The 72,089-nt window shown below is 38.3% G+C and overlaps 2 protein-coding genes across 4 annotated transcripts in view; one reads left to right on the top strand and one right to left on the bottom strand.

Annotated features, from left to right (window-relative positions):
* Positions 1-11,926: 11,926 nt before the first annotated feature.
* On the bottom strand, positions 11,927-63,177 carry agk (acylglycerol kinase). The gene is made up of 15 exons (XM_039770064.1): positions 62,900-63,177; positions 61,748-61,787; positions 59,884-59,963; positions 52,770-52,845; positions 52,292-52,384; positions 49,131-49,163; positions 48,403-48,497; positions 28,274-28,343; positions 20,207-20,286; positions 20,068-20,125; positions 19,279-19,426; positions 18,683-18,777; positions 16,741-16,811; positions 14,525-14,609; positions 11,927-13,272 (listed from the first exon to the last, which is right to left on the bottom strand). The coding sequence occupies exons 1-15, from the start codon at positions 63,007-63,009 to the stop codon at positions 13,105-13,107; spliced, it is 1,302 nt and encodes a 433-aa protein (XP_039625998.1). The 5' UTR covers positions 63,010-63,177; the 3' UTR covers positions 11,927-13,104.
* Positions 63,178-69,091: 5,914 nt separating this feature from the next.
* nup205 (nucleoporin 205) overlaps positions 69,092-72,089 on the top strand; it is a 197,001-nt gene continuing 194,003 nt past the window's right edge. For all 3 annotated transcript variants that reach the window (XM_039770061.1, XM_039770060.1, XM_039770058.1), the window contains exon 1: positions 69,092-69,168. In XM_039770061.1, coding sequence (XP_039625995.1) covers positions 69,141-69,168 — 28 coding nt within the window. In that variant the 5' untranslated portion in view covers positions 69,092-69,140. The remainder of the gene's footprint in view (positions 69,169-72,089) is intronic.

The raw sequence follows: 72,089 nt of genomic DNA, 5'->3' as shown, positions 1-72,089 counted from the left end.
CCAATAAAAGAAGACTTATTATGTCCAAATCTTAATGAAGAATTTCATCCCGAAGGGTTATCAACAGGCAATACTAGCACCGAGAAATGATGAAGTCAAACAAATTAACACAAAATTGACGATGGGTTACATGGCAAATTGGTTAAACGCTTATCAATAGACTATGCTGAAACAGCATACAAGAAAGGTAAACAAGCATACAGGAAAGGTGACAAGAAAGGTAATGTAGTACATCTTCTGCAGATAACATTAGACACCAAAGGAGATCTTGATGTGCCATTCATATTAAAACATTTACCGTTTCCCGTTAGAACAGCTTTTGCTATAACACAAATGACAGGGACGAACATTCCAAAAAGTTGGTTTAGCTATTAGAGAGAAAGAAAAGATATTCACTCATAGGCAGTTATACGTTGCGTTGTCACGATGTAAGTCCAAACATGGAATCAAAATTCAAAGCAACTTTGACGAAACGTTAATTCAAAAAATTGTTTTTACTGAAGTTTTACAGTAAAAGTATAAGTTTAAAAAGTGTTAATTTCAAAGCCAAACAGAACGAAAACGTATAACGCAACAAATACCTCTAACGCAACATGAAACATAATTTCTTTCAATTTATTACGTGTTACTATTTTTTACTTTTTTTTTAATTACTCGCTTTAATGTAAAATAATTTGTTATAGTATGCATATGTAACAATTCCCATGAAAATAACAATCTGTTTAAATTGTACATCTGCATCCTCATACACAATCGGCAGATCCACTAAGTGGCTAGCGCATAGCGCCTGTCTGGGGGTTGGCAAGTGAAGCGAGCAGGAGGCAGAGCCCCCTAGTTTATTACAAGAATTCCTTGTACACAATAAACCGGTCGTTTCCGTCTCTTTCTCTATCACTCTTTTCCCACCGACCTGCTGTCTTCCAGTTGAGTGTTGCCAGTGAAGTCTCTTTTATTGTGGTCCTGGGAGTACTTCCGGTGGGCATGATTTGGCCAGTTGAAGCACTACCAGCTGCCCTCTGTCATCCGCCAGGGACCCCTACAGGGCTGCTCCTCCAGACTCCAACTCCTATGTGGCCCTGCACGTGTCTAAACTGGGACTCTATATGAGGAACACTGCCATCTATTAAAGTTGGGGATGAGCTTCTTCCTGCCCTCCTCTGCTGCAAGGTCTTGTATTTTTCGGGCATCCCAACCAGTCCAGAAACCATCAGGTGTCCCAGCCAGGAACTGATACCATTTAGCCCGTCCTTTCATTATGGCATCCCAGCTGAGTAAGGATTTCATCTCCGTCCTCTCCGGGACGCCCAATCATTCTCTGGGGCATCTACAATATGTATATTTTAAAAATGTGTATATATACATACTACAAACACTTGATCTCAGGGTCAGGTTTGTATAAAATAAACTGTTGTGGTTGCTAATTACAAAAAGCCTTACCTTGAAACTTCTGTCTTCCTTTGCTCAAGACTTTGGTTTTCTGTCTGCCAAATTTGACAGAAGATGCAACATCCCAGTAATAAGGAAAGAAAAAGACAGTCTCCACATTGGTTACTATTGATTTCTATCCAGTAGGGCTGTGCCGTTTCATATCGTCATCTCACGATATCAAAGATGCAACAAAATATGCAAGAAAATTGGTACCACTAAAAGTGGAAACACAATGAACTTGGTTCACCACTTGAAGGAAAAACACAATGTCTAGTATAACCAGGCTATGAAGGCACGGGAGGAGATACTAGCAGCTGGTGATGCACGGACAAAAAGTGATCAAATGACTCAACCAAGTACTCACTAGTCGCACTCCATATGACACGAAGAGCAAACAGTGGATGGAAATTACTGATACAGTTACATATTGTTTGGCCAAAGATATGATGCAAAACTAAATGGCGGAAAAGGAGGATTTTAAGTAACTGGTTAAAAAGCTCCACTCAAGATACAACATCCCAGATAGAAAATATTTCTTTAAATGCGTTATTGCCTGTGATGTATGAAGCATGCTGCAAAAAAATGTTGTTTATTTTAATAAAGTATAAAAAGAAAAAATATTTTTTGAGTCACTGTTTGAGAAGTACCTGGTTAACATGCTGACAACATCCTATTTTGACAGTATCTCTGCTGTGATTGGTTGAATGAGGGTCTCTATTCTGTTCACGCAATGGGATTAGCCAAAAGGAGCAAATGGGGAAGGCCAATGCAGTACAGTGGCAAATGATGATGATAATAAGAAATACAATAACAGTAATAAATCCCAGTAATAAGGAAAGAAAAAAGACAATCTCATCATAGCAATGTTAGCAATACTGTGCAGTATCCTGCTTTCTTAAAGTGTATATGTCCATGTCTAAGCTTTATTTGTTCGAGGATGAGCAGTGTTGATAAACTATCTGACCTTTTAATGCCAAAAAGTCATTTCCGTCACATTGACCTCAGTGCTATAAAATGACCATAAATTGTCCTGTCAAAGCACTTTGTTTATGCCGCCTTACTTTGCGAATCAACACCTGGATTGCAGACCACTTCACATTTAAAGAAGACGGTTGCGTTTACACATTTCAAAACAAATATAATGATCTAAATAGCACTGCAATCCCCAACAAACAGAATATGGACAAATATGAAAAAATATTTCACAAGGAGTTACACTTCAAACCCTGAGGATGTGCCTTCAGATCCTGCTACTTACTTTGTGTGACCACAAGCAAACAAACAAAAACAGGCATGTAACCAACTGTATCTCATATCCTGTAAGTCACCTTGGATAAAGGCATCAGCCAACCAATAAGTAGGTTTTATATTATTATTATTATTAATAAACACATTTTTATTATTTTGTTACACAATGAATAAAAATAAAAATATTTCTAGTTACATGCATAAAAACAGTGTCTGCAGTGCCTTATATCTGGATATGGTACTTCATTTTTTAACACTTAAATAGGGTTTTATGTGTATATTAGACAGTAACGTCGCACTGCACGTTATACACTTGACTTGAACGTTCTTAGTTTTCATCCTCTTTCTCTGTACGTTTAGCATTCGTTTGCTCAGAGGTTGATGCGCTTGCTGCTTCCTGAGCAGCTCTTCTTTTCTACACCCTAGCTGCTTCTCTTCTTTCTTGGCATCTTTTCGTGTTAAAACTGATTATTTCAGTGTTTGTGTTGCAATTGCTTAGTACGTTTTCCTTAATTTTTCCCTTAAGCTGGCACTTAAATCTTCAATCTGCCTCAAGAATGATTTAAGATATGAAGAGGTAGGGGAAGTAACGGCAAAGGTGGTAGGGAATGAGAACAGCACTCATACACTTGTGCCGTACAGCCGTCCTGCTGGCCACTGCCAAGAGTTGATTCTACAATAAAATAAAAATAAAAAGAGGAATAACGTTGGAGGTCAATTATTACCCCGAAAGTGTATAGTAGACGTCACATAGTGTCTGTGTACCAAATTTCAGGTCAATAGGTCAAACAGTTTGTGAGCGACAGGTGATTTAAAATCCTGGACAGACAAACGGACAGCCACAGTAGCGTATCACATAAGAAGAAGATAAAGAGCAGATTTCAAACATTTATTTCAAATAAACTTTATAAGACCGAAACACATTCCGCAAATCACTGGATAGTGGAAAGTTCAACGTTTGGTCCTATGGCCCTTAGGGTTGCATGCAGTCAACATGAGCACCATGTGTAGCGCAACAGACATCGAAACAGTAGAGCATTTCTTGCCAAACATGAGTCAACTGGTTCCTAGTTACTGAATTCACAGCTTTCTCAATTCGATGTCACAAATCTTGAAGATTAGCAGGCATAGGTGGAGCAAACACTTTCTTTAATGTACCGCCCTAGATAAAAATCGCATGGGGTAAGGTCTGGAGATCTGGGAGGCCATAGACAATGTGCAAGACCTTGTTGTCCACCTCTTCCAATTCATCATCCTGGAATGGTGTTGTTCAGGTAACGCCGGACCTCCAAGTGGAAATGAGACGGGGCACCATCTTGCATGAAAATTAAGTCATTCGAATCTTCTTGAAGTTGGGGAAACAACCAGTTTTGTAGGATGTCCAGGTATGAAAATCCAGTCACATTTTGCTCCGCAAAAAAGAAAGGTCCATAAACTTTTCTTGCAGAAATGGCACAAAACCCATTTACCTTCGGGGAGTCTCTTTCATGTTCGATGACTATACCTCCAAATTCTAACACTGTGGCGATTAACCTTACCAGATAGATGGAAAGTTGATTCATTGTCCTCTTCCATATCCTCCAGAATTGCAGTGCAAAATTCAAACCTTTTTTTCATGGTCGCCAGGATGCAATGCCAGCACTAATTGCATTTTCATCTGACATGTGTGGACGAACTGTGCTTTTACATTTTTATATGCAACCTTTTATGAATTTTTATGCCACTCGTAAATTTGTGGAATTCAAGTTGCACTTGAACAATGCAGTCATACTTCACAAATTGCAGCATTCAAAATGATTTCTCTTGTGGTGTTGCCACCATTTTACTATACAGTAAATGAGAAACAGTGCTCGGTGACATTCTCCGTACTTTTAAGTGGGCTTTTAAACTCCAGTGATGTGTGGAATGTGTTTCTGTCTTATACAGTTAGTTTGAAATAGATGTTTGAAATCTGCTCTTTCATTTTGAATAGCCCTGTATATATAAATAATCCAGGAAAACATTTATCACATAATGTGTTCAACAAACTGTTAGGGCTGTAATCTGACTTATGTTGTCTTGATCATGGTATCCAAAGCAGACCTGGCAACCGTTGTTTAAAGTTTAAATAAACTGTAATTCCTTTCTTTAGAAACTGGTGGTAGCAGAGGCAGAGTGTGAACGAAGCAACTAGCAAATGCAGTATCGATACTCTAGCTTTGGTGTCCTGTGGCCTAGCAGAAATGACCTGAAGAGCTGTGAGATTTCTCTAAAACAGAATATAGTTGATTCAGAAAATATTCAGACCCCTTCTCTTTCTGCACACTTTTATCGTGTTGTAGTTTTGATTTTAAATGAAAGAATTTGTCTAATTAATCTACACTCATTAACCCATAGTGACAAAGTGAAAACATACCTTCAGAAAGGTTTACAAATGTATTACAAATAAAAAACTGAAATGTCTCATACGTGTAAGGATTCTGACCTTAATTCAGTACTTTGTAGAAGCCCCTTCAGCAGGCAATTCCGGCTTCAAGTGTTTGTGGGTAAATCTCTATAAGCTTTGCGCACCTGGGTTTGTGCAGTTTATCCCATCATTCCTGGCAGAGCCTCTCAGACTCTTCACAGATGTTCCACGGGCCTTCAGTCTTGGCTTTAGCTTGGCCACTCAAGGACAGTCGGAGACTTGCTCTGAAACCACGCCACCAGTGTCGCTTTGTCTTGTATGCTTGAGGTCATCATCATACTGAAAGGTGAACCATTGCTCCAGTCTGAGGTGAGTGCAGCCTCAGGCAGATTTTCTTCAAGGACCTCTTTGTATTTGGCTTCATTCGTCCTTCCCTCAAAACCGACCGGTGTCTCTCTCTGTCTCTGCTGCTGAGTAACACCCACATAGCGTGATGCCGATGCCAACATTACATCAGTGTATGAATGGCACGAGGCAAGGGGTGAGCAGTGCCTGGTCTTGGCCAAACATGGTGCTTGGGGTTCAATGTTTGTTTCACCAGGGCATCTTTAACCTCAAGGTGCCAGTGTCCTCTAACTCAGTGGTTCCTGGGGTCACCTGTGGCTACAAGTTTAATGGTTACTTTTCTTTGATCTCAATATTTAATTAGCTGCCTTTCTTCTTATTATTTTGCATTCAGAAATGTACAGGAGTGTGAGATTTACATTTATAAGAAATGCTTGGATTTTTGCTCTACCTTTCCATGTTTAATTTTGTTTTCTCATTTTCTTTTTAATTCACTTTTTATTTTGGAGTTTGCAGTCTTAATTGTATTCAACTACTGATGACCTGAGCAGTCACTTGTGTACATATTAGTTAATAATAGTTTTATTAATCAGAACATTAAAATACTTATATTAAAAATTAAAAAGAATGAATTCTTACCAATCTAACACTAAATTATTGTAAATTGTAAATTCTAGCATCCCGTGACCCTGTATTCGGATTCAACGGGTTAGATAATGGATGGATGGATGGAAATTCTAGCATATGCAGTTTGTAACTGCTAGATTGACAAAAAACTATGATTATTGAGACCACTATGCCCCTGGGAACACTCAAAGCTTTAAAAATGATCTCTGTCTCACCACAGAGAGAGAGACCTCTTTGGTCTCCACGGCTTGTGAATTGTAGGACCTTTTATATACACAGGGGTGTGTCTTTCTAAACGACAGCTAATCAATTCAGTATGCCATAGGTGGACAGCAATCACATTTTTCGACTCATCTCAAGGAGAATTAAAGCAAACGGGGGGGCACCTGATCACAGTCTGGAGTGCCACAGCAAAGGGTCTGAATACTTACAATTTTTTATTTTATCGTTACGCTGAAAATTGAAAAACTGGAGAAACTTTGCTTAGGTTAACGAGTCTTGATTTCCTTTCGAAAAAGATGGCTCAAGGTTTTGTTGAAAGTCCCAGGAGTCCATGGAGCCATCCTGTAGGGGGCTCACTGACAAAAGTGTACAGGGCCGACCAAAGCATGCAATGACAAATCAATGCAACGGCACACGGGTGCAGCTGGTAAGTTGCTGTTCCCATCTTGGGTAGTCTCTGTGTAGTGCAACAATGCTGCAGATGCTTTCCACAGTCCATGTATGTAATGGAGAAATTACTACCACCAAAGTCCAAAACTTGCTCATAATCATTAACCTCCTTAGCATATGTTTACACCCAGATTAAACAGGTCAAAAACGTTGGACACACTTCTACATCCACCAGCATTCACATGAAACAATTGTCATGTGTGGGCGGCGTCATTGCCATGTTATACATTCTCCATCAGAGCAGAAGGGCAAAAACTGAACAGGTATTAGGAATCTAGGCAGGGCAGTTTCTGGGCAGAAGTGGTCTAGACGAGGGTCTACCTATGAGGTCGGTCATGTAATGCCCCAATATCACATAACACCCATCGCATTAGACCATGGTGTGGTGGATGGCCAGGACACCCCTTTGACACTGGGACCGGGGGAACACCCATGGGATACACACTACGCCCCCCCGGAACGCGTGATGGTAGCCCTCCTGTGTTACATCGGGGCCACAGGCGTGGGACTTCCGGGAGGGCTACAAAAAAGCCTGCAGCCACTACTCAGGGCTCCAGAGTTGGGAGGAGGAGGAGAAGGAGAAGGAGATAATGTGTTTTGGGGACTGTGTAGGACCTGTGGGACACGGGGAAGACATGCCCCCCAGCTGAAGACAAAAATAAAATCTTTTCATATATTTTTACCGGTGTCAGGTTGACGTCTATAGTGTGCCTTTGCCACAATGGTTAACATTAGGGCTCTGTTACACTATGGTTAAGATTAGGGTTGTGGGAGGATTATTTGAGTCAAAGGGTGTTTTGTGATTGACAATGTGGGCATCACCTGACTTGTGTCATAGATATTGCAGGCTGCAATAAGACCCTTCTCTATTGTTCTGAGACAGTCTTGTAAACAGGCGTTGCTATAATTTGACATTCCCAAATTGTGAATTTGAGGTCCTAAGTACTTCGCTGTCTCCAGTTCTGTCTTCAGGTCTCAATGTACAGGTCCAGCAATGATGATTCCTCTCAAAGCAAAGAGGGTGGCGGGGGTGCCATATACAACTTTGCCAAGGGAAGCAAAAATCCTTGAACAAGCTCTGAATCCTAGGTATTAACTGTCAAGGAGCATCTGAATCGGAGGGCCAATAGAATCTAACAGGGGAAGTGCTGACCATGCAATAAAGAGCAAAGGTGCAGTGGCTGGCAAGGGAGAGGGAACAACAAAGTCAAGGAAAGGCACCAGAGGAAAATTCCAAAATTGCAGGGGAAACTACAACCACTACAGGAGGAATCAGGTGAACCTGGGTTCATGCATGGACAGTAAAGAAACCTAATGGATTTTTCTGCTTCATGTTTTACATGGGACAAGCATGTATAAGGAAGTTCCCTGTATCGAGGTGTGGTTCAGCATAACCTTCGTAATACTGAAACGTTTTAACAAAAAAAGAAGTGCAATAAATTTAATGAACTTTCTTTACACTTAAGTTCATCTTTAAGAGTAATTGTTGTGTATTTCTGTTTTTCAGTGGAGTGTCTTGTTTTGTGATCCATCAGTGTGTTGGGGGCGGGAAGGGGGGTCTCAAGCGTGGGTTTTGTATAAGAATTGACTTATTTACAATAATAATTTTATTGCAGTTATCACCTTGTATCTGTTGGTGTGCTCTGTACGTGTTGTGGGATTAGTAGTAAAGTAGTGTTGGTCAGTCCTTCTCCAGATTATTTAGTTATTTTTTCGCTTTAGTTGTGGCTCTGGGGATTGGCAGTACATTTTATAATCGTACCATCTCAGCGCAAGGAAAGTTTCCTGAGGAGCGGTACACTCATGAAGCCTGTTTAGTTGGGATTAGCCGAAGCTGCATGTCTTTGGAGTGAAGTAAGAGAACATGCAGTCCACACATCCAGGCTGGAAATGAAACCTAAGACTTTGGAGTTATGAGGCAGCAGCGCTAAATATTATACTACCAAAAATGTATCACTGAACTTACCTAATAAAATATAAGGTTGTAATGACCCCAAGTGTTCTAGTAAAAGTATCCTGAGCACTAACTGAAGTGGAACTGGATGGGGATATTCTTGTGACTTCAAATGGGCAGTGGCAGATATTATGTGTATGCAGGAAGATGATAATTTAGTTACAAACTGGCATAGAACAAATTAAGGAAGCTGGAATGGGCCACTACCAGTGATGGTGTTTTTTGGTGGGTTACTGTCCATCATCTCCCAGCAGATGGCACTGTTGTGCACTAACTTGATAAGGAGTAAAACACGCCTCAGTGGTTTAAGATAATTGGGAAAATGTTCTGAGGCAAACTCAACTTAGTCATCATGTTGACATTTTAAAATTTGTATATAATGTGCTAAATGCAATTTCTTATCTAAAAAAATATTTCTTTTTGGAGGATGTGGAATTTTCTTTGTGCCTGGCACCGCTAGCCTGGTTCTGGGTTGCTTTCCACTGGACCCTGCAGTGTCCTTCTCATACCTTTCCTCAGGTAGCAACATTTGTAGCCTAAACTTTTCAGCTCCACCTTGGGGACTGAAGGCTAGAGGCCTTTTAAGCATTCCATTGGTTGGCTCTTGTGACAAAATTTCAAGTGTCATGAACTAGCATATTTTGAAGTAGTCATCAATATCAATAATCATGTTAATTATTTCTCTACATCAGGGTTTTTTAAATTATGGGTTGGTTAAGCAATTGATATTGTTCAGATGATCTTCCTCAATCAAACCCCAATGCTCTGACTATCAGCAGCGATTCTCTAAAGAAGAACAAACAAAGTCAGTCAGTCAGTCATTATCCAACCCACTATATCCTAACACAGGGTCACGGGGGTCTGCTGGATCCAATCCCAGCCAACACAGGGCGCAAGGCAGGAACAAATCCCCGGACAGGGTGCCAGCCCATTGCAGACAAACAAAGTCTGTCGGTAAATTTAAAATCCATTTATTCGATTTCTAGTGGCTACTACCAGTGAAGAGCCAGAAGCCAGATCAATTCCAATCTTAAATAAGACCAGTAACTAGTGAATAAGTTCAGAAGCCAAAAGAAAAACAGTGAGTTATACAGAGCTTCTGAAAAAGGCTGTTGCTTGCACAGCACCTGGAAGACAATTCTCTACTCTAACAATTCTCCATGAATCTACAAGAGGCACCCCCTCTATTATGACAATCGTCAGGGATTGGGTTGTGACAAAAAATGTTAAAACATATCTGGCTCAACATTATGATTTGCCCATTAAACAAAAACTGGAAATTTATGAGTATTCATTAGTGTTGAATATCTGATGTTGACATTATCTTTAAATACTATCATTTGGTGATTGTACTGTATGACAATTTGCAGGTAGATCTTTGTGATAATTTATTTTTGTTTTATATTACTCAGCTGACATTTTTTTTCCAGGCATACGCTGATGGTCAGGTTGAGTAGTACAGTACAGGAAAATAGCTTACAGCATCCGGGTATCCCAGGCAGTCTCCCATCCAAGTACTGGCAGAGCGCATGCGTGTTTTACCTCCTAGATCAAACTACATCGGGTGCTTTTACACTGGTATGGCCGTAAGCAAAAGCTGCGCTTCATAATGCTGGTTATATATTGAAGATCGGGGTGGAGCGCTTCCATTGGAAAGAAAAAAGATGCATTTCAAAGGCATACACTGATGTTCTGGTTGAGTACAACAGTAATGAATAAAAGCGTACAGCATTCGATGTTGCAAGGCGGTCTGCCAGCCACGTATACTGGGCGAACCGTGCATCTTGAACTTCCTAGATCAGACGCTTTCAAACTGTTATGGCCATTATCAACAGCAGCGCTCCATAATGCTGGTTATAAATTGAAGTTCAGGTGGGTCGCTAACAATGAAAAGGATAAAGATGCAGTTCCCAGGCATACGCTGATGGTCAGGTTGAGTAGTACAGTACAGTACAGGAAAATGGCTTACATCATCCGGGGATCCCAGGCACTCTCCCGTCCAACTACTGGCAGAGCTCATGCATGTTTTACCTCCTAGATCAAACTACATCGGGTGCTTTTACACTGGAATGGCCGTAAGCAAAAGCTGCGCTTCATAATGCTGGTTATATATTGAAGATCAGGGTGGAGCGCTTCCATTGGAAAGAAAAAAGATGCATTTCAAAGGCATACACTGATGTTCAGGTTGAGTACAACAGTAATGAATAAAAGCTTACAGCATTCGATGTTTCAAGGCGGCCTACAAGCCACGTATAAAGGCGAACCGTGCATATTTAACTTCATTGATCAGGCGATTTCAAACTGTTATGGCCATTATCAACAGCAGCGCTCCATAATACTGGTTATAAATTGAAGTTCGGGTGGGTCGCTAACAATGGACAGGATAAAGATTCAGTTCCCAGCCATGCAATGATGGTCAGGTGGCGTAGTTACAGTACAGGAAAAAAGCTTACAGCATCCGGGGAGCCCAGGCACTTTCCCATCCAAGTACTGGCAGAGCGCATGCGTATTTAACCTCGTAGATCAAACTACATCGGGTGCTTTTACACTGGTATGGCCGTAAGCAAAAGCTGCGCTCAATAATGCTGGTTATATATTGAAGATCGGGGTGGAGCGCTTCCATTGGAAAGAAAAAAGATGCATTTCAAAGGCATACACTGATGTTCAGGTTGAGTACAACAGTAATGAATAAAAGCTTACAGCATTCGATGTTGCAAGGCGGTCTACCAGCCACGTATACTGGGCGAACCGTGCATCTTTAACTTCCTAGATCAGGCGATTTCAAACTGTTATGGCCATTATCAACAGCAGCGCTCCATAATGCTGGTTATAAATTGAAGTTCGGGTGGGTCGCTAACAATGGAAAGGATAAAGATGCAGTTCCCAGCCATGCAATGATGGTCAGGTTGAGTAGTACAGTACAGGAAAATAGCTTACAGCATCCGCGGATCCCAGGCACTGTCCCATCGAAGTACTGGCAGAGCGCATGCGTGTTTTACCTCCTACAACACACTACATCAGATAGTGAGAGCAGCTGAGAAGGTTGTTGGTGCACCTCCGTCTCCCCAGAAATACAATTATGAATCTCGCTGCTGTAACAGAGCCAGAAATATTGTGAAAGACCACTCCCAGCCGTTACATGGAATCTTCTCTCTTCTACCATCTGGCAAACAACATCAGCTTCTGCTCTGGTTCTGCAAAACTGACTATGAGTTTCATACCGCAAGCCATCAGAAATTTGAATACATAAAATGTAGACTGTTACATTGTTGCATTGTCTATTTATTTATTTTATTGCTTCTGTCACGGTTTGTAGTTTGTTCACACTATGTCTCATGGAGATACATTGTCTCATCTCATTATGTACAGTACGTGTACACAGTTGCTGATGACAAATAATCTTGACCTTGATTTTGCAATCATGAGAACATAAGAAATTTACCAAATTAGAGGAGACCATTCAGTTAATCAAGCTTGTTTGGTTAATTAATAGCTAAACTGTCCCAATATCTCAATTAAAGTACTTCTTAAAGGTTGTCAAAGTTTCTACTTTAGCTACATGTCCCAGTAGTTTGTGACCACAACTCTTCGTGTAAAGAAGTGCCCTCCATTGCACAGTGTTGCTCTGTCATTATCATTACTTGTCATGCACTGTTTCTCAGTTGCCCCACTTAACATTTACTAAATGCCATCCAATAAATATGTGGCTCCAATCTTCCAGGATCCTTCCATTCGGCTCCAATGATCTATTTTCTGCCCTTTCCCCTGCCTGCATGTTCACACTGATTACTTGGGATCAGAAGCGACACCATCTCTGCTTACTTTCCTCAACTCTGTGAGCTTGAGACAATCCAAGCCAGAATCCTTCATACCCAGACAAGAGGTGCGGATCTCGTAGGTGCTTCCTTTTAAGTACTTGATCATTTCACAATGTCTCACTCATACACACATACTCAACATATGCCAGCACAGCTTCTCAAGGTGGTGTTGCCCCTTCTGACAGTGTGTGTGCCTTTCTCTCAGGTCCATGTTGCCTCACCAGAATTCCTTTTCTAAAAATGTCACCAGTTACTACTTGTAAATTATATTACAGATGAGGTTCCAAACTGTAGATCTTCTGCAAACTTTAGTGTCTTGATGAGTAAGCTGCACTTGACATCTAAATTGTATCTGTATGTAAATTTAATCAGATGATTCAGATTTACTTTTTCATTTTTATGAGGACAAGTAACATTAATGTTTACAAAAAAATGTGCAGAAACTTAAAATAAAAAATAAAGGCAGGCCAGGAAGCAATCAGTTTGCTTATTCAGCAGTTTACACCATGTTATTATGAAACTAAAATCCTTTATGCAATAGTCTGGAAGAAAATCAACAAATTTTGCTGAGGTCCTTTAAAGTATGAAGTGATGTCTTGCTTAGATTTAAGCAATCTGGAATCACTTCACAAAATGTTCTTCTCAGAGTTAGCTTTACCTTGCAAACTTCCCTGTAACAGTTCTTGTTTTATGGTGGAATTACAGAAGAAGTGGAGTTTTCTTGGTAACAGCAACACATCAACAGGCATTGCCTCATACTCTTCGCTGTCTATACCAAAGCAGCCAGGATTCTCCTAATAAAAAAAAAAAAAAAAAACAGTCATTAAAAAGGTTATACAAACAACACTAAAGAGCAGACAGACACCATTCCCACAATCATTGAGCCAGGGATGCAATTTAATATGCTTTGTGATTATTATCTTTACCTCCTCTGCCTTTAAGTGATTAAAGATAAAAACATTCTTTCTTTTGATTTTACATGATTTTAGAATTTGAATAAAATGTGTACGTAGTTTTAGTGGATGAATACCTTTTCAAGGTACCGTATATTCAGTAATTCAGGAAAGTTAGTTACTTTAAAGTTTTGCATAACTCACTGTAGAAATTCTCCTGTGCTATAAGGTGGTAAGAAGAGAAAGGCACAGACAGAATTGATGCAAGTCTTGTTCAATAGTTCTAGGTAAGGCTTTTGAAATTGGCAGAAAAAATATCCAAAATTTTTTATAAAACATTTTTTCATAGTTCTTCTAAAATGTGTTTTAATACATGTAATGACCGGGTTCCCACAGCTGGCTTCCGTCACTTCCTAAAAAGTGTACTGTGCACAAAAGAGCCATGCATGTCACAATTTTTCAATACATAAATGCTCCAAAAAACGCTGTGCAAGTAAGAAAGTTAAAATCAATAAATAAAGCCAGCAACTAATCCAGTAAAACCAAGAATACAACTACAATCAGAGTTGCTTTCAACTGCTCTTCCCAGTGCTGCTCTCTATCTCGTCTCTCTCTCTCCTCACAGATTTCCTGGGATTTACTCAGTGAAGGGAATCACACAAATGACTCTTATCTCAGCCATTTGTCCATCAGCATCCACTGGGATACGCTAAGCACGACTCCCTCATCCTGTTGACATTCCTTGGCATATAAAGGCCCATGGAGTATTTCATCGCCTCTGCTCTCTGGCTTTCAAAAGCAGTGAGCAGGTCCACCTTCTCTTCTAATTGGCTCAAAACCTGATTCTGTTCTCTTCTTTTCAATGGACTTTCTTCCTCCATTCTACTGTTCTTTCTTTTTGCTCTCACATTCTATCATACTCAGACTTATTTTATACTTTGTTCCCTGTTAAACATTCTGGGGCCGTATGGCTACACTACCACATGCACCAATGCCCACACCCACAGAGCCAGAGTTGCATAGATTAAAAAAAAACCTGCACGGCCATGAACCTCAAACTCATTTCAGCATTGTGGATTATGTGTGTCCATATAGGAACAAGCATAATGCTTTATTGTGTAAATATGTCTAAACATCAATGACTCCCACTTACCTCTGGAACTTGAAATCTGCACTGACTAGCCTGCAAGCAAATAGCATCCTGTGGGAATACAGATGGATCTTTCACTTTTGCACTTCTGAAATGATAAAAGGACCAATGTCATAAAAATACAATTATGGAACAGTTTAAATGAAAAATAGAAAAAATGATATTTTTAAAAATGACATCTATAATAAGTAACTATGTGGTGGCCTGAAGACAATTATTACTAAGTCTGTCAAAGCCTGAAGAAGTGATTTACAGTCATTATGTGGGCTCACTGCATGCTCACAGAGTGAAGTGTGGGGCTCAGGTGCAATGCCACTTGGATAATAGGCACAGCTGGAAAAGATCTCGACATGTTAGACAAGAGTATCAATAAATGGATGTTGTCATGTACAATATACTTTTCCAGTTTGTATGCAGCTGGAGCTCCTGGGGGAGGCTAAAAAATACAATATAAATATACTCAGATTCACCTCTGCAGCAAGCACTGGCCTGGAACTAAACAATTCAGTTGAGGGTGGTCTTTCTATTACTCTCGAATTCACTCACAGTCTTGGTTTTTTTCCCCCCATTTTCATAGGATGGACCTCACTGTGCTTCAAGGTGCCTTTGAGATGGTAGTTTATGCTCCCTCAGATCTGTGCTACTGTATAATTACATCCCTGGATGTTTTTGAATGCTCTTTTTTGGTTTTTACAGAATCCTTGCCACACTGTTCAACCTCATCTTGGGTGTATTTATCCTCTTAAATTAATTGAGAGCAGGTAATCCACCCATTTCATAAAAAGATGGAAACTATCAACAAACTTGGTGAGTTGGTTTTAAGAAGAAAAAAGCACAAGTGGTTGCATGGATTTTAGGAGCATGGAGAAAGCTCAAGCAGGTCACGTTTCATAGTTACAGGTACTGACAGAAGAGCTTGTAAGGATAACCTTGAATGTTTAGCTTGGTGCTGTACAACTGGAGTTTGTATCAGATTATTGCTCCCTGGTGACATCAAGAAACAGGGGGAAAGATTTTTTTCTGAGTACGTTTCTAATAACTATTCATCCTTTGTACCAAACAATAAAGGAGAACTGTAAAAACAGTTTCAATAATATGAAAACGGGTCACTGTTAAAGTAACTCTGGAAAATTATCTCGTGAACAGGTGGAGAACACGCTCAAAAAAGATCAACCTTTTGAAATGGAGACCTGCCTCTCCCCTAATTTGTTGGTAGTTACACCACAAGGCTAAATGCTGTTTTTACACCAGCAGCTTGTGAAACTGCACCATTAAATTATATTTCTGCATGCTGAAGCACTTCTAATATACAGAAATAAAATGCATACTTTCCACCTGATGTTTTTGCTTACTGTTTTTAATGTTTTCCTGTTTCAAACCACTCTCTGCCATGTCAATATGATATGAAGCACCACAGTAGCCAATGAAGGAGTTGTATCTGGGCAGGACTCCTGAACAACATACAAGATGGGAAGCGGGATTTCAGTTCAAAAGGTCATTCTTGTTTGAGCAAGGTACACGGGTTTTAATGAGTGGATTTTCCATATGTGCTTTGTTTAACAATATTATAGTCAAAACACATTTGGGATGTTGTGAGCATACGATTGGGTATCTGACATATAAATTACGCAACATGACCAAACTGAAACTTATTTCATGGATATTTAGATATTCTGTTTGTACAGTGTTGGTCCCCATAAAAACCTATTGTGTATGGAACTTTATGTCTGTTCTCCATAAAAACATGAAATGAAAAATTATTCTTGGCCTTAGCTACAAACAAAATGGGGTAAGTAAAAGATCACTTTTGGGTGGAGATTTTCTTTACGTCAGCTTTGTTCAGATGTTAAACTTTATCAATGGTTTGTTATATCATCGGTGCTCCAGTTTCCTCCCACAGTCCAAAGACATGCAAGTTAGGTGCATTGGCGGTCCTAAATTGTCCCGTGTGTGTGTGTGTGTGTGTGTGCGTGTGCTGGCGCCCTGCCCAGGGTTTGTTTCCTGCCTTGCGCCCTGTGTTGGCTGGGATTGGCTCCAGCAGACCCCCGTGACCCTGTATTCGGATTCAGCGGGTTAGAAAATGGATGGATGGATGTTATATCATCTCTGTTTTTCATGGACAAGATATCAACAGATGGACAAGAAAGCACTTTGAGAGAAGCAGTGTACAGACCTAGAAGACCATAAAGGAAGTTAAACATTTAAGTTACATTCTTTACCCCAAAGATGTGAAATCCAATTTGGAAATGGTATTCGGCTCTATGCAGATTGTCAGTGAGTCCTCTGTGCGCTGTATACAGAAACATTAATTTCAGGTCAGCATAACAGGAAGACATTTACTTAAAAATAATGGTTTAACAGTCAATAGTGAAAATGAATACTTCAATTACTAACATCTGATTTATTCATATTTTAAATAGAGGTAATTTAATGTATTTATATCCTAAAACATAAATACTCTGCAAATAAAAAAGTATGGTGTAATTAATAAAGATTACTAAAGCCATATTAACAAGAAACTTTAATGCAGAACAGGCCTCAATATTAAATGATCTTTATTAATGCAGTCATTACAGAAATATAAATGTTTAACTAAAATACAGGGTGAGCCAAAATGAATAAACCTCATTATTCAAGGTCATTGAGTGAGGTAGAGGCAGCCGAGTGGGACGGGGTGGGGTTCCTTTGCTATGTGATCCCTTGTAGTTTTGAGTTGGCAACAGTGGACCTATGTGCGCCATACTTTCATTGTCTATGCGTTCTTCAAAAATAACTAATCCATCATCATTAAGCAATGCGCCTCTTGAACACACTTCAGCATTCCTCCTAATGGTCACGTCCCAAATCAGAAAACAATTCTTCAGTGAGTGGCTAAATTTAAACAGATGGGTACAACATTGAAAAGAAAATCTCCAGGCCATCCTCAGACTGTACGAGCGCCTGAAAACATCCAAGCTGAAAGGCCATGAATTTTACAGTCTCCAAGACATTTAGCGCACAAACACGCTTCAGCCTTAGGCACTTCCAACAAGTCTTTGAGGAGGATCTAGCATGAGGAGCTTAATTTCCATCCATACAAAATGATTGTAGTGCAGGAACTCACAGAGAGAGACTGGGAGAGCCGTAGAGAGTTGTGATTGAACATTCTGCAAAGCGTTCATCGTGATGCCATCGTCATATGCAGGGACGAGTCACATTTCCATTTGAATGACTGCGTAAATAAATAAAACTTTCACTACTGGGCTGAAACCAACCCTCATGAACTTCATCAGAGACCCCTGCACAGTGAGCGTGTTACAGTTTTGTGCACCGTTACAGAATTTGTCATTGTAGGCCCTTACTTTTTTGAGGCGGGGGGAGCAATGGTCACTGTCACTTCAGAATGTTACATTGAAATGCTATTGAACTTTGTGCGGCCACAACTGGAAGAAATGGACGTGGTGGATGCCAGGTTTCAACAGGATGGAGCAGCAGCTCATACGGTGCAGAGATCAGGCAAGTGTTGAGGGAGATGTTTCCAGGGAAGCTGATCTCCCTGCGCAGCGAAGTTGGTTGGCCTTCACGTTTGCCTGATCTTGCTCCTTCTTATTTCTTCTTATGAACCTATGTCAGGTCGAAGGTATATACATATCGACCTCAAAATCTTGAAGCCCTCAAGGAAACTGTTCGCCATAAAATCGCCACTATTCCCCTTGAAATGGCCAAACAAGTCATGCAAGCATTCAGAAATCGTCTCGAAGAGTGTACCGCTAAGGATGGCCACCAACTTGAAGACATCATTTTTAAAACACAGTGAAAAAAATCTATTTTGTATACACTTTCTTGTGTCGTAATTAAATTTATTTTATCTTGTAGCGTTTTTGTAGAATAAACTTTTGAAATATGGTACTTCTTTTTGGCTCAACCTGTACTAATACTGCAGTTATATTTCATTCATGCCTTTTTGTATTAATTTTAAATCACTTTAAATTCAGTTTTTGTTTTCCTGTATAACTCACATTTATATCTTGTTCCTTATAATACAGTATATTACTATTACTTTTTTTATACCAGATTATAAGATATTGTGCACCAAACTATATTCAGGTTTATTTATATAACTCCGAACATATCTGCCAAAAATAATACAGCTTGTCATAGATTTAAATACAAAATTCTCACCATTAAATCCGGGTGTGAATTCTTGGTAGTGATTGAAAATTCCAACCCAGAAAAAGTCATCTCTTGCCAAGGTTCCACATCAGCCTCCACAATTTCTAAAGGGGTGTAATGAGATTCCAATTAAGTACATAAATTTCAACATATACATTATAACAGCAAAAATAACTTGTTTTACCTGGGCTTTAGAAATAAATTTTGACTGCTCTCCTGCAATTACATATAATGCAAATTTGCAACCGGGCTAGTAGAAAATGAACATAAATAGATATTTTCATGTGCAATTTTTAAATAATATTTAATATTTGAATTTAAAAGTCAGGTAACCTATGTTCCTTATGCCCATTCATTTATTAACCTTGCATGGTCTAGCTTCAAGCTGATGTGAATCCAAACTCAGTCCTCACAATCTTCGGTGTACAGTAACTTATGAAACAAATCTGCATGAGGCTCCAGTCAATCAGAGGACTCAGCCACACACTGGTGACCCTAAACTGTCCCAGGATGAGTGAGTGTAACTAACCAACACGGTTTCACCAAAATGTTAATTTATTTTTGATCAAAGATAAAGATAAAAAATGAAAGGGCTAGAATGTTACCTTTTTTGACAGGTGCCCAGTATTGGTACAGTCTCTGTAATATTCTTGTGTGCAGAGGTGGACGAGGTGGTTTATCAATAGTTTCATCCCGAGGCCTTAATGTAGGACCCAAATAAGCTAGAGAACCATGGTGTACCTGAGGCCATTCCTCACAACAACAACAAAAAAAAAACAAAACAAACTAAACTTCACAATGTTCAATCAAACTTTAATATATTGTCTAATAATTCATAAGCTCATCAATCAGAGTCTACCAATTATTTCAATATATTTTAAAGTGATTAATATAATATAAAATTTATAAACAAGTGGAAAGATTTTTTTTAGCATAATTAGGTTTGAAAACAAAAAATTCTAAAGTACAGTTAAAAACTGGCGCCAGAATGCTGGATAATCTTTTCACATGTAAAACCATTAAAATTAACAAACATTATTCAATTGAAATGGCAATATAAGGATAAAGGGAAATACACAGCAAGTTTTGTGTTCTGTTATGTTGTCCTCTTTATCCTATATAACCTCAAAAAGTATATGAGGGAACTGAGATTAGAAAAATGGAAGGTTTTTATGCATTCTTTGTCTGTTTTGGATATTGTGGTGACAAGTTTTAGCTAATGCAAATTAGCCTACTAAATTAATATAAGACCGCTGTAGTATGGCACTTAAAATTTTTGCAGTAACCTTTTCACATTTTCTCATAAATTACAAAAAGATTAACCAATTTTAGGACTGACATGGGACCAACGTACAATAACACCTGAGGAACAGAAATAAGTAAACAAAACATACCTTTAAAGTACTAAAAAGGTGGGCTGCCTTTGTTTTCAAGGGACCAAGGTACCAGTATCTATTAAATAAATGTCAGCCAATTAAGCAAACCACTTTGTTTTTATAAATTGAAGAAAAAAAAGACAATGAAAACTCTTACTTGCTGATTTTTGTGGCTGTATCTCTATATGATCCCCAGCGTAAATCAGTTAATGAAAACACTGGCTGCTCTGTCTTTCCCTGTTTTCAATAAGCATAGGCAAGGTATAAATACAATAATTATGCTTCCTTTACACTTTCATTTAACTGGCCAATCTATACTGTTAAAGCTCCCAAACTTTGAACTAGCCATGACAATAGATACAACTGAGTCATTCTTTTCATCAGAGTTCAAATATCTTTAAAAACCATCTTTAACCATAATTGCGAGAAGGAGGTGGACCAGAGCCAACTTAAAAAGATGATAAAAACATTAACTGCATGGTGGTTCTAGAAATTGCCGCTAGAGTAGACCATTTATTTTTGGTATTTGTTTTACCAAGCTTCAATTACGGAACTATGGTTTATTTACATACTTCCCTTAGATATAAAATTACATAACATAGCAGTTAATAAACCCAGCCACAGGGGATGCACAAACAAGTGTGTTTCTTCGTGCCAGTCCCAAGCCCGGATAAATGGGGAGGGTTACGTCAGCAAGGGCATCCGGTGTAAAATTTTGCCAAATCAATATGCAGACAACAGTACAAATTTCCATAACGGATCAATCGAGCCCCGGGTTAACAATGACTGCCACCAGTACTGTTAGTCAACAGGGTGCAGACGGAAATTGGGCTACTGTTGGCCGAAGAAGAAGGAGAAGAAGAGGGGGGAGATGTTTCTGGAGGCAGGAGGAGAGGAGGAGAGGAGGAAGGTAAAGAGAGTGGAACTGAGGGTAGGAACTTTGAATGTTGGCAGTATGACTGGTAAGGGGAGAGAGTTAGCAGATATGATGGACAGAAGGAAGGTTGATATATTGTGCATGCAAGAGACTAAATGGAAGGGGAGTAAGGCCAGGTGGATCGGAGGTGGATTGAAATTGTTCTATCATGGTGTGGATAGGAGGAGAAATGGAGTAGGGGTTATTCTGAAGGAACAGTATGTCAAGAGTGTTTTGGAGGTGAAAAGAGTGTCAGACAGAGTAATGATTATGAAGCTGGAAATTGGAGGTGTGATGATGAATGTTGTTAGTGCATATGCCCTGCAAGTTGGGTGTGCAATGGATGAGAAAGAAGATTTTTGGAGTGAGTTGGATGAAGTGATGAACAGTGTACCCAAGGGACAGAAAGTGGTGATTGGAGCGGATTTCAATGGACATGTTGGTGAAGGGAACAGAGGAGACGAGGAGGTGATGGGTAGGTATGGTGTCAAGGAGAGGAATGAAGAAGGTCAGAGGATAGTGGATTTTGCCAAAAGGATGGACATGGCTGTGGTGAATACATATTTTAAGAAGAGGAAGGAACATAGGGTGACGTACAAGAGTGGAGGAAGATGCACACAGGTAGATTACATCCTATGCAGAAGAGTCAATCTGAAGGAGACTGAAGACTGCAAAGTGTGTGGCAGGGGAAAGTGTAGTTAAGCAGCAAAGAATGGTGGTCTGTAGGATGACACTGGAGATCAAGAAGAGGAAGAGAGTGAGGGCAGAGCCAAGGATCAAATGGTGGAAGTTGAAAAAGGAAGACTGCAAGGTTGGATTTAGGGAGAAGGTGAGACAGGCACTGGGTGGTAGTGAAGAATTACCAGACATTTGGGAAACTACAGCAGATGTAGTAAGGGTGACAGCAAGAAGGGTGCTTGGTGTGACATCTGGACAGAGGAAGGAGGAAAAGGAAACCTGGTGGTGGAATGGGGAAGTACAGGAGAGTATACAGAGGAAGAGGATGGCAAAGAAGAAGTGGGATAGTCAGAGAGATGCAGAAAGTAGACAAGAGTACAAGGAGATAAGGCGGTAAAGGCTAAAGAAAAAGCGTATGATGAGTTGTATGAGATGTTGGACACAAAGGAGGGAGAAAAGGATCTGTACCGATTGCCTTGACAGAGGGACCCAGTTGGGAAAGATGTGCAGCAGGTTAGGGTAATAAAGGATAAAGATGGAAACATACTCACAAGCAAGGAGAGTGTGTTGAGCAGATGGAAAGAGTACTTTGAGAGGCTGATGAATGAAGAGAACGAGAGAGAGAAGAGGTTGGATGATGTGGAGATAGTGAATCAGGAAGTGCAACGGATTAGCAAGGAGGAAGTAAGGACAGCTATGAAGAGGATGAAGAATGGAAAAGCTGTTGGTCCAGATGACATACCTGTGGAAGCATGGAGGTGTTTAGGAGAGATGGCAGTGGAGTTTTTAACCAGATTGTTTAATGGAATCTTGGAAAGTGAGAGGATGCCTGAGGAGTGGAGAAGAAGTGTACTGGTGCCGATATTTAAGAATAAGGGGATGTGCAGGACTGTAGTAACTACAGGGGATAAAATTGATGAGCCACAGCATGAAGTTATGGGAAAGAGTAGTGGAAGCTAGGTTAAGAAGTGAGGTGATGATTAGTGAGCAGCAGTATGGTTTCATGCCAAGAAAGAGCACCACAGATGCAATGTTTGCTCTGAGGATGTTGATGGAGAAGTATAGAGAAGGCCAGAAGGAGTTGCATTGCGTCTTTGTGGACCTGGAGAAAGCATATGACAGGGTGCCTCGAGAGGAGTTGTGGCATTGTATGAAGAAGTCGGGAGTGGCAGAGAAGTATGTAAGAGTTGTACAGGATATGTACGAGGATAGTGTGACTGTGGTGAGGTCTGCGGTAGGAGTGACGGATGCATGCAAGGTGGAGGTGGGATTACATCAGGGATCGGCTCTGAGCCCTTTCTTATTTGCAATGGTGATGGACAGGTTGACAGACGAGATTAGACAGGAGTCCCCGTGGACTATGAGGTTTGCTGATGATATTGTGATCTGTAGCAATAGTAGGGAGCAGGTTGAATGCTCTAGAGAAGAGAAGAATGAAGGTCAGTAGGAACAAGACAGAATACATGTGTGTAAATGAGAGGGAGGTCAGTGGAATGGTGAGGATGCAAGGAGTGGAGTTGGAGAAGGTGGATGAGTTTAAAATACTTGGGATCAACAGTACAGAGTAATGGGGATTGTGGAAGAGAGGTGAAAAAGAGAGTGCAGGCAGGGTGGAATGGGTGGAGAAGAGTGACAGGAGTGATTTGTGACAGACGGATTTCTGCAAGAGTAAAAGGGAAGATCTACAGGACAGTAGTGAGACCAGCTATGTAATATGGGTTGGAGATGGTGGCACTGACCAGAAAGCAGGAGACAGAGCTGGAGGTGGCAGAGTTAAAGATGCTAAGATTTGCACTGGGTGTGACAAGGATGGACAGGATTAGAAATGAGTACTTTAGAGGGTCAGATCAGGTTTGACGGTTGGGAGACTAAGTCAGAGAGGCGAGATTGCGTTGGTTTGGACATGTACTGAGGAGAGACACAGAGTATATATTGGGAGAAGGATGCTAAGGATAGAGCTGCCAGGCAAGAGAAAAAGAGGAAGGCCTAAAAGAAGCTTTATGGTTGTGGTGAGAGAGGACATGCAGGTGATGGGTGTAACAGAACAAGATGCAGAGGACAGAAAGATATGAAAGAAGATGACCTGCTGTGGCAACCCCAAAGGTGAGCAGCCGAAAGAAGATGAAGAAGAGTAGTTAATAGCATAGTTGTTGAATATGTTTAGCAACAACAAATAAAACATTAACTTTTTTTTGGTATAAAATCCCAATTCCATAAAAGTTGGGACACTGTGTAAAATGTAAATAAAAACTGAATCCAATGATTTGCAAATCTCATAAACCCATATTTTATTCATAAAAGAACAGAAAACATATCAAATGTTTAAACTGAGAAAATGTACCATTTTAAGAAAAGAATAAGGTCATTTTGTATTTGATGGCAGCAAAATGTCTCAAAGATGTTGGGACAGGGCCATGTTTACCACTGTGTAGCATTTACTCTTCTTTTAACAACAGTCTTTAAATATAAACCGAGGAGACCACTTTCTGGACTTTTGGGAGAGGAATGTTGTCCCATTCTAGTCTGATATAGGACTATAGCTGTTTAACAGTCCTCGGTTGTCTTTGTCATATATTTCATTTCACGATCCACCAAATTGTTTCAATTCATGAAAGGTCTGGACTGCAGGCAGGCCAGTTTAGAATCTGGACTCTTCGAACTACAAAGCCATGCTGTTGTAATAGATGCAGTATGTGATTTAGTTAGCATTGTCTTGCTGAAATATGGAAGGTCTTCCCTGAAAAAGACATTGTCTGAATGGGAGCATATGTTGCTCTAAAACTGTATATACCTTTCAGCATTGATGGTGCCTTTCCCGATTTGACAGCTGCCAGCTGCTAGGTACTAATGCACCCCTTACCATCAGAGATGAGGCTTTTGAACAGAGTGCTGATAACAAGCTGGATGGTCCCTCTCATTTTTAGTTTGGAGGACGCGTCATCCATGTTTTCCAAAAAAGGCTTTCAAATTTCGATTCGTCTGACCACAGAACAGTTGTGCACTATGCCTCAGTCCATTTTAAATGAGCTTTGGCCCACAGAAGATAGCAGCGTTTCTGGATCATGTTCAATATGGGCTCTTCTTTGCATGATAGAGCTTTAACTTGCTTTTATGGATGGCACGGCGAACTGTGTTCACAGATAATGATTTCTGGAAGTGTTCTTGAGCCCATGCAGTGATTTCCACGACAGAATCATGCCCGTTTTTAATGTAGTGCTGCCTCAGGGCCTGAAGATCAGTATCCAATACTGATTTTTGGCCTTGTCTCTTACACACAGAGATTTCTCCAGATTCTCTGAATCTTTTGATATTATGTACTGTAGATGAGGAGATACTTGAAGTCTCCACAATTTTACATCGAGGAAAATTATTCTAAAATTGTTCCACTATTTGTAGACACAGTCTTTTACAGATTGGTGAACCTCTGCCCATCTTTACTTCTGGGAGACTCTGCCTCATAAGTAGGGCTGCAATGATTAGTTGACGTAATCGACAACACAAGATTTTTTATTGTCCACGCATCATAAACTGAACCTTAAATAGAGGCTCTAGTCACGAACGTCTGGGGGCAGTATCGTTTTTTATTGTTTGTCAAGACTGTACATAGTCCTACCAACAAAGAAGAACGTCTGGGGAGAATAAGAATTTAGAGAAAAATAAACGTGGTTGCAATGGCGAATTAGATAGAGGAAGGGGAAGGAGATGGAAAAAAATTGAGACAGAAACTTTCTAAAGTGTGGGATTACTTCAATGAAAAAAAAAAAACATTGAATGTAGATCATGCAAAGCGTAATTTTCTTTTCATGGCAGCATCACCGTGATGCATGAGCATCTGAAACACAAGCATCCTGGAGCTGGGATGCCGCCGTCTCTTGAGAGGTAAGTTTTAGCGAGTAAAGTTAGGGTCATGTGTTAACACTGATGTTTGTACTATAATGTGTATATCAAGGTTTTGACAATGATAGTTACCCTTAAACCGACACATATTTGGGGGTTAATGCAACCCTGGAGGCCAAATACTTTTTAGCTGCACTTTTTAAGTAAACGTCACAATTCACAAAGAAAATGTGAAATTTTAATGGAACACATTTTTTCATGCAAAGAGCATCACAATTAATGCAACACTGATCATTTTTACACACTACAAATGAACTGTAAAAATTATAAAAAAAAAAAAACTACTGCAACAAACTATTATTATATGTACAAGGTGCAACTGAAGGCATTGATGAAATTCAGTAAATCACGGAGCCAACTGCGCTTGAACTGGCTGCACGCAAACACACAGAGGTAAATGCTGAGGATTGCAGGCTCGTCTAGTGCAGCGGATGAATCGCAGAGACAGTGGTGCTGCAGTTCTGCCGGGGCCAGCAGTGGTCATGAGCTGGCTGCTCAACGAATGTATGGCACTGACTGATCCGGCGGGCTGGCAAATTGCTCTGTGAAGCGTCTATAGTGATTTGTGGCATTCAATGAATGTACATCGCCAAATATACTCGGCTCCGGAGTGATGGCAAATTGCACTGAGAAACAACTTTAGCCGGTTGCGGAGTTCAATGAATGTACATCGCCAAATGTATGTCGACGCATATACTCGGCTTCGGCGTGCATCCAATTTGCACTGGAAACCGACTCTAGCCAGTTCCGGCGGTTTAAGGGTTAAGTGAATACAATTTCAGTTATGTTTGCAAACGTGTTTGGAGTTATAGTAAACGAGTGAATAGGAGTAGCTGAGCCGTCCTAGTTTTTTTTCTTCTTTTTTCGTATAATATTTGAGTTCATATGAATAGTAAACCATCTCTAACTAATGTTTGGTAACTTGTGTTTTGGAGTATATCAGTAATTAGCTTGTTACATATTTTAGTCCGTTAATTTTTTTATTTTGGCATAATATAGTACATGATGTGATAAACTATAACAGTTTTCCTTCAGAGTGTGATGATTAAAACATCTTTCTCTGTCTGCAAAATCATTCTTGTGTATTCCTGCTACCTCTACTCCCTCTGAGCATCTCTTCTCAGCAGCTGGGAACATTGTCTCAAAGAAGAGAGGCAGCCTCACACCAGAGCATGTCGAAAATGCTCACGTTCCTGCACTGCAATCAGGAATATATGAACTGAATCTTTTATAAACTGTACATTATTGTTTTATTTTATTTGTATTGAAGCTTTATTTAAACTTTTGGACTTTAAAGACACACCAGTGGCCATTTTTAATTAAGTTAAATGCACTTTTTTTGTTTAAAGACTGTGCACTTTAGTTTATATTGTTTAATGTATTTCTTTTTTACTGTGGTGGTCACACTAATATAAAACATCTGATTATTTTAAAATTCATATGTTTCACTGGTTATTTTAATTTGATTATTATTCATTTTAATCATGTTAATGCAGAGACATCAGGGTGACATTCACAGGTGGACAGACGTGAGCAGATGAGGTAAGACATGCACTGGAGCCCAGAACAGGATGTGCAACCATAGGTCGCAGGCATCAAAATAGTCAGGCATCAAATAATCGTGACTAATCGGGAAAATAAATTGAACGATTAGTCGACTACCAAAATAATCATTAGTTGCAGCCCTACTCTTAAGATGCTCTTTTTAAACCCAATCATGTTACTGAGCTGTTGCCAATTAATCTAATTAGTTGCAAAATGTTCCTCCAGCAGTTACATTTTAGTACCACTTACTTTTCCGGCCCTTTGTTTCCCCCATCCCAACTTTGCCGAGACATGGTGCTCCCATCAAATTCAAAATGAGTTAATATTTTTCAGGAAATAGTAAAAGGTCTCACTTTCAACATTTGATATGTTTTCTTTGTTCTATTGTGAATAAAATATGGGTTAATGAGATTTGCAAATCATTGCATTCTGGTTTTGTTTACATGTTACACAGTGCCCCAAGTCTTTTGGAATTGGGTTTGTACTTAATTACTACGCAAGACAAAACTGTCTTTTCACATGACCTTTAGGGTCTGTGCACAGGGTCAGCCATTGTACAGAGCCCCTAGAGCAATTTTCAGGTTAATGGCCTTGCTTATGGTTTCAGCAGAGTAGGATTCCTTCCAGAAGTAATGGGACTTGAACTGGAAACTTTCCAGATACCAGCGCAGATCCTTAGCCACAGAACCACCACTCCACTCTTGCAATGAAAATTAAAGTATTGCAAGAAATGCACTTGAAAGGCAATTCATCAAGGCAGCAGTTAAACATTTTTGAGATTTTTTTTGCCCCTTTTAATTTAATTTGTATAAACTCTTCAAAGCAGCAAGTTACTGCTGAAGTGCAATGCCGTCTATGTATGTTCCCATATGAGTAACAATGAATTCAGAATTTTCATTAAACAATACCCACTTTCCAACCAGTAAATCCTAATTGACTTTTTGGTTCACATGTAAGAAATGCAGTGTTGAAGCAGTGATTTTTTAGTTTCTTGAACGTAAAAGCAGTTAATACACTTTAAACTTGCATGAATACATTATGACAAGCTGTGGGTGGTCTAATTCAAATTTTGAAAATGGGACCAGCCAATTATAAATTATAGATAAGGGAAAAAATGTCTACAACTACATAAACTGATACATTTTTCATAGCATAATGTTTAGATTATGTTGTTTTGTAATATATTACCTTTATTTGCATAACATCCAAAGATATGGTTTCTCCTCTCAAAATGTCAAGGGTTGAGTCAGAAATTAGTCTAAATATTCAGGAAGAAAACACAATTAGTTTGACACACACAAAATATAATTTATAAAATATACCGTAACAAAAAAATCCCATAATGTTGACTCCTGAACAATAATTTCTTCTTATTTTGAATCAATTAAATACATGATACAATGATTTAAATAAATCTGACTGTTCAAAATAAACACTTTTATTGGTAATTGGTGGGCACAGTAAATATACACTGTTTCTTAGTTGAAAGTGTTTGAACATACATAATACACTTCCCAATTCTGCATCCTTTGTCATTTAAAAAAAAAACTTTATTATTTGCATCCATACACCTCAAAAAAGATACATTTATAATTAATTTTGGAACACAATTTTGATCAACAAAGCTGCACCACTGTTTTCCAAACGTCATACTCTATAAAAGCTCTACCTTTGAAATATTCTAAAAAGTAAGCTTACAGCTTGCCAGTACAACACTGTTAATGGCATCCTTGCACGGTCAGGGTGAAAATATGTGGAGAGGACTAAATGAGTTATTTACGTGCCCCTGCCGATCTCTACATAGAAATGTAGATCTTGAAAGAAATTACAGCTATAAGTAATTATGGTGTCATATTTACTAACTTGAATCTCTCAATCAAATGTTTTGGTTATTAATTAACACATGAATATTTAAGATAAAGTTTTGACTGGATCACTGAAGGAGATCTACTTTCATTTTGCTATGAAAAACTATGAAAAACTGCTGTATCTTTGTTTTATTGCCCTGGTAAAGGATACATTCAACATCAGCATTTGTGCACTTGGACAGATTGCCCTGTAAAATGTATCTGTACTGTAAGTCAGATACTTTAATCAAGCAAGGTTTGAATAAAATTATGTTGCTAGCTACCACACTCACTGACAAAAAAAAAAGATAATGTTGACTGGAGGGAACAATTTTTTGATAAAAAAAATGGTCATCACAACATATCAATTATTTTTCGAAAACAACATTTCAATTTGATGTTATAAAGAGGATAGGTTTAGATTGATGCACATATTTACAAATATAAAACTGAATAAGTAAATCCTCTGGTCTGATAAAATATCAGTTAGAAGACAGCTACTTGTCCAACAGTTAAATATAACATACTAGCAAAATACCCGCGCTTCGCAGCGGAGAAGTAGTGTGTTAAAGAAGTTATGAAAAAGAAACATTTTAAAAATAATGTAACATGATTGTCAAAGTAATTGTTTTGTGACTGTTATGAGTATTGCTGTCATCAAGGATTTGATTATCATTATTTCTTTCAATCAGGTTCGTATTTGCAGGATGTGTTGTGTTCAAGTTACATTCCGTGTTTGTCAACCGTTGTAAAGATAACAGGTTTCATTCATCGAAGTGTTCACTACCTAAATCGGTACTCGTGAATCTAAGATGTTTAACAGGCATTCCCAGTATTAAGTTGTGGATTTGCCTGCAAATATTTAGCGGCAGCGTGTCTATGAACTTAATTTAAACTTAAGCTTTACACCTTTCTTTCCTATTGATATGTCTACAAAGGCTTGTTCAGCTTCAGAGGGTTGTTCCTTTCTTACTGCATAAATAAACAGCTCGTCGTCCTCTTTATCTGAGACATCACACACTGCATGCACGGGTTTACCTTTCCCAGTCCTGCAAACTTTAGCGAAGTAGTTCAATTTACCACATTTTTTACACTGTCTTCCTTTAGCCGGACATTGACTTTTTCCACCGTGTGCTTTGTTTCCGCATGTAGCTGCACTTATGAATATGCTTGTATGCGTTACTCGCTTCATATTCTTTTGCTGCCTTCTCAATTGTGTAATGCATTTTTTGTTCAGCGCTCTTTGGAGCTCTTGCTTGTTGTCTGCGTACTGCGTTCACAGTCAGTTCACGTGAGCCGCTCTGAGTACATGCATCGAAGGTTCTCAGCTGTGCTTGTGCTATCTCGTGCGATCTTGCGATGTCCACGGCTTTATTTAATTTTAGCTCAGACCCGGCACTTAAAAGTTTCTGTCGCACTTTCGTTGAATTTGTGCCAAACACTATTCTATCCCTGACCATCTCACCTTCGTTTGCATAAGCAGTCCTTCACCAGCAATTTTAACTCCGTTACAAAGTGATCAAAAGTCTTGTTTATACCCTGCATCTTCTCATTAAACTTGTATCTCGCGAATATCGTATTCATCTTAGTCATGACAAACGCCTCAAAACGGTCAAAATAAGTTTTCAGTACCTTGGCTTCTTCCTGGGTGAGAGTCCATGTGTTAAAAATGTCTCTTCCTTTTTCCCCAGTCCACAGGAGCAGGTAGCTGCATTTCTCACTCTTGTCTTTGCCTTTTAGCGGGCCAGAAAACATCAGCTCCACGTGCCGTCGGTACTTTTTCCATTCTCCCGGCAGGTTAAGAGAATCCCAGTCAATTCGTGGCGAGGGAACTCCAACAAAATCCATGATTGTCCAAATTGTGAAAAATGAAATGATGGCGAGACTTTCTTTTAAAGTATGCAGGGGAACTTTATTTATTACAGCTCTTACATTCACGGTATCCATGCTCTAAATTAACTTCCATAATAGGAACCTTGAGGTCCCTTTTTCCGGTGCCTTCCTGATGACATAGATGCCTAAAGCATGCCTGATAATAATACATTTCAATGACATACAAATATTACAGTGATCACCTCGATAGACATCTCACCACCCAAATCGCTACTCGTGAATCTAAGATGTTTAACAGGCATTCCCGGTATTAACTTTTTGATTTGCCTGCGAATATTTAGTGTCTATTGGATTGCTGCTGACGGACGGCCATATATGGGCAGGCACTCAATTACGTGGGAGGCATGGTGATGGGGGACGCAACTCCGCCTCACACGGCGACCAAGCTGCAGGTTATGGCAGTATATATGTACGCAAGTAGGATTCAGTTATGCGTAGAATTTCGAAATGAAACCTGCTTAACTTTTGTAAGTAAGCTGTAAGGAATGAGCCTGCCAAATTTCAGCCTTCTACCTACTTGGGAAGTTGGAGAATTAGTGATCAGTGAGTCAGTGAGTCAGTCAGTGAGGGTTTGCCTTTTATTAGTATAGACTAGCAAAATACCCGCGCTTTGCAGCGGAGAAGTAGTGTGTTAAAGAAGCAATGAAAAAGAAAAGGAAACATTTTGAAAATAACGTAACATGATTGTCAATTTAATTGTTTTGTCACTGTTATGAGTGTTGCTGTCATATATATATATATATATATATATATATATATAGCAAAATACCCACGCTTCGCAGCGATGTCGTTTGTTAAAGAAGTTATGAAAAAGAAAAGGAAACATTTTAAAAATAGCGTAACATGATTGTCAATGTAATTGTTTTGTCACTGTTATGAGTGTTGCTGTCATATATACAGGGTGGGCCATTTATATGGATACACCTTAATAAAATGGGAATGGTTGGTGATATTAACTTCCTGTTTGTGGCACATTAGTATATGTGAGGGGGGAAAGTTTTGAAGATGGGTGGTGACCATGGTGGCCATTTGGAAGTCGGCCATTTTGGATCCAACTTTGTTTTTCAATAGGAAGAGGGTCATGTGACACATCAAACTTATTGGGAATTTCACAAGAAAAACAATGGTGTGCTTGGTTTTAACGTAACTTTATTCTTTCATGAGTTATTTACAAGTTTCTGACCACTTATAAAATGTGTTCAATGTGCTGCCCATTGTGTTGGATTGTCAATGCAACCCTCTTCTCCCACTCTTCACACACTGATAGCAACACCACAGGAGAAATGCTAGCACAGGCTTCCAGTATCCGTAGTTTCAGGTGCTGCACATCTCGTATCTTCACAGCATAGACAATTGCCTTCAGATGACCCCAAAGATAAAAGTCTAAGGGGGTCAGATCGGGAGACCTTGGGGGCCATTCAACTGGCCCACGATGACCAATCCACTTTCCAGGAAACTGTTCATCTAGGAATGCTCGGACCTGACACCCATAATGTGGTGGTGCACCATCTTGCTGGAAAAAAGAACGTGCCAGCTTCAGTGCATAAAGAGGGAAACACATCATCATGTAGCAATTTCGCATATCCAGTGGCCTTGAGGTTTCCATTGATGAAGAATGGCCCCACTATCTTTGTACCCCATATACCACACCATACCATCAATTTTTTGTTCCAACAGTCTTGGAGGGATCTATCCAATGTGGGTTAGTGTCAGACCAATAGCGGTGGTTTTGTTTGTTAACTTCACCATTCACATAAAAGTTTGCCTCATCACTGAACAAAATCTTCTGTGTAAACTGAGGGTCCTGTTCCAATTTTTGTTTTGCCCATTCTGCAAATTCAGTGCCGATCTGGGTCATCCTCGTTGAGATGCTGCAGTAGCTGGAGTTTGTAAGGGTGCCATTTGTGAGTAGCTAATATCCGCGAAGGGATGTTCGACTAATGCCACTCTCCAGTGACATGCGGCGAGTGCTACGCTGTGGGCTCTTGCTGAATGAAGCTAGGACAGCCACTGATGTTTCTTCATTAGTGACAGTTTTCATGTGTCCACATTTTGGCAAATCCAACACTGAACCAGTTTCACAAAACTTAGCAAGCAGTTTGCTAACTGTAGCATGGGAGATGGGTGGTCTAGTAGGGTGTCTTGCATTGAAATCTGCTGCAATGACCCGGTTACTGCGTTCACCAGACATCAACACAATTTCTATCCGCTCCTCACGTGTTAACCTCTGCGACATGTCAATGGCTGTAAACAAAGAGAAACTTGTAAATAACTCATGAAAGAATAAAGTTACGTTAAAACCAAGCACACCATTGTTTTTCTTGTGAAATTCCCAATAAGTTTGATGTGTCACATGACCCTCTTCCTATTGAAAAAACAAAAGTTGGATCCAAAATGGCCAACTTCCAAATGGCCACCATGGTCACCACCCATCTTGAAAAGTTTCCCCCCTCACATATACTAATGTGCCACAAACAGGAAGTTAATATCACCAACCATTCCCATTTTATTAAGGTGTATCCATATAAATGGCCCACCCTGTATATATATATATATATATATATATATATAGCAAAATACCCGTGCTTCGCAGCGATGTCGTGTGTTAAAGAAGTTATGAAAAAGAAAAGGAAACATTTTAAAAATAACGTAACATGATTGTCAAAGTAATTGTTTTGTGTATTTGGCGGCAGCGTCACGAAGTTGTTTTCATCTAGCTGCATCAGAAAATGTACCACGTCGTCTGACACGCCTCCTTTTTACTGTTTTCTCACAGCTTGGACTGCTGCTGTCATAATGGGTTTGAGTCTACATATATATATATATATATATATATATATATATATATACATACATATCTTCATATCCATATACATATCTACATATACACATACCTATCTACATCATATATACACACACATACATACACACACAAATTATATATATATATATATATATATATATATATATATATATATATATATATATATATATATATATATATATATACACACACACAAACTGGATTCCAAAAAAGTTGGGACACTATACAAATCGTGAATAAAAACTGAATGCAATGATGTGGAGGTGCCAACTTCTAATATTTTATTCAGAATAGAACATAAATCACGGAACAAAAGTTTAAACTGAGAAAATGTATCATTTTAAGGGAAAAATATGTTGATTCAGAATTTCATGGTGTCAACAAATCCCAAAAAAGTTGGGACAAGGCCATTTTCACCACTGTGTGGCATCTCCCCTTCTTCTTACAACACTCAACAGGCGTCTGGGGACCGAGGAGACCAGTTTCTCAAGTTTAGAAATAGGAATGCTCTCCCATTCTTGTCTAATACAGGCCTCTAACTGTTCAATCGTCTTGGGCCTTCTTTGTCGCACCTTCCTCTTTATGATGCGCCAAATGTTCTCTATAGGTGAAAGATCTGGACTGCAGACTGGCCATTTCAGTACCGGATCCTTCTCCTCGCAGCCATGATGTTGTGATTGATGCAGAATGTGGTCTGGCATTATCTTGTTGAAAAATGCAGGGTCTTCCCTGAAAGAGATGACGTCTGGATGGGAGCATATGTTGTTCTAGAACCTGAATATATTTTTCTGCATTGATGGTGCCTTTCCAGACATGCAAGCTGCCCATGCCACAAGCACTCATGCAACCCCATACCATCAGAGATGCAGGCTTCTGAACTGAGCGTTGATAACAACTTGGGTTGTCCTTGTCCTCTTTGGTCCGGATGACATGGCGTCCCAGATTTCCAAAAAGAACTTGAATCGTGACTCGTCTGACCACAGAACAGTCTTCCATTTTGCCACACTCCATTTTAAATGATCCCTGGCCCAGTGACAACGCCTGAGCTTGTGGATCTTGCTTAGAAATGGCTTCTTCTTTGCACTGTAGAGTTTCAGCTGGCAACGGCAGATGGCACGGTGGATTGTGTTCACTGACAATGGTTTCTGGAAGTATTCCTGAGCCCATTCTGTGATTTCCTTTACAGTAGCATTCCTGTTTGTGGTGCAGTGTTGTTTAAGGGCCGGAGATCACGGGCATCCAGTATGGTTTTACGGCCTTGACCCTTACGCACAGAGATTGTTCCAGATTCTCTGAATCTTCGGATGATGTTATGCACAGTTGATGATGATAGATGCAAAGTCTTTGCAATTTTTAAGCTGGGTAACACCTTTCTGATATTGCTCCACTATCTTTCTGCAACATTGTGGGAATTGGTGATCCTCTACCCATCTTGGCTTCTGAGAGACACTGCCACTCTGAGAAGCTCTTTTTATACCCAATCATGTTGCCAATTGACCTAATTAGTGTTTATTGGTCTTCCAGCTCTTCGTTATGCTCAAATTTACTTTTTCCAGCCTCTTATTGCTACTTGTCCCAACTTTTTTGCGATTTGTTGACACCGTGAAATTTTGAATCAACATATTTGATACATTTACTCGGATTAAACGTTTCATCTGTCATCTACGTTCTATTACAAATAAAATATTGACATTTGCCATCTCCACATCATTGCATTCAGTTTTTATTCACAATTTGTTTAGTGTCCCAACTTTTTTGGAATCCGGTTTGTATATATATACAATGTTTATAGGTGTGTGTGTGTATATATATAAATATATATATATATATATATATATATATATATATAAATATATATATATATATATATATATATAAATATATATATATATATATATATATATATATATATATATATACATACACACACAGGTATATATATGTGTATATATATGTGTATATATATATATATATATATATATATATATATATGTATGTGTCTATATGTGTGTGTATAGCTTTGGTCACTGTGCAAGGGAAAAATAATAAAATGTAGTCTATAAGTTATTAAACCGTAAAACATTAACGTTTTAAGAAGTAAAGGTACATTGAGCAGTACTGGAGTGGTTGCGGGTAAATTACATTTTAAAGACGGTGTAACAGAACAGGTAAGTAACAGCAGCTAAAATATATATGGATCATCTCTCGGTAGTAGATCCCTTTTGAAAGGCGCTACACGACGGCTGTCGTATAGAAATTACATTTTCTATGTGAACGTCCAAATTTCTGCCTCTGGTAATGTGCCTTACCGGCATTACCAGCAATTAAAGAAAATTAGTTTTGTGTCCTCTGCAGTGTTAAGAGAGAAAGGCTTTGGTTTGGGATAAAAGGAAAAAAGGTGTAAAGAAAGGAAAGTTGCCTTTTTCTTTTATATAGTGTAGAGAGATGTTTTCGCTGATGATATGAGTGCCTTTTGGGGACAGTCGCAGTGGGTCTTGTATAGACTGGTGAGACATCCCAGCTATTAATCAGCTGTGATGGCACTGTTAGTCCTCCACTCCTGTTTGTGTCTTCATAATCCGAGCTGACGACCTCATAATCGTATACGTGCAAAAGAAACTGCGAAGCGCCTTAATATTATTTTGCTGCGGTGTAGAAAAGGGGTCCCGTGTTTGCACTTGTCTGGGCTATAGCTCAGGGGGAGGATGAATAAAAATGAAAAGTGCTCACTTTGACTTAAGGCAGAAGCGCAGTCAGTGTCTCAAAGGCCCGCACAGTTATGCGCGCGCGTGCGAGCGCCGGCTGCTCGACATTTGCAGGAGACGCCACTTTTTGCAGACACATTCACATGATCAAAAAGTCTCCGTGCTCTTTGGAGGTCATTCATATATATATATATATATATATATCAAAATACCCACACCTCGCAGCGGAGAAATAGTGTGTTAAAGAAGTAATGAAAAAGAAAAGGAAACATTTTAATAATAACGTAACATGATTAACATTGTCATGAGTGTTGCTGTCATATATACACATACATACATACATATATATATATATATATACATACACACACACACATAAACATATATATATATATATATACATACATACATACATATACACACATATATACAGTATATATACATATACATCTACATCACAGCGAAATGAGGTGAATGGGAGGGGAGATGATGACGTGACTCTCCCACCCGCCTTAACTGTCAATCCCCCCACAAAGACAGTCTCTCGGAATTTGCATAAGCACAGCCCTTCACCAGTAATTTTAACTTAGTTACAAAGTGATCAAAACTCTCGCTTATATCCTGCGTCCTCTCATTAAACTTGTATCCCGCATTAGCCGTGGGCATGACAAACGCCAGCGGCAGCCTGTCTATGAACTTAATTTAAACTTTAGGTTTAGATCTTGCTTTGTTTCCGAAGTAGCTGCACTCATGAATATGGTTCTATGTGTGACTCGCTTGCTTCTTATTGTTTCGCTGCCTTCTCAATTGTATAATGCATGTTTTCTTCAGCGCTTTTTGGAGCTCTTCCTTGTTTTCTAGGTACTGCGTGGACAGTCAGTTCACGTGATTACGTGGGAGGCGTGATGATGTCACACGAAACTCCGCCCCCCACGGCTTTCGAGCTCAACTCCATTACAGTAAATGGAGAAAAATAGCTTCCAGTTATGACCATTATACGTAGAATTTCGAAATGAAACCTGCCCAACTTTTGTAAGGAAGCTGTAAGGAATGAGCCTGCCAAATTTCAGCCTTCTACCTACACGGGAACTTGGAGAATTAGTGATGAGTGAGTGAGTGAGTGAGTGAGTCAGTCAGGGCTTTGCCTTTCATTAGTATAGATATGTCTAATGTAAGGCATTCATTTTCATATTAGTTAAGTGGTATTCATTTTATGGGTGGTAAGATTTCAGAAGATTTACTAAAATATACAGTTTTTATATTTTTATATGATAATTTCATTCAGTTAATATGCTTATATACCTAAATTATTGTGTGATTCAACAGAAACTCAGAGAAAAGTTTTCACATCTTACAATCATTAAATTGAGGCAATATATCAAAAAAATAACTGGAATGAATGCACAAGTTCTACAAGTTTTTTTTGCAATGGAATGGGCTACACCGGCACTGCGTCCAGGTGGATTTGTCTAAATAAGCAGGTTAGGATGATTGATGGATAGAATGGGCTACCAGAATTCCAAACTATAACTATTTCCCTAGAGCTGTGTTTTCCGTCACACCTCTCCAAACCAAATATTCCTCCAGTTTACAGGAACTGTAATATAAACATAAAATATACAATATAGACACACACGCACATATAGAGACCATTTTACCTTCACATTTATCACAAATACAAGGAATTTACTCGTAGGCAATTGATATTGACAATTTAAATATTTTTTAAGATGTACATAATTGAACATATGCTGCTTTCTTCTGAACCTGAATAATTGTCTTATTGCAGTGTTAATGTCTGCACTTTATATATTAGGTTAAGAAAATCATGGAATATAATTAAGATTATATTCTGGGGTACTCTAACAAAGATTCCATCTGATAGGTGAACCACAAGTCTAGTAACAGCAATTAAAATTCCTTTATTGTTCATGGGAGTCTTTCCGCATATCCTTTGTAGACTCGGGAAAAAGCTTTTGACTGAATAAATCATGAGATCTTTTAGAAGGTGTTACATAGATATGGAATTTCTCACTCCACTAACGCATTTTTTTTTTTTTTTGATTTTATTGTAATCATTCCATACAAATTCACCAATGCATTCTATTCAGTCCCTGTATTTGTGGAGCAAGATTTGTAGTTTCATAATTTTCATTGAATATGTTTTGTTTAATATAAGCATGCGACTCTGTCAAGGTGGCTTTTTGTCTCCTTTCCCGCTTGTAATTTTAAATCAGAGGATATCTGTGCGCAGCCGAGTATTAGATAATGTCTAGTTTAGTATTTGAAGGGTTTCATCTCTGCTGTTTAAGGATGAGGATATTGTTTGGACCTCATCAGACTCTGATCTCTAGCACATACTGTAACAGTTAGTAGCCTAGTGTGATGCAGTTGGGATGACAAGCAGTACATTTAAATCTGAGGTAATGGTCTTCACCCAGAAAAGACTTTTGGATATTATTTACAACTTAGGGTAGAGGTTCTCTTTCTCTTTCCATATGGAAATCATCTTTTTTTTTTTTTTTTTAATCAGACCATTTTGAAACATTCAGAGGTGAACATCAATGAAGAACATGGTTCTTACATAAGAACATAAGAAATCTGATAAACAAAAGGAAACCATTTGGTCCATGAAGCCCATTTATATAGCTAAAAGCTAAGCTGTCTCAATATTACATCCAGATATTTCTTAAAGGTTGTAAAGGTTCCTGCTTCAACCGAATGTCTCAGTAGTTTGTTCCAGATTCCCACAACTTTTTGTGCCAAGAAGAGCTTCCTGGCTTCATTCTGAAATGTGCTTCCCCTTAATTTCCATTGATGTCCTCATGTACAGTGTGATGTGATTCACCCTTAAGTTGAATGCATTTTTTTGGATGTACTTTATCAATGCCTTTGAGGATTTTGAAGTCCTGGATTATGTCCCCACGCCAGGTCCAGAGTTGCACTTGGTTTCTCTCCTCTGCTATGCAAGAGCTGCTATGTCTTTGATGTAGAGTGATGACCAGAACTGAACACAATATTCCAGATGCATTCTCGCTAGTGCATTATATAGTCTAAGCATAATATTCATTGATCTATATTCAACAGTTTTTAAGATTAAACCTAACATTTTATTTGCATTTATAATTGCTTCTGCACATTGCTTACACAATGAAAATGTTCTGTCATACATAAACCCCTAAATCCTTTTAAGAGGTTGTTTCCCGTAGTATAGTGTTTTCACCTTATATCTATAATTGATATTTCTTGTGCTCGCATGTAGCACTAACAATGATAAATGGTGTGTCTTGATAAGTTAGCGGTGTTTGGTTCTCCCTAACACCTAACCATAACCCTGATATAATTAGCTTTTTTTCCATAAATGGGGTTGATTTAGTGCCTTTCCCTTTGTATCATGATCTACATTGACTCAATTGTTTCATTTGTTGCTTTTTTTTTTAATTTTGAATGCAGCAGGGTAGGGATGGGCTGGGATGGGGGCTTAAGTGTAAGATTATTATTTTAATACTTGTTAAAATTGTTTGTGTCTTTGCTTAAAATGTTGGCTTTTGCATTTTAAAGATTTAGCCACAAAAAAAAAAAAAAAAAGAAGAGGGTAGAGTTTATTATGACAAAAACATTGAACTGGTTTGACAGCAACAATTTTGTGGGTGTTGTACAGTAATCCCTCCTCGATTGCGGGGTTGCGTTCCAGAACCCCCCGCGATAGGTGAAAATCCGCGAAGTAGAAACCACATGTTTGTATGGTTATTTTTATATATTTTAAGCCCTTAGAAACTCTCCCACACTGTTTATAAATATTCTCGGCACAGTTATGCAGTAAACCCTCGTTTATAGTGGTTAATCCGCTCCAGACAGATAAATGAATTTCCGAAGTAGTATTCTTTATTTATAAATCTAATATTTTCACAGTTAAGAGCATAGAAAACCTGTTTACAACCTTCTAAATACGTTTTTTAACATTATTAGAGCCCTCTAGAAATGAAATAACACCCTTTAGTGAAAAGTTTAAACTGTGCTCCATGACAAGACAGTTGACAAGAGATGACAGTTCTTTCTCACAATTAAAAGAATGCAAACATATCTTCCTCTTCAAAGGAGTGCCGTCAGGAGCAGAGAATGTCAGAGAGAGAGAGAAATGTAAACTAGGGGTAGGCGGTATGACCAAAATTCTATATCACGGTATTTTTCTAAATTATACCGGTTTCACGGTATTCAATGGTATTTTTTTCCCCATGCATGAATGGATGTTAACCACATTTTCCACTGCAATTACTTCAGTAGACTGGCTAAGAATAACCTATTCCACTGTAATGAGCATTGTACATTGTACAAAAAAAAACATTTTAATGTGCACACAAGTATTAATACAGGTTTGCATTGCCCCATAAAGTGATAGTTTTCAAGGGGATGGCACTAATGAAGAGAAGGAATCACATTGCATGACAGATGCAGTCAAAATATAGAACCTTTTTATTGAACAAATTTTGCAAAAACTTAAACTATAATTTTGAGAACATATTGTCAACCATCCAAAGAGGCATTTAGACTTAGTAAAATATCCAGAGGTGCATGTCAAAAGTTGTATTGCACTGAACATGTCTTAGAAAAGGAATAAATAGTAAATATTTTTTGTAAACCAACTACACTTTCTGTTAATGTTAACAATCTCTGTCCACTGACATGTTAAAGTGACATTTTATAACAACTTTGCCATCATTAAACTGCATAATATTTAAACTAATAAATATTAACAATAAAAAAAATAATAGTGCAACTTCCAGTAATAATACTATTACTTCAAAACTTCAAGCCCAGGTACCTTACACAGTATTCACCAAAATAAAATAAAACAAGTGCAACTTGGTGATGACATCTTTACCAACTGAACCGTCATTTAGGCAAATTGCATTAATATGGACCTTGCTTCAAGCTAAGCTACATACATAAATAATAAAACTGCAACTTGCATTTATAATGCTATTTGTGGCATAGTGGGTCTGCGGCTTTAAAAAAAAAAAAAAAAAAAAAAAAAAAGGTCTGCTTTTAAATCCAGTTCGCCATGTCCGTCTCCGTGGGCGCGATTGCACGACTGCTAGGAGTTGATGAGGTGATTGGGGCAAGTCGCACCCGATCGTTCTCTATTGATTCATCGGCTTACTGCGGCATGTGAATAAGGAACTGCGCCGATGGAGATGTATATTTATGAGCCGGCAGGATAGGGGAAAGCAAAAAAGAAAAGATAGAACACAAGGAGGTTAAAGAAGGGAAAAGGCAGTCATGGGAGATGATCCAGACACCAGGAAGGTGAAGGCAGCACAAGCTGGGGCTCCGTGAGAGAGCTCAGGCTTAGGCAATCTAGGGGCTGGTTCATCCCACTAACTAAGCGTGTAGGGTGGGGCGAACGAAATGTAAGACCACCCAATGGATCCAAGGAGTGTCTGAGTGAGCGCGAAGGAAGACGGGATGTGTGCCAATCTCGGACGGTCTGACTGCGCAGTGTATGAAAATGTACGAAATGTAAGACCACCCAATGGATCCGAGGAGTGTCTGAGTGAGCGCGAAGGAAGACGGGAAGTGTGCCAATCTCGGACGGTCTGACTGCACAGTGTGGCGGCAGCCAACACAGGAGTTGGCAGAAAGCAGTTTGTGCTGCAAAGGCTCCGCCAGCAGCGCCCGCAAAGGGTGAGCACTTGGAGACAGAAGGTGTGCTGCGATCGGAGAGACTGCATTTTAACCTCTATTTTAACGGATTTATTTATTATGGATTTTATCCCCACGTTTCACTGGTTTTATGGATTTGCTATTTATTTGGGTACTGGATTTTTCTGAACACTGCACAATGGACACTTTCAGTTTTACTTTTGACTGTTTTTAACAAAAGCATTTGAGCACTTTCCACCACCCCCTGACTTCAATGAGATTTCTCAGCTCATCTCGGTCATAACTATCAACGGTGTTGGTTCAACAGATTCCCATGTAGGAAGAGGGAGTCTGTAGGGAACCGGCATCGTCACACTATTACACAGTAACCAGGTACATTACACAGTATTGAAAAAAAATAAAACAAGTACAACTTGGCTTGCAGTATTATCCAGTAGTCCAGTACTATAGAAACAGTATTCACACACTGGAACATAATGGTCCATATCTGAACTTTTAAAACCAAAGTATCTTCAGACAGACATGTCACCTTTTTTCGTTAAAAAGTTCTTCTGTGTCATCATGTTCAACTTTGCTACAGCTTCCATTTAGGAATGTTCTCTCTCCATTTTCAGTGCTCAATACCTCCACTAACGCATGTACACTGCGGCATTCCTGTTTTGCGGTGCAGTAGTGAAAATGGTCCCCCCTTAAACAGTTTCCCGCTGCGCCACGTTCCGAACATTGTTTAGGCTATTTAAACCAGTGTTCCAGTATAAGACAAATCCATATCATAACAAAAATAAAAAACAGTTTTTGGTATGAACCAGTATACCGCCCAGCACTACTGTAAACAATCAAAAATCAATAGGTCTGTTGGGCTTTTAAGTATACGAAGCACCTGCGATAAAGCGGCAGCAATGAAGGGACCAATGTGAAGGTAGTCTTTCAGCATTTTTTACAGGAGCTTCCGTATCTTCTAAGCAAACAGCCTCTGTGCAAACAGCCCCTCTGCTCAAACCCCCTCCATCAGGAGCAGAGAATGTCAGAGAGAGTGAGAGAGACAGAGAAAAGCAAACAATCAAAAATCAATACGGGCTGTTAGAGCTTTGAAGTGTGCGAAGCACCACGCAGGAAGCATATCGTATATCATTGAGGAGTTTTATTTAATACGCAATACATGCTCTGATTGGATAGCTTCTCAGCCATCTGCCATTAGAGTCCCTTGAATGAAATCAACTGAGCAAACAAACTGAGGAAGCATGCACCATAAATTAAAAGACCCACTGTCCGCAGAAATCCGCGAACCACCGAAAAATCCGTGATATATATTTAGATATGCTTACATTTAAAATCCGTGATGGAGTGAAGTCGCGAAAATCGAAGCGCGATATAGCGAGGGATCACTGTACAGGACTGTGGCAGCGCAGCATAAGGCAAGTCCGCGGATTAACTCTTTAAGGGCTATTTTTTTTCCTCGTTTTGGCCCAAGGCTGAATATTTTTTCCAAAAACGCAGTTTTCTAAAAAGCACACAAAGCAATGATTTCACACATAAATCAGCATAAAATGTTAATTTATGACAAATGTCCATGTGTTTTATGTTCCATGAGCCTCTACACTATGTGAATTCACATACCTATTACACAGTATCACACACCTATTGCCCTGTAAGGTATGGTAATGTTAGAAGCAGCCAATGGCACGTATCGCCACATTACATACTGCTTGCAATGTGTGTTATACTGGTCCTGCTGTTTCAGGCGTCTGTTGTTGTATACTGTGACCACTCTGGAAGCTGGCGATGGCCAGCAGCAGCCAAATAAAGGCAGCTAGCAGTGACAGTGGTCACAGCATGCAGCAAGAGACACCTGAAACAGTAGCACCAGTGTCACACATATTGCAAACATCATACTGCTAGCAAATAAAGCCGAACCATAACACCGGGTTTTGTCAACGTTTACAGCTGATTACTGTCCTCTATCCCTGGATGTTGACTATGTTGACATCCACCTCAACTTATGTGTCGACATCCACCCTGAAAGAGTTAAGCTTTCTATAATTATTGGGTACACCATATCTCACTGTCACTCCAAGTATTAGTGGGCAAAACAAGGCCCTTGGGCTCAATCTCAATAACTTGGTACAGTGCTGTGTAATACAGACAGACTCAGAGGTAAAACCTCTGCTTCTCTGAATAGAGTAGGGCCACTTAACACTAGAATTACCAGAGCCTACGAAAAAACTCGTAGATATGTCCCACCTTAAATCGCTTCTTAAATCCCTTCACATCTCTCCGCCAGCGTCCTTTGTCCTCTAAATGTGCTGATATGGAGAAGCTAGAAGCAGCCGGCGATTCCATCCCCCCACCAATTTAGAACGTGCACGAACCTCTCCCAGCTCATGCCTTGATTGAGTATCTGGGAGTGAAGTGGAGTTTTAAAGTGGAAATAATAGATTGTTGTTTGGAACACACGCATTTCATGCCTGTTCCGTTTCTACAGTAATCTGTGTAAACACATTGTTAAAACAGAAACGTTTTTTATATTCTAGTAGTAAATGACAAAATGTAGGCATAAACTATATAATGTATGAAGCCTGAAGTCCAAATATCAAAGAAACATTTTCACAAAAGGTACAAATATAACACAACAATTGCGCTTTTATTCAAAAATATAGCTGCAGAAAAAAAAGCCGCCTTAACATGTGACATTGACACCTGCTTACTGCGACCGCCTCTGTGGCCGTGCTGTGGTTTCTATTACACACCTGAAAACATCATCGCACTAATGCAATATCCTGCACCACTCCGTTTTGAGAAGTAAACTGCTCTTATTCTTACTATTTTAGAATAAAAGCATACCTTTGATTTCAGTCTGTAACAGCCAGTGTAATTTATGATCCTTGTAAAGGTTAGCTTTGGTTTTTTTTTTTTAATTCGCTTTTCATTCTCTCAGTCGCGTTCAGAATCAATCCATACAACCCCATCTGACACGGCTGTTTTCACATAAAGACAAGCTATAGCTCTGCAATGTACCACGATGCATATGTTGGTGTAAAAGTATAACAAAACAAGTGCCCACAACCATACAGAACTGATCCCACATCAGAAAATTTCCAGTTCCTGCATAAATTCACACCCGATCTGACGCTGTTCGTTTTCAAATAATATTGCATTAGTGCGATGATGTTTTCACATATACTGCTCAAAAGAATTAAAGGAACACTTTTTAATCAGAGTATAGCATAAAGTCAATGAAACTTATGGGATATTAATCTGGTCAGTTAAGTAGCAGAGGGGGTTGTTAATCAGTTTCAGCTGCTGTGGTGTTAATGAAATTAACAACAGATGCACTAGAGGGGCAACAATGAGATGACCCCCAAAACAGGAATGGTTTAACTGACATTTTTCCCTCCTCATCTTTTCTGACTGTTTCTTCACTAGTTTTGCATTTGGCTACAGTCAGTGTCACTACTGGTAGCATGAGGCGATACCTGGACCCTACAGAGGTTGCACAGGTAGTCCAACTTCTCCAGGATGGCACATCAATACGTGTCATTGCCAGAAGGTTTGCTGTGTCTCCCTGCACAGTCTCAAGGGCATGGAGGAGATTCTAGGAGACAAGCAGTTACTCTAGGAGAGCTGGAGAGGGCCATAGAAGGTCCATAACCCATCAGCAGGACCAGTATCTGCTCCTTTGGGCAAGGAGGAACAGGATGAGCACTGCCAGAGCCCTACAAAATGACCTCCAGCAGGCCACTGGTGTGAATGTCTCTGACCAAACAACCAGGAAGACTTCATGAGGGTGACCCAAGGGCCCCATGTCCTCTAATGGGCCCTGGGCTCATGGCCCAGCAGCATGCAGCTCGATTGGCATTCGCCATAGAATACCAGAATTGGCAGATGCACCACTGGTGCCCTGTGCTTTTTACAGATGAGAGCAGGTTCACCCTGAGCATGTGACAGAAGTGAAAGGGTCTGGAGAAGCCATGGAGAACATTATGCTGCCTGTAACATCATTCAGCATGAGCAGTTTGGTGGTGGGTTAATGATTGTCTGGGGAGGCATATCCATGGAGGGTCACACAGACCGCTACAGGCTTGACAAAGGCACCTTGGCTGCCATTAGGTATCAGGATGAAATCCTTGAATCCATTGTCAGACCCTATGCTGGTACTGTGGCTCCTGGTGCACGACAGTTCCTGGTCTCATGTGGTGAGAGTATGCAGGCAGTTCCTGGAGGATGAAGGAATTGATACCATTGACTGGCCACCACACTTTCCTGACCTAAATCCAATAGAACACCTCTGGGACATTATGTTTTGGTCCATCCAATGCCACCAGGTTGCACCTCAGACTGTCCAGGAGCTCAGTGATGCCCTGGTCCAGATCTGGGAGGAGATCCCCCACAACACCATCTGTCATCTCATTAGAAGCATGCACCGATGTTGTCAGGCAAGTATACAAGAACACAGGGGCCATACAAAGTGCTGCGTACAATTTTGAGTTGCTGCAATTAAATTTTGGCAAAATGGACTAGCCTGCCACATAATTTTTTCACTCTGATTTTTGCGGCATCTTTGAATTCAGGGCTCTGTAGGTTGATCATTTTCATTTCCATCAAATGATGTGGCATCCTTTCGTTCCTAACACATTACCCAGTCTATATCAGTATAGATATCCAGGAGGATTTCTTTTTCCCATTGAGATCTGATGTGTTTTCAAAGTGTTCCCTTAATTTTTTTGAGCAGTTTATATTGTCTCTTTCCTTCAGGTGTGTAATAGAAACCACAGTATAGAGAGAAGTGTGTACATTGCTTCTTACAGGAAAAGGCGATGGAAAAAGTGCACTTGAATAAAAGTGCACTTGTTTTGTTAAACTTTTACACCAACATATGTTCCTGTGTTTGAGCGACACGGGCAGATGAGGAGTGTCTGATGATTGCATATAGCGCCAAAGTTACTGCTCTTTACCATTCTCTCCTCTGCATGTCCTGGAGTACAACAAGAAACAGCATACAGCAACATGTGGGGACTGGCATGAACTCTCAATAAAACTGAATAAAAAGAAAATCAAGTGACGGTGAGATACGAAGAAGGCAGCTTCACTAGCGTTTGTGTGTCAGAACCCTTTTTTTTTGGGGGTGGCGTTAGTATGCATCGTGGTACACTGCAGAGCTATAGCGCGTCTTTATGTGAAAACAGCCGTGTCAGATAGGGTTGTATGGATTGATTCTGAACGTGACTGAGAGAATGAAAAGTGAATAAAAAAAAAAACAAAAAACAAAGCTAACCTTTACAAGGATCATAAATTACACCGGCTGTTACAGACTGAAATCAAATGTATGCTTTTATTCTGAAATAGTAAGAATAAGAGCAGTTTACTTCTCAAAACGGAATGGTGCAGGATGGAACTTGCAACATTTTGGTTCCCAGTCAGTAACTGATTGTATTGCGCCACGGAGGCGGTCGCAATAAGCAGGTGTCAATGTCACATGTTAAGGCTGCTTTTTTTTCTGCAGCTATATTTTTGAATAAAAGCGCAATTGTTGTGTTATATTTGTACATTTTGTGACAATGTTTCTTTGATATTTGGACTTCAGGCTTCATACATTATATAGTTTATGCCTACATTTTGTCATTTACTACTAGAATATAAAAAAAGTTTCTGTTTTAACAATGTGTTTACACAGATTACTGTAGAAACGGAACAGGCATGAAATGCGTGTGTTCCAAACAACAATCTATTATTTCCACTCTAAAACTCCACTTCACTCCCAGATACTCAATCAAGGCATGAGCTGGGAGAGGTTCATGCACGTTCTAAATTGGTGGGGGGATGGAATCGCCGGCTGCTTCTAGCTGCTCCATATCAGCACATTTAGAGCACAAAGGACGCTGGCGGAGAGGTGTGAAGGGATGTAAGAAGCGATTTAAGGTGGGACGTATCTACGAGTTTTTTCATAGGCTCTGGTAATTCTAGTGTTAATGTGACATTACATGCAGCTAAGTGCAATATACAAATAAAGAAGTATTTGTAACCATCAAATTACAGCAATTCATTCTATTAGAATGAACACTACACACCACACAATTGAATTGTAAATCCTGTTTACAGTACTAATGCCACACTTTGTACCTAATCTCATGAATTTTTCAGATTTCAATTATCATAGCATTAATTAGTCCATCCATCCTTTTCTAACCTGCTTATCCAATTGAGGATCACCATTTATTATTTTTTATCCCTGCCCTTTACCTATTGGAAATGTATGGTATTCTCTTTAACCAGGCATATCCTATATATTTTAATACATTTTTATTCATAACTACACAAATGTTCTTTAAGTTCCTGTAAATAAAGGAGGAATTAAATACACTACATTTTCCGATATAAAATACCTACTTGACTTTGTTATCACATGGAGGGAACAGTGTATGGCTCAGAGTGTTGGTAGTTCCAAGTGGGATGAAACCAATAGGAATTTTACTAAACACATCCTAAAATGAAAAAGTGGCATATTAGAATGTTCAATTAGCTGTCACAAATAGATGTTGATGTGAATAAAACAGAGTGGCTGTTTAAAGTATTTGGCCCAATGGTCTTTTTCACCACTGACAAATGCACATAACCAAGACGGCACCAATCAACTAAATTCTGTGAATTTAAAAATATGTTTTAGCCCAAATCAAGTATAGAGAGTGTCTCTGAATATATACTTTGCTTAGCTTTAAATGAATGCAATTCGCTAAGCTTAGGCGTAGGTTTTCCAAATTATTTTTCTAAAAGCGATTTACTAAAGACTAGTTCTATATGGAGAATTTCCTAGGCATGATGCTTTACTAATATTTAATGCAGACGCAAATATTTTGCACGTTGATATGGGCATTGCAATGGAATGATGGGGACTTTTACATCATTTCTTGAGCAAATTTGACTTCTCCTTTGCTAAAGCGTTTCACTCTGGCTGGAAAAGCTAAAACAGACAGCTGGTAGGAATGATCTGTAAAAGCCTTGGTGAAATAATGGGAATAATGGTAAAATGAGAGCTTCATTTATCCTTTTCATATCTCTGTGTTATATTGTTTTTGTATTTTTTGTAAAATTAGAGCATAACTACACTACTATCTTACCTCATCTGCTCGTCGTAACAATCCTGTTATGACCTGAAAATATCAAAAAACATCATCAGCTTATTGTACACATTTTAATTACACTGACAAGCATTCTTAAAGGCAAATTAAAAATATAATTTGACTAACATACATTTGACGAACTGGCACCCTATAGAGTAGTTGCAACACATCTTGCAAATGACGTTTCCAGGACTGGCTCCAGCCATCCACTATCCTGAATTGTAATTCGAGGGGTTGGGAAATATTATCTAAATGACCTGTGCTCATTTCCTAGCCTGTTCACCATCTGTGTGGATTTTCTCCTCCAACATTCCACAAGCATGCAAGTAAAATACTGTATAATGTTGATTATCACCTCTAAAATGTGCCAGAATTAAGTGTTGGGAGTGTGATATCCAAGATGCTTTCCACCTTCTACACCAGTATATGATAACATAAACCCCTCTTCTATGGGATGAGAAGTTCGTCTACAAATGCTATAAGACTAAAGTGTCAAAAACACAAGGCCCACAGGCTGCATCCAACTCTTGGACCTTTTTAAACCAGCCTGCTTCATCAATATTAAAAACATGTCACATAATATGCATATTATAGACTATAACCATATACAAGTATAATCTAGCCAGATTATATTTACAGCTAGCATTAAAATGCATCCACATTGTCTGCTTGTGTCCATCTATGTTGCTCAGCTCACCACAACTACCAACCTAAAAGAGGTTAAAACACCACATTTCACAAAGAACTTCAGCGCTCTGACATAACGCCAAAGACATGGCTCTTTTACACGTTGCTCACTTTTTAAAGCTGCACAGGTATTAAGGCTAGCCTCCCTTCTGAAGTTTACCTGACTGCAAGAATGAATTAATTCTTGCCATTTTTTAAAAAAGGTTTTTGTATTTATGCAGAATTATATATTTGTTTCTAATTTGAGATAAAATAAAACATCCGTAACACACTGAGGTCTACGTCTGTGTGCTAGTAGTATGGTATAGTCTATTACAATTGATTTACTCCTATGGACTTCTAACTGTTAAAGGATTAGTTGCGATTGTGACCAAGGTAAAGATTTTTGTCCAAAATGCTAATTTAGTGCATTCCCAAAACATATTAGGCTAGTAATATTGAAGCTAGATGGAAACGCTCACAGGTTGCATCTTACCATGAGTATTTTTTAGACAATTTTAAAGAGATAAGTGTGATCAGTGAAAGATTTTTAGTTGAATTACAGAATGCTTTGCGCTTATAGAACTAGAGTGTATTCTATGTATGGCTGAGTTCCACTCCTTTTCTGAGATGTTAATTGAAAGGTCCCTTTCCCACCGTTCCCTAGGATAATTGTAGCGTAGGGTCTTTGAAATATTTTTATATATTGTTGAAATACTCTCCGAGTCTTTATCAAGACTAATCAGTACAACCTCTAGAATAGACATTGGCATGAAATGTAGAAAGTTGGGTAGGTTACTTTTAACATTTCTTACATCTAACAGAACCTTAACCTTGAAATGTGCCCTGCATTGGTTCTATATTTAAAGTAAATGGGGGATGACTGGACTGCTGGTAAACTGGTGATAGCTAGCACTGAATAGAGCACAGTGCAGGGCATAAAATGGAGTTTTAGAACAAGATTAATTTTCTTTTTAAAGCCAGGCCGGGGTATATTCATGATAGTCTGCCAATCGCTAAGACTTTATTGTCCATATATTTGTCATGCCACCTTCTGCTTTAGAACTTTGTAGAGTCACCTTTTGGATGCGTGCCTATTACGAATTCCAAATGAATGATGTTATGATTGAGTACAGTTTTTTAAAGAGTAATTTGTTCATTTATATAGGGATACTTCGAAATAGACATGGAAGGGAGGATGTGATGTTCATTTTCACCCATCCATTATCCAACCCACTATATCCTAACTTCAGGGTCATGCGGGTCTGCTGGAGCCAATCCCAGTAATAATTCTCCTTGCTAAGGTGAGATGAAGGGAGGACCATCTGTTAACAATATGTTAACCACAGTAGTTAATGAGAACTTTAAATATCTGAGCATACTGAAAAAGAAGAAGATTTTTATATTTGCCATTAAATAGCTCTTTAATGGTAGAGCGTATCAAAAATCTGTTCTGGTACCATTTATTTTTTCTCCAGGGCAAAATATAAGCAAGCAAACCCATCAGTGATGAAATCCATTCTTGAGCTGGAATAGCAAATGTTTTTTGAGGTGGCAGAAGTGACAGGGGGGATTGTGGGGATCAGCCAGGAGTGCTGGTCAGGGAGGAGGAGGGTGTGTGTGCCCCTCAACCCTCATTTGTCTCTTAGCGATCGAGGTGTGCATTACAACTGTGGAGCAATCTATAAGCTGTATAAAATTTCAACATTATTACTGAGCTATTAAGATAATTATTACTGTTCTACAAATTGTTTTTTTGCTGTAAAAATTTCTTCTATTTCTCTGAATCTTATGTTATTTCACAAGGTACTAAATGCTAAATAAGCCTTTCTGCTTTAATGAGAAGGTCATAAGTCCAATATCTGCATTTTATTTATTTTACAAATGTAATGAAAATTTTTTTCACTCATCTAGGCGAAGCCAGGTAGAACATCTAGTAATACTATAAAAACAAGGGCTCTCCCTCTGTACTTCTCTAGTTATTATGTATATAATTTAATATAAACGATATTAAAATTCTAAACCAACCAAGATTCGGGTGCAATCCTGATTCACTGCAGAGCTCACTCACATACACAATCCTACAAAGACAAAACTCACATACAGCTAATTTACAATCATTTTTTTGAACCTAATGGGTCTGAGAAAAGGGTACCCTCAAAAAAAACATGGAGACACAAAGGAGATGCAAAATATACATAAAGTATGACATGGAAAACAACAACAGGTCAATGAGGAAGCCACCCCCATTTAAATTTCAGTTTATCTAGATGGGCCAGGTTTTCACAATAAATGCATGTATTGGTGTAAGTAAATAACTTTTTTTATATGTGGCAAATTCCTAATGTAATAGAGGATAACCAAAACATGTAACCTATTTCCAAAAATTTAAAAACATTTTACATTGCAATTCTCATTAAATTATTTTATAATTCCGACATAACATTCATGTGAAACGAAAAAAAAAAAACCCACATATGTCCTGGACTTACCTCCTGCAATGTGCCATTCCCCCCGGCTATAATGATGAGGTCTGCTGGCTCCATCAGATCTAACAACTTCTTTGCCTGCCCTTCATAGTCTGTCTGCAATTTAGAAATTGAGAATAATAAGAATCAAATTACTTTACTAATAAGGAATAACAGCATAGAAAGGAGGTAAAAATCATTACAGTGAAAATTAAATGGTATATTTATAATCACGTTTTAGTTACTTTTATTTGAGTTTGTTCACAGATCATAAGGAACAAACAAACAAATTCAGTGAAAAGATAACAGATAAAATTACAAATCACTTTTCAACTATATGTTTATAGCAGTTGCTTGCTACCATTGCGAGGAATTCAGCCCAATGCCTACTGCACTTTAAAAAAAAAACATTAAGTTAAAATACACACATATAAATGATTTCTCTCATTTTCTAGCCTTTCATAAAGTCAATGAAAATCAATAAACATATTGCATATCATACCTTAATTACTTTTACATCTATGCCAGCCAGGTTCAAGATGGGAGCAACGTTCTTCTCAAAAAGATTATTTGCCTTCCTACAAAGATAATTTCAAGAAACAGAAAAAATGACTACAATTGGGCAAGGATTCAAAGTCAGTCTGCTAGAGCTGTGATGATGCAGAAGTGCTAACAACTGTGCTATCACACATACCTTATAATAAAAATTACCAACACACTTATGCAGAACTACAAATATAGAGTAAATAAGGACAGCACTATACAATGCTTATACAGCCTTCCTTTAGAAAGACAAATCAACAGAACGTTGTAATGATATAGGGCTGTATCTAGTAACCATTTTGCTAATCAGTTAGTTGGAAAATTATTATACTGATTAATTTTTTAATTAGGGTTTTAAAGTATGCAATGTTTATACAAGTTATTCAAAAGTCAGTTGTATTGTATTCATCAGTTGTATAATACACTTCTTTATAACAATGGCATTAATATTTCATCTAAAATTATATTTGCATGTCAGGGGACTGAGACTCCGAGAAGTGTAATCTTGCTTCACTTGGGGAGGCAAAATCAGGGGGTGAGGGGTTTGGGGGAGGACAGAAAGAGATTAAGCTATTTCTGATCTATCCTTTTCATCCTCACAATTGTAAGTGCCAACACAACAATAGGCCTTATAGCCATAACTCCATGCAATATTGCAAATTAAGGTTAAAGCTATCATATGTAATAATGTACAACCTTAATTTAAGATTATAAATCGACAACAAAAGATTAGAAGCAATGCATTTGTGATCAAACAGTAAAATTTGTGAGCTGGAGTGTCAAAGGTCTCAATTATTAACTAAAGAGGAAGAAAGTATTCTCTCACCCGACAGGAAACACAGGTCTAAATGCCAAGATAGTATTTTTAAAGGAGACTCACTTAATCAACAAGGATCAGTTTTGGCCAAATATTCCATTCCAGCTATACAAAGAAAACTAGAGGTACAGGAATCTTAATTCACAGAACAATTTCATTTGCGGTATCAGATCCTGAAGGGCGATATGTGATGGTTACGGGCAATTTATTTAATTGTAAAATGATTTTGATAAATATCTATGCACCCAATGTGGATGACAGAGTCTTCATTTAAAACGTATTTGCATCCATTCCTAACTTCGAACACTCACAAAATTATAATGGCCAGGTGGCCAGAGACTTTAATTATGTTTTAAATCCAAACCTGGATAGGTGTTCAGCTACAGGGGTGACAACATCTATCACTGCAAAAATAATCACAGTTTTGCTAAATCCATATTCCTACTTCTCACCTTCTTATAGATAACAATTTCTTGCCCACAATCAAATCTTGCAAATGCGACGCTATTGTTATCTCCAACCACGCCCCTCTGATCATGGAGCTAACATCGCTATGCTCCACATACTCATCTTAACCCCCTGTCATTAGCTGATGAGAACTGTACAGAATTTATATCCAAGCAAATTGATTTTTTTTTTTTTTTTTTTAGAAATAAATGCATCCTCTGAGGTTTCTGTAAGAATACTCTGAGAAACTTTAAAGACATTTTTATGAGGACAGATAATCTCATATCTTTCCCACAAAAATAAATCAGAAACCAAGAAGGCCTCAGAGTTCATCAGTGATATTACCAGAATAGATCAAGAACATACCAGGTCTCCAAATGAGGCACTTTTAGGAAAAGACAGGTTATGGAATCAGAACTCAACCTCTTCACAAAAAAAGAAACAGAACAACTCATTTTTAAATAGTGACATCATTACTATGAACATGGAGAGAAGGTTAACAAGATCTTAGAGCAACAAATCTATAAGCAGAAAGTTTGCAATGTAATACCAGTAATCACCAACACAGACGGAGATAGAATCATTGGCCATGAAAATATAATGCACATATTTAGAAACTACTGTAAGTCCTTATATTCTACACAATCTAATGCACTTTTTGATACATTACGAATACCACATCTAGATACTCTTAAGTGTAGAGGAACTGGATAAACCTCTGACACTATCAGAATTACTAGATGCTATAAACTAACTTCAGAGTGGGAAAGCAGCAGGTCCTGATAGCTACACTGCTGAATTTTATAAAAAAAAAAAATTCAGTTAAGATTGCTCCCCTTTTATTAGCCACATTTATAGAAGCCAGAGACAAAAAAAATTCCACCTCAAACTTTTCGCCAAGCATTAATTACCATTTTTCCTAAGAAAAATAAAGACATTACAATGTGCATCATATAGATCAGTCTCACTTCTGAATAATGATGTTAAGATACTCTCTAAAGCCCTAGCTAGAAGGACTGAGAAAGTGCCTCCTTCAGTAACATGACAAAATCAAACTGGATTTAACAGTTTAAATACATAGGGGTCAACATCACAAGTAAATATAAAGTTCTTTTTCAAAAAAATTTTGCTGTTTGCATGGACAAAATTAAACAAGATGTGCATAGATGGTCTACCCTCCACCTTACTTTAGCAGGGAGAATTAACATTGTCAAGATTAATATCCTCCCTAAGTATCTGTTTCTATTTCAAAATATCCCCATATACATTAAAAATCTTTTTTAAGAAATTACATTCAATAATAACCTTATTTATTTGGAATTTGAAAAACCCACACATTCAAAAGGTGACCCTACAATGAACTAAATCAGAAAGCGGCAAGGCTCTACCTAATTTTCAATTTTATTACTGGGCGGCAAACATACAAGCTATAAAAACCTGGACACTGACACAAATAAATGAACACACACTACCTTCGTCTGCAATAGAAATTAAATTCTATTCCTTGCTTTGTACACCAGTAAATACTGTTACATATTCTTATCTTCTGTGTACGTTTAAATACAACCAATCCAACAGGGTGATGAACAACAGGAACACTTTATTTAACGAAACTGAAACAACCGCAAACGCTTTCTCACACACTGGTCTCTCTATTGCTCATTTCATACACTCTAACTCCACCCCCCTTATTTATATTACACATGTGCACACAACCACGCCTTTTACCATACAAGAAATAACAGGATACCCCTTGACATTTACAAATCAAGATGAATATACAACACTACATAACAAATACAAGGTATCATCAATATACTAACAATCTAATTGTCCTTCATTCACTCAGAATATGGAACCAATGTAGGGAGCACTTCAAGTTAGAGAATATTTTATCTGTGGTACCTCTACAAGATAACCACCTTTTTCCACCCTCTCGAACTTACACAGTTTTTAATGTTTGGAAAATGAATGGGATTAAATTATTTAGAGATTTGCATAAAAATAATGTCTTCGCATCCTATGAACAATTACACTCCAAAGTTAGTCTCTCATCAACACAATTTTTCCGCTATCTCCAAATCAGAATCTTTGTTAAACAAAGTCAGCCCAATTTTCCTCACTTCCTACATATTTCTATTCCAGAAAAGATATTGATCCGTCTCTGGGACTCAGACAGCATTTCTATAATATAAAAAAACACTTTAAAATCCCTTCCTGTTAAAGATCCCCGAGTACAGTGGGAAAAGGATTTCTTACTCAACATTTCAGAAATGGAGTGGAAGGCAGCCATCCACAGAATTCACTCTAGCTCCATAAGTGCAAATCATTTAATTATTCAACTTAAAATCTTTTATTGAGCACATCTATGTCACTTAAGGAGGAGGAGGTTAGGAGCACACGCTGATACAGCACATTGCCGCACCCACCATATGACAAATCAACTCAGGATCCCCAGATTAAGAAGGACAAACAAACTGTAATTGCCTTTATTTCACTACTAGCACGTAGACTTGTCTTGCTCAACTGGAAGAATCCTAACCCACCTCTTAAGTCAGTAGGTAACTGATGTTACATACTATTTGAAATTGGAAAAATCTAATTCTAAATTAGAGGATCTGATCAAAACTTTTTTAAACCTGGCAAGAGATAATCAATAATATTTTAGAATAAGCATTTATATTGGGGGCAAAAGACTCCTTTCTCTCTTTACCACTCTCAATAGTCTTACTCTGGCTGTGGGCTTTCCTCTCTTTCTCATGGGTGGGGGTTGATTTGAATTTAGTTTTGTTAAGTTTGACTCAATTGTATAGAATGGTATATGCTTTTAAAAAATTTAATAAAAGATCAAAAAAATATTTGCCAAAAAGGCTATAGTAACAGGTCTTGTCATTTAAGGTCTAGATTCATATTTCCAAGGCTGCTGCAGAAATCAAGAGCAAAATGACTGAAAGCATTGTTAGGCATCATCAAAAATCTCCCAGAGAGTATTGTTTGTTTTTATCCACTATATGCCATTAAAGAATGAAAAATGAATTGAGTGCTGTGATATGCTCATTTTTACAGATCTTGATAGGGACAGATTTATTTCTTATAAGGATTAACATTTAGCGGACAAATCAAATGAAATTAAAAACTGCAAATGTCTGAGAAACACAATGCTTTAATTTTCCAAATAAAGCCCTGCTTTTTTTTAGATTTGTTCCAGCTTTAAGACAACCTTTGTGAAATTAAATTTATCAGCTTCAGATTATTTTTTCAGAATTCCTGTAAAACACACTTTGCTATAACATTTTCAAGCTATCACATAAGTGACCAGACTATTACTTATGCTTGTGTACTAATCCAGAATTAGCTATTAAATGGACCTGTAACTGCAGTAATTACTCCTAACTGGGAATTGCAACTCATTCACTCCCATACCATTCAAATATATGTCATATATGTTTTCACTATGTTAAGGTGGTGACAAATTACATGACTTCTAGTCAGGTGAGAGGTCAACCTTAACAACTGTTGTTGCCAGATCCATAATATAACAAGCTGGCCACCTTCTGACAGCCAAATAACATGGCGCCTAACAGAACCAGTCTCTGTATAAAGACTTTCCAAGAATGATGAGTTCAGCCAAAGTCTCTGCTCTTCTTTTCATTTTTGAAATCTGTTGCAATACAGCAACAAACAAACGTAACAAACGAGACATCAGACAGACGAGTCTGCAACACCTACTTTAACTCTTTCCTCACGGCTCAACTGTATGCACTGTACTTGTGTGTGCGCTCATTGGTTGGCAGCTCTTACAAACACAAAAGCCTGCTCCAACAGCTTAAAACAAAATTAGACCTGTTTGATTTTGTCTAGGTGAGTGACAGAATGGTCTGACCTAGTTGCTGAACATTAAATTAAATGCCCAACTAGCCCTGGCTCATTCAGTTCATGAGTGTCAAGTCTGTCACTGGAAATCACCAGAAATTGTGTAGTTTGACAGGGACTTTTCCCATTCTATTTGTTACCCTATTAATCATTGCCTTGGCCTAAAAAAAACACAAACATAACAATGATTGCTATTTTAATAGCTCTACTAAATCTGCATCTCTGCAATTATGCTATTACATTTTGAATCACAGAACAGATTTTCCTTCAGAACATTATGACCTGAGCCACATGGATGTCTGGCCAATGTGGAACTTTTCATGCACTAATTAAATTTTATTTTGGAATATACATAAGGAACAGCTCATTTTGCCACCATTGTAGACAAAAATGTGAATTTGTGTGGCAGTTCAGATGGGAAAGGTGTTGGTTCCCGGCACTCCCAGAACCAGTTAAGCTGATTAGAAAATGAATGAGGGTAGCCATATCTGCAACCATATTCAATTGAAGAATGATGTTGAAGCCTTGTTTTCTTTATTGGAGCTATGTATGGTGTGTTACTAAACAGCTAATAACCTGACCATTATTTCAACTCATTGAAATGCAATGCACTACAGGATGAAACAATTGCAACTGGATTGTTCACATCATTGCAATTTAAGCAAGTGCAAATAGTGTATTTTTATGCTAAGTCCATAATGGTATAAAATGGTAATGATTCTTTTTTGTTTTGAAAGTACAGCTACAGTTTTCTACTTTATTAAGTTAATCCATGCAAGATATATAAATTATAGGCACAATACCAGGCCAAAATTTAAGCCCTGACATCATAAAGCAACTAATTGATAACAAAATTAGTTTGCAACTATTTTCATCATTATTATTATCAATAACAATGATTACTTGTTGCAATCCCAAAATAATCTTACCACAAAAGCTTCAGGTATGTATATACAATATACAGTTAATAAACATGGACCTTCACATTAACATTTGCAGTGCATCTGTCCGATTGCTATATATCTGTTACATACTATTTGGTATGGGAATTATAAAAGAAATGCTTAGTTTGTGATGTGCCATCTGTTGAATAGCAGAGACACAGCAACACTGACAGACACAGCCAGACACACAACACTTGTCCTTTTATTGAGGTGGATTTGTCTGATTAGTCCAGGTAGTGTTTGAATATATGATGGCCTAGTTATTACTTTTTAAACACATAAACAAAAAAGGACTTATTTTCTGGACACAGACAGAAACACATAGAAATCACAAAGAATAACGTGTATTGTAACCTATAGATGCACAGATAACAACTAAATCATAAGGGTAGGATAACCTTATTCATGCAGAATTAAGACATAGCACTAGCTCATCAAGACATATAATCACTTTTCCGAACACAGAGGACTACTCACATGCAAATTAGTCAGTCACTAGCAACATTCACCATATGACATGTTCACTTCTGGTTCATGACTAATATTGTTGCAAAGATTAAAAAAAATTAAAACTTAAGATTTTGTGAACCATTTCCCCCAGATATACTGCAATTATAAACTCTCCACCTAAGCCGCCCATCACAATAGCTAAAAATAAAGGAAAAAACATGACAAACAGGCATTAAGTCATGACACTAAACTTGCCCACTTAGAACAATAATTAAATAACCCAGCTTCAAAATATTTTTAAAGTACAAGGTCATACAGAGAAGCTAAAAGATGCTTCCTGACAAATTTATTTTTTTATATTTATATCTTCATTTTTTAAATATGATCAAAACATGACATAATTACAAGATTAGGAAAGATAAAATAAACAATTTCAGTTTAAAAACTATCCAATTAATAATGAATGCAAGTTGCAAGAGAAGAAGAAAACCAAAAATTATTCTCCTATTGGTGCATGGTAAATAATAAAATATACACTTTACCCTTTGCAAGCTGCTGGGTTTAGAATGACAGTTGCTTTCTTTACTTGACTGCCAGAAGAGATCAGCTGAGCACCAAAGTTCTAAAAGTTAAAAAAGAGAACATGTTAAAGCAATTTCAAATTACAAACATTAACACTATTACATCTTGTGAAAGAAGGGCCCTCATGGCAGAACAACATCAAGGAGTCCAGAAATGAAGAAAAAACGTGTATCTTCATTAATAATGCAATTACAGGGTCAGGTACAAAAAAAGAAACAAAATCCCAACAAAAACTTGTTGTAACTAAACTATGTCAGATGTAGGTACACTTTTATTTCCTGGTGCTACAATTAATCTCTTGATTAATACCAATAATTTATTGTAATATATCTGTTTTATTGCATCACTGTTGATTGTTCTCTGGACGCTGCCATTTTGTTATTTGGTTGTCAAGATGCTGCTGTTCTTAAAAAGACCAAGGTCCTAGAAGCCTATGATACATGCTACAGTTTTTGACCAAGTTTGTGTATATAATTCAGTAACCGTTTGCGACCATTACTTTTAAAAAATCTTTACTTACTGACTTTTAGCTTGGAGTATTCCGAGTTTACTCCTTAGTTCACAAACTGGGTTTAGTACAATAATCTTTTATCTTTAGAATTTTAAACTTGTATTATTTTTTGGTTAACACATTCATCTTCTGGTCCTTTTGCCCTTGAAGTATCTTATCTTCTAGCAGAAAATTTTATCTGTTAACTAGTGGTGCATGGTATACGGGTACCAATGTCACAAAATACCAAATATTTAAAACAGTACTATACCAGTATTGTATTAGTAAAACAGTACCAATTTTGGTACTAGAAGTAAATGGCTATGTACCAGGACCTTGCACTCTGACCCCCAAGGGGGACTTCTGAAAGCAACAGTTGAATGATAGCAAACTGAAAACTCCAAAGGGGTCACAAGGCACTCTAACCCCCACTCCCATGCTCTCTGCTTTTTAATATGTGTATATTAGCACATTCTAAACTACAAGGGGGATCCCACATCACCATTCATCATGTGAAATGCCTTCATTAACACACTACCCACTATAGTGGGGACATTGTGGCAATCAGGTTACCTCTATCCATGGGTGGAGGTAGACCAGTAAGGCATGCATTGTTTTTGGACCAGGAAAACGAAGCAACTGGAAGACTCTGGTTTATCGGTTATTTGCTTCAATATAGTTTTGAAGTACGAAACCTGGTATCAGTACCAAAGTCAAAATTTTAGGTATCGATCCAACTCTACTGTTAACACTAGATCGCCTTTAGCACAACAGATGCATTAATGATAACAGTTAAATATTTTGTTTTACTTTTACCAGTTGAACACAGTATATTCATCTATATTAAAACCTGCCTCATACAACTAAAGGTTGTAGGTGGTATGGTCTTCCTTTGTAAAAACTGGTGCAAGGCAGGAACCAGCCTTGGATGAGATACATATCTATGCTCATTTATTACATGGCTTAGCAAAAGCTTATTCTGCAGATTTTCCTTGTTTAAAATTAGGCCCAGTGAGCTGTGGCTTTTTCAACCTAAACTGTAGTTAACCTACTTGTTAAGATTCAGAATTCTGACATTTTAACTGACAGCTAATTATAAAAACAGGAAATAATGAGATAGCAATAAAAAAAGCTTTTGAAAGGTAATCTACTGTGTTTATGTAAATCCTAATGTACTTTACTTAGAAAGAAATGGTACCAGTCCACAGCAATCTACACAAACCTGCAGCGATTTTTACATTTTATTGTTCCAAATAAAAACATTAACAATCCATTTAATCAAATTACAGGTTCCACTGAACAAAATTTCAAAGAAATTAAGAAAAAGATCTTACCCTTGCTTCTTGGCAAGCAGCTCTCCGTAATAAATTGTCACTGGAATAAAAGTAAAATAATTTTGAAAATACAGCACCTCTTATTTAATAGTTTTTCTATTCTTATAATTGCATGCAGCACAACATGTCTGTATTAAAGAAATTACTTAAAAATAATGATCTAACTTGAGATACTGATTAGTCAATTGCAGCTAAAGAATAATAAATTAATGAAAAAGAGCTTTATTCATAAAGAGTTGTAAAATATTTTAGACACCTGACAATACATTAACACGAGTGAATGACTTATAAAATAAAAATAATATCCAAATTGAAAAAGTGATCAAATTAGAATACAATAAAATGATTCCCAAACGGTTTTCTGTTAAACCTCTATAATGGGGGTGGCTCTGTGACTAAGGATCTGTGCTGGCATCTGGAAGGTTGCTGGTTCAAATTCTCACACTAGAAGGGATCTGACTCAGTTCGGATCTTGATCAAGGCCCTTAACCTGAAAATTGCTCCGAGGTCACTGTACAATGGCTGACCCTGCATTCTGACCTCCAGAGGAACTTTCCCCTGGGGAATTAACAAAGTATATCAAATCAGATTAGCTGTCCCTGAAATATTATAGGAAGAAACTTCCCATTGACTAATTCTAATAATTAAATTTAATTGAAAAAAAAAATCTTTGTTTGATATCAGGGAAAATAATTCAGGCTTTAAAGCTGTATATGCCATCATTTAGAAGTAATTTCTATGGATCCATAAATGTGACGAAAAAATGACTGAGAAATCTCTTCCTTTTAGATGCAAAGATAATTCTGGTTGGAATGGACACACCATTGAATTACAGTGCACAATTTTAAAAATCTAAAGGAGTCATGTTTTATTGGTACTATACAGTATCAACCTTGAATGCTGCTGTCCATTTTTGGGCACGATTAATCCAACGCAGGGATAAAGAAGCATCGGACACCATGAGTCCGGCAGGATGACCGGAGAGTTGCCCAGCACATTCGAGCACACTCAGTACGAGCAGACTTGAGACAATTTGGAGCTGGCAATTCCCACTGATATAGTTACTAAACAAACCTCCAACCCGTGCGGACATAATTTCGCTTTATTATAAATATATTATTGAACAGCGTAAAGATGGTATTTTAGATTTACCATTGTTTGCCATAAAGCCAGTATCCTCCGTAGGAAACCACACAGAGCCCAAATACAGATTTCTTCCAATGGTTCCTTACGGCCTTGAAGATCTTCAATAACCTCGCCATGGGTAGGTTAAACTATTGCCGAACTATGGCTTTATTTGTATGTATGTAAAATCATTAAAAAATGTTACGAAACAGACGATAGCTTACTAAGGACCTCCACAGCAGCAGCTGCTGTATATGGGTAAGTCATTTACAAGAGGTACTGTATGCGTCCGTCTGTTAAGGTTAGCCGTCTAGGAAGCGAGACTTAACGAATATATGGTTCCCAGTCTGCGGTAAACGCGGTTTAATTTTCTGCATCTTTAAATAAACCAGTTCTGCATCCCAAAAACTAATTAAAAAATTCTTAACAGTATTTTTAATAAGAACACGATTTAGCTTCTGTTTTCTAAACACACTTCCTCCGCTGAATGCTATAGTCTATCAAGAATATGTTAAGAAACTATTCATCCAATTTATTAAGACGTTTGTTGGAACCAAAAGTGCACTGTATGTACCTCTTTACCGCCTGATGCACTTACCTTTGTGTCCAGCCCCGCATTAAAAAGGGGTCAGTCAGGAGAGACCAATTAACTGACTGTAACATGTTTTTAAGAGTGGAGAATCAAAAAAAATCCGGATGGGAGAACTGGCAAACTCAACAAGACCATTTTTTAAATTCATTAACGAATTACACATATCTAACTGAAATGTTACGTAGAGTCTATGAAAAGAATTTCATTTTGTATACGAACGTAACTGAGATATTAGTGATAAAGGCAGTTACCTTCATTAGTTAAATCAATTAAACCCGTTGGTTAGAAATGTACGAAATATACGAAAAATGGTTCTTATTAAAGAAGGATTGCAGTTAATGTGGCTACTCTTAGAGTGGATCATTGTGCATTTATTCATTATACAGTGGGTACGGAAAGTATTCAGACCGCCTTCAATTTTTTACTCTCTTATATTGCAGCCATTTGCTAAAATCATTTAAGCTTTTTTTTTTCCCTCATTAATGTACACACAGCACCCAATATTTACAGACAAAAAAAAAGAATTTTTGAAATTGTTGCAGATTTACTAAAAAAAGAAAAACTGAAATATCACATGGTCCTAAGTATTCAGACCCTTTGCTCAGTATTTAATAGAAGCACCCTTTTGAGCTAATACAGCCATGAGTCTTCTTGGGAAAGATGCAACAAGTTTTTCACACCTGGATTTGGGGATCCTCTGCCATTCCTCCTTGCAGATCCTCTCCAGTTCTGTCAGGTTGGATGGTAAACGTTGGTGGACAGCCATTTTTAGGTCTCTCCAGAGATGCTCAATTGGGTTTAAGTCAGGGCTCTGGCTGGGCCATTCAAGAACAGTCACAGAGTTGTTGTGAAGCCACTCCTTCGTTATTTTAGCTGTGTGCTTATGGTCATTGTCTTGTTGAAAGGTAAACCTTTGGCTCAGTCTGAGGTCCTTAGCACTCTGGAGAAGGTTTTTGTCCAGGATATCCCTGTACTTGGCCGCATTCATCTTTCCCTCGATTGCAACCAGTCGTCCTGTCCCTGCAGCTGAAAAACACCCCCACTGTATGATGCTGCCACCGCCATGCTTCACTGTGGGGACTGTATTGGACAAGTGATGAGCAGTGCCTGGTTGTCTCCACACATACCGCTTAGAATTAAGACCAAAAAGTTCTATCTTGGTCTCATCAGACCAGAGAATCTTATTTCTCACAATTCTGTCTCTGAGCTCTTCAGGCAGTTCCTTTGACCTCATGATTCTCATTTGCTCTGACATGCATTGTGAGCTGTAAGGTCTTATATAGACAGGTGTGTGGCTTTCCTAATCAAGTCCAAACAGTATAATCAAACACAGCTGGACTTAAATGAAGGTGATCTCAAGGATGATCAGAAGAAATGGAAAGCACTTGAGTTAAATATATGAGTTGTGAACGGGACCCGGACACAGACAGACGGACAACGGTTTAGCACCCATCACACTCATTTAATATGTACAATATTTACAAACGTCAGTGCACAAACCCAGTGCCTCCAGCACCGATCCCCCAAAGTCTGGGCCTTTCACAATCTCTTCTATGCCTTCCTTCAGGCCGCCTCAAGTCCTCTCTCCAGCTCCGTCCTCTTCCACCCAACTTCCGCTCTTGAATGAAGGGAGGCGGCCCCTTTTATCACACCCCGGATGGGCTCCAGCTGCTTCCCGGCATTCCTCCGCAGACACGCCCCAGTGTGGCGGAAGTACCGGCTGCGCACCCAGAAGCCCTCTGGGTGTCCCCTGTTTTCTTCCCCCCAGCACTTCCTGGTGTGGCAGAAGTGCTGGGCTCCAGGTTTCTTCAGGCACCAGGGTGCCGCCTGGCGGTGGCCACGGGCCCCTACAGGGTTGGGCTTCCAAGCCCCTTACCCGAGGCCACCAAAAAAACCAAGGCGGTCACCCCCCCGTGGTCGGGAGGAGGCACCAGTCCTCCTCCGATCCGCTCGGGCGTCCCGGCTGGGCTCCACCCCCAGCCGCCTGTGACAGAGTGTCACAACAAAGGGTTTGAATATTTAGGACCATGTGATATTTCAGTTTTTCTTTTTTAATAAATCTGCAACAATTTCAAAAATTATTTTATTTGTCTGTCAATATGGGGTGCTGTGTGTACATTAATGAGGAAAATAATTAATTTAAATGATTTTAGCAAATGGCTGCAATATAACAAAGAGTGAAAAATTGAAGGGGGTCTGAAAACTTTCCGTACCCATTGTATATCCCACATTAGCAGATACATGACTGAAATTTTGGGTTAAAAGAAAGTGGGCATCTTATTTGCAATCATTTAATACAATAAATTTTAATAAAGCACACTTCTACTTATAGTATTGTATGGTTAATATTAAAACATACAATTGCATACCACAGAAAACATACAGCTTAGAGGCAGAGATTACTTTTAAGAATTAGACAAGGGAGTTTTTTCTTTGGTTGATTTAATTAAGATAGTATACTGTAGATTGCCACATTACTTTTAGTATTTAATTTTATGTATCTGTAAAAAAACACTGTAAAGTTTTGTAGTTTTGAAGTTATCTAAAAAATCCTAATAAAACTGTACATGGCTCAAGGTGAAAATTACAAACAGTGAAGTTTTTTGCTGTAAATTTACCTCTCTGTTTATTTTCTGACCCGCTATATATCGCAGTGGAAATATGTGCTTTCAGAACTGCAGCTACGCCAAAACTGATAAATTCCTCCTATTGCCTAAAGTGGAGATATTAAAGCAAAGAAATATGACAAGATAGAAAGGATGCATTTAATTTGCTTCAAAATTGGAGGTTCTATAGTTGGTTCATGAAAAATTTTAGCTGATTTATTTTTTCATCTTTTGGCAAGACATAGTTTATATAATGATTTTAATTTATTTTTTTTAACATTTTATTAATCTTATTAAAATTGAATAAATTCCATACAAGCAAGTCAAGTTTAATAAAACTAGGTTCGAAACACTGCGGTGGGCTGGCGCCCTACCTGGGGTTCGTTTCCTGCCTTGCGCCCTGTGTTGGCTGGGATTGGCTCCAGCAGACCCCCGTGATCCTGTAGTAGGGATACAGTGTGTTGGATAATGGTTGGTTGGTTCGAAACAAATCAACCCCCTACCCATGGAAAAGAGAGCTAGGCCAGCAGAGTAAAACTGCAATCTTCTTCTTCTTCTTCCATATCTTTTTGTCCTCTGCTGTCTGTTACACCCATCGCCTGCATGTCCTATCTCACCACATCCATAAATAGTTAAAAATATATAATTAATATATGTATCACAATAAATAGAATAAAACAGAGGGGAGAGAATCCACTTCCTCAATTTAAAAGCTTATTCTAAAATGGTATTGATTAGACCCTGCCAAGTCTTGAAAAATGTTTTGTACAGATCCTCTAAATGAGTATTTTTTTTCCAATTTTAGATAGTAAGTAACATCAGTTACCCACTGACTTAAAAGAGGTGAGTTAGCATTCTTTCAGTTCAGCAAAATAAGTCTACGTGCTTATAGTGAAGTAAAGGTAATTACAGTTTTTTTGTCCTTCTCCACCTTAAGCCCATCTGGAAGTACACTTAACACAGCTGTTAATGGATTAGGAGTGATTGAGGCACCAAGGCTGTCTGAAAGGCATTTAAAGATTTTGGTCCAAAATGAAGTTAATTTGGTGCAGGCTCAAAACATGTGGCCCAATGAGGCTGGAACTTGATTGTAGCGTTCGCAGGCTGGATTTTGCCCTGGAATCATTTTGGACAATTTTAAATGAGACAGATACACTCGATATATAATTTAATGATTTTAATTTCTTTTACATTATGTATTCTTTTTGTGTGTACAGAGAATGGATATATAGAGAAATTATATTAAAAAAGTGTTGAAGGTTCTGTACTAATTTGCTTGGTTATTTTTTACTTTTCTACATAAGTAGCATAAAATGGTAGCTCCTTCTATGGTTTATTCTTCAAAACACAGGAATTCTGTGTTAACTTACAAGGTTTTTCCTTATATGCCTAATTTCCACTCAGAATCACCCACTAGGGCCAACAAAAAGAAATCTTGAATTTTGCCAATATTCTTAAGTGACTACCCTAGTGCTCAACTTTAATTTTGATAATGATTTTTTTCTGCCACATTATTATGGACTAATTACTTTAAGGCCTACCAGACAAAGAGATTTAAACCTGAATTATATTAAAGCTCAGTTTTAAATGTAAGTGTGATGTATGGTTTGCTGTGGCAAAACTGACATACGCTTGCTTATGCAACTGTACCAAAATCTGCCTCTTCCAAGACTGTAGAGTCTATGGTTATCACTACTATCATTATATGTTTGGCTGACACCCTTATCCAAGGTAAATTACAAATTTCAGATACTATCTTAAAGTTTTATATACATTTTTTACAATTTGGGCTCAAGCATATTAAATAATGTCTCAAGATCACACAGTGAGTTGGAGGTAGTGATTCATTTGACTATTTTGAAGTTTAAAGTTAAGTGCCTCAGCAAAATACCACTTCATCATGAAAGCTTTGCTCATGCAACAGGTGGTGAAAAAAGGTGTACAAGGCAGTTAGTGATGGAATATTTGTGGGAAGCTGGATTTGACTTGTTTGTCTAATAAATACATTATCTGCACCAAGTCTACTTCTGAACAGTGAAATATTTGTTACTTTAGACAAACTGATTTTTGGATAATGCTCTACAAACATTTATCAAAACATACTTGCAAATACCAAAGTGTGTCCTTAGATGGCATCACTATAGATTTTTTGTAAAACATACAGAATAACATCCAGCACAGTTGATGAAACAACTTATTTATTTTAAAGCAAGTGTGTTAAAAATTTCTTTATTCTGTTTGTCTTTCTCACAGGTTAACTCCTTTTAAACCGTCAAAACATTATTTTTTTTAAATAGGACACCATAGCAGCTTGACAGTTAAAAGCCTCATTGCTGCTGCTCCCGGCTCAGAGCCTGTATGTTTTCAGAGTGATCTGATGTCTGTCTATATCTAGTGGTGTAGGGTTTCACCTCTTACTTTAAGTTCAAGTTCAAATTTATTTTAATAGTGTATATGATCATGGAATATAATATGTATCTCCAGAAAACTGTTGGATTGAAGCAGAATTAAAAGGCTGAACCAAATTGTACATGTAATGAATTATCGATGTCTGAGTGTGACTGGTATTTGTGGCATCAATCTTGCGTTTGATTCCTGCTTTGCCATACATAACAGCTTCTATTCAAACTTGCTTACAGTTTTATAGTCCGAGTTTGTAGTTAGTTAGAATGCCTTAAATAAGATGCATTATTAATATTACATTTTATGTTTGTCGCTTTACTTACAAAATATTTTTTAATCTTTCAACAGATTTACATTTAAACAGACTTATTTACGGTAGGAAGGTACGAATCAATAACTACAACTCCCGAAATCCAGCACGTTTGTAACTATGCTATCTGCCTGAGCAAAACGAGATTGTTTGGATTTTTTTTACATGTATTTTCGGAACATAAACTTATTTTAACAACTGAAAATGTTTAAGATTTGTATTGACTCCGCTTTTAAAGTGTTTTATTAAAAAACCGTAACATATTAAAAGCTGAAAAATAAATCTTTTACATGGATGGGTAAGTGTTTCAGGCATTAACTCGGACACCACTCTTTTGGTCCTCTCAAGTTGCACAACATGGCGTCTCAGTTGGCGGTAAATTCAGGTATTTTCATTTAAATTTCTATTTTGTTTTTTTATATAGTGAAGCTATTTTGTGTTACTTTGCATACAGTCTAAATATGAAATGTAGTCGTGTTACAAGTTGGTTCAGCATGTTTGGGAAGCTAGCAAGGGGCATTGGAAGCACCAGTTTAGAAAGGTGTGCCGGCCTTTACTCTACTTTCTCGCATGCTTGGAGGATTGTTTGACAGTGATCTCTTGTCAGGAAAGCGCGTGTGTCAGGACATGCTTAAAATTGAAAGGTGTAAAGAGACCCGATCTTTGCATCGCAAGCTCTGAATAACGTTTCGTAACTTAATAAATTGAGAACATGCAAGTACTCCGAAAGACCGATCATTTTTTTTTATTTTATTTTAATAATCTGTACTTAGTAACATAATCTTCCTGTTCAAACCTCAGTTTTATAGTAAACTCATCAAAACAGCTCTTTTCTGTTTCTTCTAATACTTCTGTGTTTAGTACGCTTTATATGTAAATCGTTCTGTTACAGCGAGTAGCAGTGTGTAAAGTGTAATCAGTGTTCCGCAGTTGTCATATTTTTTTTTAAAGCATTTTAAGAGTTTTCTCTATTCAGATTTCAGTATGTTTATTTTGGCTACCGAAACAACCATTATCTGATTTACTTTAGCTAGTCATTTTTTCACGTGTTGTTAGAGTTCACAGTATTCGGTGTGTTGGATTTCATTAGCAACAAAGCTAAATGACTTGTTTATAATTGGCGCTTGCCAGCATTCTATCGCACTTTATCATTTCATTATTGCTCATCGTATTCTCTATCTGTTGATTAAAAATCACTACTTTCGACTTCAAAATACAGTCTCTTCAAATAACGTTTTGACATCTTTTGACGGGTTATCTTTTTTACAATGAAGAGTGAAGTTATGAGTAAATGTTTGTGCAAGGATGTTTATATATGAAATTGACCCATTCGTGAAATCACATACTCTTTATACAACACCGCGTGGAACAATTGAAGTCTTCGAGAAATAAAAAAAAAATCTGTGTTTAACAATGGAAGTTACAAGTTCTAGCTGATATAGTTACCGGTAATCTGCATTCTAAACGGTTCATACTTACCAACTGAAACCGTACTATTAATAACACGAAGATGTTTAGCCTACGAGGTGTGGCAGAAAAGTAATGAGACTGAAGGGGATAACATTGATGTTTGAAAAAAATAAAAACTTTGGTAAATAAAAAATCAAAGTAGTTCCCTTGGGCAGCTACACACCGATGGAGACTGTTCCCGCTGTTGGTAGCAGCGCTGGAAGTCTTCAACCGGTATGGTCTTCAGCATGTCCGTTACACTCTTTTGGATGTTTTCTAAAGTCCCGAAATGACGTCCTTTGAGGACATTTTTCAGTTTAGGAAAAGGAAAAAGTCACACGGACTGAGGTCAGGTGAATAAGGGGGCTGGGGAACCACAGGAATGCCTTTTGAGGTCAAAAATTCTGTTATGGAGAGGGCAGTTTTTTGGCACCATTTTGGCACAGACCTTTCGCATGTGTAAATGTTCAGTCAAAATTTGATGAACGGTAAATCTGTTCAAATTTAATTGTTCACTCAACATTCCTAATATTAAACTAGGGTCTGATCTCACAAGAGTGTTCACACGTTCAATGTTTTCATTGGTTTTCGAAGTTGAAGTCCTCCCTGAACGGTGTTCCTCTTCAACGTGTTTTCTGCCTTCCAAAAATGATTTGTGCCAGCAAAAAACTTGAGCTCGGGATAAAGAGTGTTCCCCATAGGCCTGTTTTAACTTCAAACGTCACACTTGCCGTTTAATGGCAAAATGTTGCTCCAAATTCCACTGTCTCATTTTGCGTGACGCACAACCAAAAACACAACTTCGCTAATAGCAGTCACAAAAATCACGTAGTTAACGGAATGAGTTGAAACTCACACTGAGCTATGGGAGGGTACTGATACACGTGCTCTATCGAGGACAACAGCGCAGCATTGCCAGATCTCTTGCAGTGTTGCCAGTCTCATTACTTTTCTGCCACACCTCGTATGCAGCTTGTAGTTTCTCATTTAAATACAGCAAAATAAAATTTAAACAACACGGATTGTACATCGATCAGCCACAACATTAAAACCCCTTACAGGTGAAATTAGAATATATTAGGCAGCAAGTGAACAGTCAGTTCTTTAAGGTGATGTGTTGGAAGCAAAAACATGCAAGCGTAAGGATAGGAGCGACTTTGACAAGGACCTAATTATAATCTTATGTGATATGGGTTGGAGACGGTGGCACTAACCAGAAAGCAGGAGACAGAGCTAGAGTTAGCAGAGTTAAAGATGCTAAGATTTGCACTAGGTGTGAGGAGGATGGATATAATTAGAAATTAGTACATTAGAGGGTTAGCTCAAGTTGGACGGTTGGGATACAAAGTCAGAGAGGTGAGGTTGCGTTGGTTTGGACATGTGCAGAGGAGAGATGCTGGGTATTTCGGGAGAAGGATGGTAAGGATAGAGCTGCCAGGGAAGAGGAAAAGAGGAAGACTAAAACGAAGGTTTATGGATGTGGTGAGAGGACATGCAGGTGATGGGTATAACGGAACAAGATGCAGAGGACAGAAAGATATGGAAGAAGATGATCTGCTGTGGCAACCCCAAATGGGAGCAGCCGAAGGAAGAAGATGATGGTTAGAAGATCTCCAAAACAGTGGATCTTATAGGGTGTTCCCAGTATGCTGTGGTTAGTACCTGCCAAAGGTGGTCCAAAGAAGGATAACTGGTGAACTGATGACAGGGTCATGGGTGCCCAAGGCTTATTGGTGTTAGTGGGGAGCCAAGGCTAGCCTGTCTGGCTCAATCCCTCAGAAGGGCTACTGTAGCACAAATTGTTGAAAAACTTAATGCCGGCAATGAGAGAAAGGTGTTGAAAGGTACAGTGGATTG

The sequence above is a fragment of the Polypterus senegalus genome, chromosome 11 (assembly GCF_016835505.1).
Source record: "Polypterus senegalus isolate Bchr_013 chromosome 11, ASM1683550v1, whole genome shotgun sequence".
Lineage (NCBI taxonomy): Eukaryota > Metazoa > Chordata > Cladistia > Polypteriformes > Polypteridae > Polypterus > Polypterus senegalus.
The sequence above is the reverse complement of the archived record's forward strand: the minus strand, read 5'-3'. Positions and strand labels throughout refer to the sequence as shown.

Coding starts and splice junctions, on each gene's coding strand:
- agk (XM_039770064.1), bottom strand. CDS start 63,009: ATGGCGAGGTTATTGAAGATCTTCAAGGCCGTAAGGAACCATTGGAAG. Junction 52,385..52,769: donor TAGATGTAAAAGTAATTAAG/GTATGATATGCA, acceptor TCTAAATTGCAG/ACAGACTATGAAGGGCAGGC. Junction 19,427..20,067: donor ACCTTTTTAGTACTTTAAAG/GTATGTTTTGTT, acceptor TGTTGTTGTGAG/GAATGGCCTCAGGTACACCA.